Raw genomic sequence first — 72,089 nt, forward strand, 5'->3', positions numbered from 1 at the left:
TCTTCCTTTCAAGCTCTTTCGTCTTTTCCTTAGGGAAATTTTGGTTCGTATTTGCTGCTAAGAAAATGGCGTTCTACTCGGCCAATGTATTTTATAGAACTAAATGAAAACTTAATAAATAAAAGCCAGAAAATATACTATCCTCTAGAGGGCGTATTCAAGCGTTGCGCTCGCGAATATTCAAGAGTCTGCTTTTTCTCCTCACTAATGATGTGAAAAAAAAGGTGAAAGAGATACTGCTGTGCAATAGAAAAACCAACGTAAGAGACAAACAATTCCAAAATTCAGATTTTAATATATTTAGCATTTCTGCAATTTTTTTTTCAAAATTAAATTTTATTTCATCAATTTTTTGAAACTTTATTTCAGTGTTCATTACATCAGTTATAAAATGAAAATAGCTGTAAAGCCACTTTTCTCGAAATCTACTGTGAGGTTTTTACGTTGTTTTTACTATTGCACAGCAGTATAGCACTTTTTTTTTGTATTTAGTTTAATGATATTGTTTTGTACGATATTAGTAAGAATAATAGAAATATTGTTTATAGATATTGGTGATGATGTTAGAATAATGTAGGTATTGTTTATTTCGCCTTTTATAAACCTAGAATAAACATTAATTGAATAGTGCAAGTATTTTTAATATATTTTCTAGAAAATGTTCTGATTGTGCTTCCTCATATTGAAGAATATCCCGATTATTTTGAAGTTGCTACTGTATATGTCTCCATTCACAATGCTCGACAGATCATTAATCCGTTCTATTATGGATTTCCAATGGAGGCCAACACGATGCATGAACTCCGACTTAAAAAGGTGTATATTTTATTTTGAAAATATTTTTATAAATGTAAAATGCCATTAAGTTATATTTATTAATTTTTTATACTGTGATTTTATTAAATACTTATCTATATGTTCTTCAGGTTGTGAAAAAACTTTTACCAGCGCCTTACGAGACTAACTGTGTAGATTACATAGAAATTTGGAAATCAAGAGGAGGATATGGCCCCACTAACCAAAAAGTAAATAATATTTAGTTATAATTTAAATGTTTCTTGTTCATTTCACTTCTTTAAACTAAAAATATTTGAAAAAATTAGGTTAATGAGTGATTGGTTGATGAAGGCACTTAGACACATTTCTATAGTTTTGTCGAGGCGAGAGGCACATATTTTGGCGTTGTAACTGTAGATTTCCCTTTTTCTTCGCATGTATGAATAAGTTTTTAACATAAGTCAAAAATAATCTTATGAACAACACCGGGGAACATTTTTTTTCTTATTTTTCTGCTTCATGAGAATTTTTAACACATTTTTGATGTCTCTGTATTGCTGATTTCAAACTTGGAAACAGTTTCTCTCTAACTAGAGTTTTTAGGCAATTTAACAACATACACCGAACCAGGATATTTTAAAATGTCCTCGAGAGATTGCTAAGTGTTCCATTTTCTCTGTAGCATTTCAGTTTATGTTGCAATAAGATCATATTATTTGTTTTCAGCGTGCGAAATTACACGTGCTTGAAAATGTGGTATAAAATGCTGTAAAATAACTTTTTGTAACAGTCATTTTTGCATAGGTGGCCATTCAGTGACAAAATAAAAATTCCAGATGGAAGTGTTAGATTTATTATTACAATTATAAATAATTTTATTTTTTTAAATTCTATTGATATCGTTAAAACCTATTTATATCTTATATATATAATTCTCATACGTGGCTCCCAAATTTTGGCTGTATTTCTTTTCCGCCGGTGGCAACGCTTGCTTTGTTTTGTTTACGTTACTATTTCTCTTAAACGGCGAATCGACCAATGATTGCCGCTGAAAATGTCACATGCCAAATCTAGTTGAGATGGCTCAACATATAGCGCTTTTAAAAACGGAAACTGAAATAACCAGAGAGCATCAGCTGCGGCAATCTCATACTATTAAGCTGGGCAGCAGTGAGTAGTCTTTGTCGATATATCTCTATTTTAGTATTTTGTCGAAAGCGCTTTTTTTTCACGAATTTATATATTACGAATTTATTTGACGATTTTTGATTTGTATTACGAATTATACTACAGCACATTTCTAATAGGTTTAACGAATTACATGTCATTTATTTGAATTCGAATTTATTTTAATGACTTAATATTTACTAAAAAGATGTAATTTTTAAAAAAAAAAAAGTTTTTATATGAATTTGAATGATTGTTTTGAATTCTTAGAATTCCGTGCATTTGCAATGTACCTAAGATAGTAGCGAGCTTGGTTTACGAAGCAAACCATATAAGATTATGTTGCAATTTTGGGGGGTTGGCGAGCGGTAGCGAGCAGGGGGCCCAGCCCACTAGTTTTTATTATTTTATTATTATTATTTATTAAATTGCTTTTATTTATAAAGAAAAATTCAAAGCAATATTGAATAAATTATGACATTTTAATTGAAGTAGGTTTTTATATTTATTTTTATGCCAATTAACTGCCCTGAGAGCATATTATCAACTAACTAAAATTATTTCCGGAATATTCCTAAAATTATATCAACAAACGATTTCGATCGGAAACTGGCTTTTATCGAGTAGCCAATTTCGTAAAGCACACTTATCCACAACCCAAGCATTTCGGAATTCAAAATCGCAATCGCAGCGGTTCAAAAGTATATAATTATTATAATAACAAAATAATAATAATTACATACTTTTTGAACCTTATTACTTTAGTTTTTATTTATTTACTTTTTTTAAATATTGATTTTCAAGAAAATAAACAATGATGAATGAAAACCAACCACGGGGCATAATGCAGAACCGGTAAAAAAGGTGGACAAGTCAGGAGGAAGCCGTTTAACCCTTTCAATACGGCGAAAAATGAGCAGGGGTGGAAGCGAGACGGAAACGAGGAAAGGCTGGTAGTAAAACCTTTCCAGTTATAGCTAGTTTTGGGGAGGAGTCTACTTATTCTTTTTTTAAATTTTTCAACAATATCTACTTTATCTTGAAAAAGAAGCAGTTTTATATATATGCCAGAATTATAAAAGAAATCTTGATAGTTACAGATATTTCATTTTTTTCGAAAAAAATGCTGGAATGAAATGTTTTACGTACCAGGTTTTTCTCTTTTTCGTCTTGCTATATAAGGGCTTTCACCCATGGACTGGGACAGCACATGTCCCTTCCGGTGCGAAAGGGTTAAAAAAGATACATTTATTTGGAGAAAATACGTTTGAGTGTAAGATTTCATAACTTAAAATATGGTCTGTATTAACTAATTAATGTTTAAACACTCCCTCGAATTATTAAAATTTATAGTACACGAAAATGCGATAATTAAATTAAAAGTTATTCAAGATGCTTAGTTTTCCCCTCAAATCTTTCTTTCCTTTTTTAGGGGGGGGGGGAGAGATGGGGGAACTGCGCACGTAAACTTATGTCTCAAATGTCTTAATACAATGGGAATTTGCTGATATAAATCTTAATATTTTTAGTTTCGGCTGATTTCTTGAAAAGTTTGAGATCTTTAGAAACAAGACGAAACGTTTAGTCCCAATAGTTTGATCAGAAGAGCGGTCCGAAGTTTAGACTCCTTAATGTTAATCTCCGTTTTTTCGTATTTCACTATATCTCAAGAACTTCTTATGCAAATTGAAAACTTTTTGCACACAATTACAAAATTCAATTATGCAAGGATAATTTCATCAAAAAAAACTTTTATTGAAATATTTATTAATTTTTATTGTTTTAAAAGTAATTGTGGTGGAAAATTTTTAATTTGTGTGGTATAAATTTTTTTTCCATCATTTTAAAGAAAGTAATTTTATGTGCCAAATTACAAAATTTGAGCAAAATCGATCAAATAGTTCCTGAGAAATTGAATTTTAAGCATCTGATTTTTTTAAAATTCAATTGCTCAGGAACTATTCGACCGATTTGGCTCAAATTTTTTCTCGGTGTTGGGACTATTTTTCCATCTGTGTAGATATTATAACTTACTGGTATAAGTACTGTAATTAAAAATTTGAAAAGCAGTTTTCCACATTGCTAAGATTACACCGACGAGAAAAATCAAGGAAATAAAAGTTCCTTTTCTTTAAAATTCAGATTCCTTTTCCAAGATTGAGTTAAGGGCGTCAAACGTCTTCCACCTGAACTGCATGAATGTGGGTTAGTTCCATCGTAAAATTCCTACCGCTAACCTAATACTGGATCGAATATTCAACTGTGTTTATAAAATAAAGTCAAACAGCTATGCACCAAGCTTCTAAATGAAATGGTTCGTAAAATGAAGTTGGTACTTGAAACTTTCAATAAAAGCAATGAACAGACACATTCGCATTAAAACCAGTGAGAATATCAATTATAACTCTTAATTTTTTTACAAAGAAAATTGGGCTTATTTTTTTATTTTATTGCAAACATGGATTATTAGAATATTTGCTACTTAAATTTTATCTTTGATGTGACGCACTTTATTTCGCAGCGTTTAATCTGCTTAATTGAAGAAAAGTTCTCGTAAATTGTTTGGTTCTATCATAATTTCAATTTTTTTTTACTGTGCGTAAATTCTGATCAATGCTTTTAATCCATTCTCTGTCATACATTTCTTGAACAAACACTGTTTAAATAAAGTTAATGAAGCGATTTTTTAAAACATTTCCTAGCCTAGCCGCGCACCTGTTTCGTTTAGGGCTGGCGCCTGATCCCTATTGTTCTCTGTGCAAGAGCCAAGCTGTTTTGGATGACAGCCACATCCTGTGCTGCAGGGCCCTCCGCGGGTCGTCGTCTACCGAGTGATATTGGGAAGCAAGAGAGCTCCTGAGGAAATGATTCTTTGCTTTCTTGTTTTGTTCCTGTGTTTTTGCTTTTTATCATGTCAATTCACCTCTGCCATTTGAAATACATAAATTAAAAAAAATTTACATTTTTTAAGGAATGCTTTGAGGAATGCAAAAAGAACATTAGTTTGCAGGTTCGTGGCTGTGTCCCACATAATGACGGAATCCCGGGACATGAAAAACATTGCAGTTCTTCAGGTAAATCAAAATTAAAAAATTTTTTTTCTCTGACGTCTTCTGCAGACTAATTAAGAAGGAATTTTGTTCATAGAAATTTGCAATTACTATGTTTTCACAGACATTTTTATCAAATAATTGCCACAAATAAACATTATTATTCTGAAAATTTATAATTTTATTATCTACTTTAAAATGGGCTGTTTTAGAGTACTGTGTTTTCCCTGATATTCAGAGCCACGTAAAGCTGCATTGTATTTAAATTTAACATTTTGCAATTATGGAGTCTAGTTGGTTTCGATTTCATCGAGAAAGCATAGATTCAATCATCATCGATTCAATCATTTGTATCGATTCAATCTTTATTTTTTACTTTCTATGACTTTTCTAAATTTAACTAAAAATTCTGAATTTTTCACGGAAGGGAACACTTTTGGGAAATACTGCAAAGAGCTCTTATAATTAAATTTTTTTAGAGCTTAAAAAAGTGAAACTTGAAAAAAAATGGAGAAACAACATCCTAAGAGCACGATAAAAGTCACAAAAATAATGTTAATGACTTGAAACAAATTTTAATAAGCAGTCAAAGATGCTTTTTTTCAAAACCATATTAGCTCAGGAAAATTGAAAAAAAAAATTAAAAATATGTTAGTTTTCTTAGGATTTTTATTTAAAAAAACAAATGTTTCTAGCAAAAAAAAATAATAAATATTAACCTATATTCAAGTGATTAAATGGGTTTAGCTAACGTACTATATTCAAACCAGTTACCAAATGTAAATTTAACAAGTGTATTAGAAGTTAAATAATCTTGCTCTCAAGGAAAAGGAAAATAAAATAAAATTATTTTTTTTAATTTAAAAAGATAGGTTAAATAACGTTAAACAAAATACCTGAGCTTTCAGACGATTCCCATTTAGAAAACGGTGTGTTATTTTCTGTTTTCCTTGAGTGAGTTTCAGTATTTTTGCTGTAACTCTTAGAAAGTTTTTTAAGTATTATCTTATACTTGGTGTCAAATTACTGAAAGGAAAATAATCAGACTATGATATATATTTTTTCAGAAAGTACAAAATTCTGTTAAAAAAACGTTCTCTACATGGAAAAATAATTATAGAAATTTTCACACGTTTTTTTACACAAAATTTTGTTGACATGTATTCGAAAAAAGTTTGTCAGTATACACTCTTTATATTGGTGGAAGGAGGATAATGTTTTTTATTTAGAAAAAAATACTTTATTTGCTTGCTTTTCATAACTGAATTATTTATTTTATTTTTCTCTAAAAGTAAATAGAATTGCAAGACAAATAAAATAAACTTTCTAATAATAAAGCAAACGCAAATTTTGCAGAATTAAAGGTAGCAGAGCCAATAAAAGAAATTTCAGAATGTCAAAAAGAGAAATGTTATCCTGCCTGTTAGTAAGTAAAGTGTTTGATGTTCTCTAATCAAATCTTTTTTGATACCGTCTTTGATGAATTATTATTTGTAACATTGATTTTAATATTTTTCCCAGTATTGCTGAATGGTAATATTTTTAGATATTATCTAATGTCAGATAATAATATTTGCTACCTATTTAAAGCTTGTTTGTGTCATAAAAATTTTACGTTTGAATTTGTGACTCGCCCCTATTGCCCAGCAGTGCTAGACTAGGTCCATGACGTTATACACCCTCAAAAAATCCAACACCGTCATTGGATCGTCTGCTAAATCCTGTTTGGTGAGCCCCAGGCATGCGAGGATATGGTGAGGCGAAGCTTGTTCTGAAGAACAGTTGGTACAAATTTCAAAGTTCTTGGATCCCTCCGAAAATTTCATTGATTTAAGGTGACCACTTCGAAAGCGGGCAAGAATAGTTTGTTCTTGTCTATTAAAACCTTGGGCCATGGAGCTTTCAGGTCGTTTAATTCACATTAGTTACTGATTAAAACTATTAACTGGTAATGTAAAAAACTATAAAATGAAGTAACTATAAAATGAAATGGTAAAACTATAAAATGAAGTGAACCTGAAAAATAAGGCTTCTTTTTTCTTATAGCGACATTAACCCCCCTCCCCAAAGCTTGAAGTCCGATGCATTAAACTACATTTGGTATAAGTGTATCGCTTAAAAACAGTATTTTATAATTTTTTATGTTTGTATGTCTTTTCAAAACGATTGCTTAGATAAAAAAATATAATTCACTTTTCCTCGTTATTCTGAGTTTTTAATTACAAATTTTAATTTTCTTGACAAAATTGTGAAGGAATATACTATAAAATACCCTACAATAGATAAAAATATTATAAATTAAAATTTATAATTTTTTCTGCAAATTGTTAATTTTAAAAAATGTTTGTTGTGTTGCTAATGACACTAGGATAAGCCAAGCTCACCAACCATTGGACTTTTGCGAATTGAGCCAGAAGGGTGCTCCTTTCTTTTGAAAAGATAGCGCAATACGTTCTAGCGCAGGACGCGATTTTCCAATCCTGTGGCGTTTCAAGACAAGCTCTGTTTGGTGGATTATTTCTTGGCTGTTGGTGTTTTTCTAGCATACGACTCGCTTGGAGTAGCCTTGATAAGGATTTTCTTGAATCAACCTGCACACTTCTTCCTTTGTTTCTGATCTGGACTTCACCGAGTAAGGTTGAGTGGTGACCAAACTCGACATTTCAGACGCAGAGGCAAGCACATGTTCACCTCGACGATTAGAGATGTGGATCGGGAGCAGCCTATTCACCTGAGGAATCGCAACGTTCGAGAATTTCTCAATTGGTGATTTACAAAAGTGCTACGAAGCAAGACTAAAAGATGTTGAGGAATTGGAAGAAGACTCATTTCTTAGAAAAGTGGGTATTGAGAGGATTCTGGGTATTAATACTGAGATACTTTCTAGACACAATGACTCTCCCATTTCCGAGAATCCTGATAGCATGTCTGAGGATAACCCTCATCTTGATTCTGAACATGAGCCTACTGAAACATCATCTACTGCTTGGAAGAAACCTAAAGGTCAGCACTGAATCAATTTACATCATTATCGATTCGTAACCTGCTAATCCTTCCTCCCAGCCAGAAAATTCACCGATAATTGAGGCTACTCCGACACGGGCGGAGATTGCTACAGTTGAAGCCGCTACCGAGCAGATATCCCCCAGAAACTTTCGAGTATTGTGACATCGAGTCACGCTCTAATCTAAAATTCCTGATCCAATTCAAGACTCGCCCCTTAAAGTATTAGTGCAATTGGGACACGCTCCCCGGAAATTCCATAAATTCCATTCTCACCCTCGTTTTCTTGGAAAAACACCTGGCCCGCGGTATCTTTCATGTACACGTGAAGGCCACGAGTGTGGGAGTATGCATAACCGTAACTCTTACATTTTCCATCAGAAGGTGGAAATGACACTGAAAAAATAATTAATATGACAACTGAACTTTCAAAGGTTTTTCCGAGGAGCGTGTCCCAATTGCACGAATGCTTTAAGGGACGAGTCTTGAATTGGATCAGGAATTTTAGATTAGAGTGTGACTCGATGTCACAAGTATAATAAGTAATTTTCAAAGGGTTAAATGCTGACTTAAAGACTAAAGATCTGGGAGATATATTGCGAAGATTTGACAGTACAAAATTAGTGCAATTTAAGAGAAGGGTCAGCAAATTTCATTCAACACCATCCTACGCGAATCTTCATAGTCATCTTGGAAAATCTTAATAACGCCGAGGGAAATAAAATCACCTTAGAGAGGTACAGGGGTTTATAATACATACATGCGTAAATATACATATTTTAACAATAATAATATGTGTATTTTAATATATTTTAAATTGATTTCATTTAAGATATTTTATAAACTCTAAGAATCCCACTCGCTTTTAGAAAAACAGTAGAGCGGGTCTTGAAACGCCACTGGATTGTATAGGTGGTATGGGAGGTATAGTTATTGGTGGCATAGGTGGGATTGTATAGATGGTATAATGGTGCTACCACCTATACTCCTGGTATAGGTTGTAGCACCATTCATTCGGGAGACCACTTCCTCAGTTTCAGACATAGATTTGAAGTGAAAGGAATTTTTAGCCAGATCCATGTATTCACAGTATTGCTCAGAGACCAGCCACAGGACTTTCAATTCCACAGATTTTACAAGCACGTATATCTCATGTACTCGGTAGATATTAGCGGTCTGGAGGATCGAATTCCGGCCCCTCCGGACCGGAGTTCGATTCTCTAAGCACTGGGCTACCATGACCCGTATAAAATAATACTATACTTTTGCAATTAGTTTTGGTAGTATTAACGTCCGGGAAAAGGATTTAATATGCCCCTACAATTTATATGTTATGGAATAACTTGAGCTAATCTGAATAAAAATTTATTTATCTTTTGTTATTAGTGAAGAACATTTTGAAGTTACGAGAGAAATTATTGACAAAGATGTCTTTTACGTAAGTTTACTTATACTGTATCTGTATTTGTGTGAATATTTGTTAAACATACTTGGCCCGAGAATTTTCTTATATTTATAGAGTGATATGAAGAGGTGCAAAAGTGATATGAAACTTAATAAATTATATGTCTATCACTTTTTATAACCACTCAGTAAACGCCGACAGAATCCTTAATGATGCAGAATTCAAAAGAAGAATTTCAGTGTCACTTTTCATCTCTTGTTCAATGATGAGGACACTATTTATTATTCCTCAAAGTTAACAATCTAAATATTTCTTCTATTTCATTAGCAAATAATGTTTGTCGTCTTATAGAATAATAAGTGTTTTACGAATCCGTATATTTCTGAGTTGTATAAAATACCAGAAATAGTTTCAGATTCCAACGGACAAGAATCATATATCACCTGCTACTTTGTGGCTAGTTAATAATTGATATATGTCCAATAAATGCGTAAAGGAGTATGTTATAAACTAATAAATATGATGTAAGAAATGAGACAAAACTAGAAATGTTTATTTAACTTAATAGCTACTCAGGAGCTGTAATATTTAGGAACTGTTTGGAAATTCATATTGTACAGACCACAAAAAAGAGAACACTTTAATTACTTCTAATCTAATAATCAAAATTTTACGTAAAAGTAAAAGTAAAAACTAGTGGACTGCGCCACCTGCTCGCTGACGCTCGCCAACCCCCCGAAAATTGCTACGCAATCTTATATGGTTTGCTTCGCAAACCAAGGTCGCTACTAACTTAGGTACATTGCAAATGCACAAAATTTTAAGAATTCAAAACAATTATTCAAATCCATATAACAATTTTTTTTTAAAAAAAAATTACATCTTTTCAGTAAATACTAAGTTACTAAAATAAATTTGAAATCATACAAATGACATGTAATTCGTTAAACCTATTAGAAATGTGCTATAGTATAAAATCTTAAGATAAAATTTCTAAAACTGATATCTTTTTAAAAAGGTTAAAATTTTGGCTATAATTAAGTCTATTAAAAATTGAAATGAGTGTATTGCAATGGAAAAACCTGCTTAAACAAATAAGAATAAAATAATAAAATAAAATAAAACAAATAAATTCGTGATATAAATCAAAAATCGTCAAATAAATTCGTAATATATAAACTCGTGAAAAAAAGAGCTTTCGACAAAATACTAAAATTGAGATCTATCGACAAAGACTACTCACTTCTGCCTAGCTTATGCTCTCTCTGGTTATTTCAGTTTCGTTTTTAAAAGCGCTATATGTTGAGCCATCTCAGCTAGATTTGGCATGCGATATTTTTAGCGGCAATCATTAGTCGATTTTCTAGCTTTGCCATTCGGGGAGTTGTAATGAGGCTTTATTTTGTCACCGTGTAAGAGAAATATATATATAGATTTTACGTAAAAATTTTAATGCTTTGAGAACCCATTCTAAAAATAAAAATATGCTAATTTATTCGTACTGCCGTTATTTAAAATAATAAGTTCAGACGCACTCACACAAATATATATATATATATATATATATATATTTATATATATATATATGTGGGGTGGGTATGAGAACTCTAGTATTTTGAAAATGTGTAATTTAATTAAAGAGTGTACTTTTAAAAGAATTTTTTCTATTTTTCTAGCATGGATGCCCACGTACAGCAGTTCATACGTAAGTATTTTACTGAACTATAAAAAATTATAATTCTGAGAGTTTAACAGGTATTTACTCAGCTTTAAAAGGTAGCAACAACAGAATAATTTTGTATGATATTGCAATTTTTTTATTTGCATTTACAAGAACTGCACTGTGTTAGAAATTTTATTTTGGAAAGCGTTGAAGCACATCTTCGTACAAATTTGCTCAATTTGTTTTGTTGGTTCACACTCGGAAACCTTGATAATTGAGTTAAAACGCATGCCTAGGCTAAATATAAATCCTTACTCAGAAACCTTACAATTGATTTTAAAAGAACCATATACTTAGACTAATCTTAAATCCGTACTCACAAATCTTGCTAATTGAGGTGAGAATGACTACATGCTTAGACTCATCTTAATTCCGCATTCCTTTCTGATTGAGGTTATAGTAAATGCATGCTTAGACTAATCTTGAATTCATATTTAAAAACCTTGCTAATTGAGGTTAGAATAAACACATGATTAGACTAATCTTAAATCCGTATTCGGCAACCGCACTAAAGCTGAAGAAGAGCAATCATGCTTAAAATTTGGCAATTTCGAACAAGGCTTCGGCATGGCCGGAGAACTGACTAATCAGAACAGATTATTATTATTACTTAATTTTTACAAATATAACCAACAGAACGGATTCTTGCAAACTTGAAAACACTATTTTAAATATATAAAACCAAATTTTTTAGATAGATTTCCTTCAAAAAACAACTTTAGACCGCATATTCAACTGCCATAGAAGAGATTAATATTAGAACAACTTGAAAAATTGGAAGTCGGGTTTTGCGTTCTGACACGTAATAGGCTAGAAAATATACCATAAAACACAGTATAAAAACTTTAAATAAATTGAAATTATTTAAAACTATTAAACTATTTAAAATTTAATATTTTAAGAAAAAAATGTAAATCTGATTGTTTTTCAGCATTGACTTAGCTCGTTATCATATTTTAACAGTGCAGAACAGCGTACTATTTAAAGCGCATACAACTTATGAAAATACGTCGGTTGCTCTTTAAATATTCAAAAAGTTAAAAAAAAATGTTTATATTAATATATTTCTACTAAAAATTCAATACTTTTTTAAGTTAAGTCTTATCTCACATTTGCATCGTTTTGTTGCGCTAATATAGAATGAATGCATCGGCAGATGTTAAAATTTGCTTAAAATAGTAAGATTTTCTTTCCCATCGTTTCGTACGTTGTCGAATGGTTAGCGTGAAGCATAGATATAATTTTTTTCCCCTGGAGAGAGCGAGCTTTAATACTGGCTTAAGTATTAAGTAAATAATCCGTGGAAACTGATGCGGTAACATATTAACCTGCTTGGATATTATATTACATTCGCTTCAAAAATATACAAATATGAAATAACATTCGGCATGTTCAAGCGCTTTGAAAGAAGGTGCCTATTTTCAAGACTTGCCAAATTTGAATGTAAAGAAGAGAAAAAACTTAAAAATGCCAACTAACAATGAGAAAATAAAGGTGAGAAACAAAACTAGAAAGATCACAGCAGAGAGAAAAAACAGAACAGGAAAAACCACTGTGGCTGAGTGGCAAATTAGGGTAAAATGTATTTCCACGCACATTTGAAAAGGTAGGATTGAAGTAATGTCGTAAACAAGAAAACGACATTAATTCCAACATTAGTTGGCAACTTTACATTTTCTATTTCAAATAACGTTTTTTTTTTTTTTTTTTCTTTTTTTTTTACGTCTGGCAAGTTTTGAAAAAGGACGCCTATGTTTAAAACACTTGAAACATATCGATTATTATTTCATATTGGATTAAATACTTTTTTCCCTCTTTCAAAAAAAGAAAAAAATACACATATTGACGCGTCATGTTTTTTTTTAAATTTGTATAAATGATAGATTATTTTGTTTTAAATCTATATTATAAAAGTTTCAATAAATTAGCTTTATTTAAATAAAAAATTTTATTATAAATTTTTTAATAAATTTTACAAATAAATACTTCGTTGTCTGTAATATATATGGTTGTAAAATAAGATATAGTCAAACTATAAATAAATGTGTCGATGATATTTCTATAACCTGTGGAATGTTTAAATTACACTATATTTTTTTTAAATAAAATTCCTGAAATAAACTAATTTTGGTCATAAAATTTATTATAAAACATATTATATATTAAAATTACTTTTGTTTTAGGCATGATATTAGGATACTTATAACCAAGAATAGAATGGAAACAATAACATATGCACACAATCCTAAATTTCAGGTGAAATTTAGTTTTATTTTTTGTAATATTTTAGAACATCTAATTATATTTATCTAATTTTTCTCACTATATTAAAAAAGTGCAAGCGCCACCGCAGTTGTTTTGGGTGTTTAACTTCACGTTACATTTCGTGTAGCTGCACAAAATCTATTAGACTTACAACTTAAAATTACCAATAAAAAATAAATGTACGGGGACATGAATAAAAAAATGTACAGTGCGTACATAGAGAAGAAAAAAATATTTGATAACTAGATCAAGAATTATAGAACAAATTTATAGAAAAAAATACTATACCCACTCCGTTACGGACAGCAGGAATACAACTATAGAGTTGAAATTTGACATGCCGAAAGGGTCTTTGATTTTAATTGAATTTGGTTTTTTCAATAGACAATTTGCTTGAACAATATTGCAATTCTAAATGCTTTTTTTTTAAGTTTTCTTTCTCACTTTTTTTGTTTACATTTTGCATTTCTGCTGGAAATTTGTAATACTTAGAAACTTGATATTACGGAAGTACGTAAAAATGTTCAAATATCACGTGCAATGCACTAATAAATAATGTTTAAATGTACAGCAGGAAAAAAAATTAAGATTGGATTATATGTTCGAGAATTATTAACCAATAAAAATTGTATAAAATGATCATGTTGGCCGATCTACCGCTCACTGAAATGCAGTTACAGAGATGAAATTCGATATATATATAGATATAGATATATAAACTATATCATATACATATAAACTTATGTTTTAAAATTTATATTCGTGTTTCCAGTTAATATATGCATTGATATGTCAATATGTCAAATTTAATTATATTTTTGCGGGTCAATTGAATTTCTTAGTTGAGTAAATAATTGTACTTATTTATAAAATAAACTATTGAATTCATAATTTTTAATATAAAAATGTATAGATACAGAAAAAAAGGAAGTGATTGGAGTTAAGATTTAAATTATAAATTTGGATTTAAAGAACATAATTTTATATCTTTTCGTTCGCCACAAATTTTTTATTTATTCCAAATATAAATTTTTTATAAGTTTCTAGTATAATTTTTTTTATTTTTAATTTCCTCGTACTCCTTGTACATTTTTCAACTTAGTAATTTCATAAAGAGTAAGCACCAAAATATGTTATGGAAGTGCTTACAATTTTTTCAATGAATAAGAGAAAGTATTATTCTCTTTTAACATTTAATTTATGCATCGATGTGACATTGTGACTTAATTATATTTTCCACTGATTGATTGAATTGCTTAGTTAAATAAATAATTGTACTTATTTATAAAGTCAACTCTTGAATTTATAATTTATAACATAAAATTGCATTGGCAGAAAAAAAAGTTAAGAGTTACTTAAATCATAAATTTGGATCTTAGGAGTATATTTTTAAATCATTTCGTTCATTAAGCTCTTGTCAATCAGATTTTTTTAATAAAAATATCAGTAAATTGTAATTTGTAAATCATTACAATCAGTAAGAAAATATGATACGTAAGCGTATATTTATCAGACTTTATTTGGCATAAATTTCTTAACTGAATTGAGTTAGATATTTTTCTCTATTTCTTATAATAAATACTGCATTTTCAATTAATAATGATAAATACTGTCTATTATATATTTTAGAATGTAGAGGCCTTCAGCAACATAGGTGGCTATGTTGGAATTTGGCTTGGAATCTCATTGGTTGCTGTATTTGATTTCTTAGAGACAATCAGCCTCATCGTAAGCTATCCTTTCAAGTGCTATAGGAAATCAAATGTACGAAATGAAAAAATACGAAAGATAAAAAAGCTTTCAAGAGATTTGTAAATACTTTTTCTTTCAGCAACAATTTCTGTACATCCAGCATTGTTGGAAGTATTGTAAATTTCTACATAAAAATGATGTATGTATACTTTAAAGTTGTTGTCTGTTATAAATAAAATTGCTATAATAAAATAATAATAATAAATCTGCTGTAATAAAATAATAATAATAAATAAAATTGCTGTGAAAATATTTTGTTAATACTAAAGACTATTGAATGATTCCTCAGTTCTGTACTGAACATGACACATGAATTTAATTTAGTTGTTTATTTCGCAAGTCTTTAACACAGATTAAATATGAGTACATAAAAATAATTTCAATCATAATCACATATAATCCTGAAAAAAAATTATAATTCCTTATTATGTTTTTACGGTGCAATTACCATATTATGTTAAATTCTTATGTGTGTTTCATTTTCAAACCTCATTGATTATATAGTTTGAAATTATTTATCATGATAATAATAACATTATGATCGATTTCATTAAATTTAATTGATGCAATAACTGTACTCAATGAAATATTAGAGCTGAGCTACAATTAAAAAAATTCTTAAAGATTTCTAATGCTTCCTTAATGTGATTGTTAATAACGGCTTAGGTAAAATATTTCCAATGCTTAGAAAAATGTTCTGTTAATTGAAATTTTATTTAATTCTATAGTTTATTTAAAATTTTAGAAACCCTACATAAATCCATCTCAATTCACTAGACAAGCTAAGCTATTCATGAAATGGTGGCTATTCAAGGTAAAACTCTTCCGCTTCTTTCATTCTTAGAAAATTTCCCATCATAGCTAAGACTTTGATCTCACTCTTGCTGAGGGGAAATAGTCTTCTTCATATTAGGCTTATATAGCAACCTCTCTATCAGGTAAGCGCCAAGAAAAAATAGCTATATCATGCCAAAAGAATATTAAGCCAAGCTCATTCTAGGGGGGTAAGGCAATGGGATACTCACTGAAGCACCTGAAAGTAATTATCCTTATCTTGAAAGCAGAAGTTTTGGTGAGACATACAGTGAAGATCCAATCATTACAAAAGTGTTGTGTAGAGTAATCAGTGCTTCTTTTTTCCTTCCCCCCCTCACTATACACGCAAAACAGTGCTTAGCAATTTTTCATCATAAGAAAAATCCTTTTGTTTGCTCGACTTCAACATAGTGTTTCTATTTAATTTATGTACCGTTTTATGATGTTTCATATTGTAAACTTAATGTATTTTTTTTATAATTAATCAGAAAACTATGGTTCATGAGATAATACTAATCAAGCTTTATATCACATAAATCTTTTATCGTGAATTGAGTTCGATATGTTTCCCAATTAATAATGATAAATACAGGCTATTATATATTTTAAAATGCAGAGGCTTTCAGCAACGTAGGTGGTTATGTTAGAATTTGGCTTGGAATCTCATTGGTTTCTGCATTTGTCTTCTTAGAGACAGTTATTCCCATCATTAGCTATCCTTTCAAGCGTTATAAGAAAGCAAGGGTAATAAGCGGTAAGTTATAAAAGATGAAAAAAGCTTTCAAGAGATTTGTAAATACATTTTTATCTCAGCAGCAATTCCTGTACATTGTTGGAAATATTACAAATATATATGTATACTGCAAAGATCTTGGCTGTTGATTTATTCTTTTGATGTTTTATGTAAAATACTAGCTGAATACCGGTTCTTCGAACCGGGAGAGTAAAGATCAAATTACTTACTCAGTACTACACAACATTTTAAGTCCCGCAGTGAACTGATCGTTAAGACACGGTTCCCAGCAGATCACCGATGTCAAGCATCACTGGCTGCGGTCAGTGTGCGGGTGGGTGACCACTTGGATCAGCCTGCGTAGGGACCGAGGGTGTGCGGTATTGGTCCTCGTTAAACTGTTCTACCGTAAAGTGCTCGACTTCACGTGCAGGTCGTCGGGGTACCGAAGCGGGGGTGCCATCCCCTCCACAGAGGATCAAAATTGTGATGGCATGTCTTCGGATCATCCTCAGGGATGTTTCCCAGACCGTCGCCAATAGCCCGTTGTGCAGATCTAGTGCGACGTAAATGAACAACAACACTTTGAAATCATGCACAAAACTGAAAGGCATGTAACGACATGATTTAAGTGCTTAGTGAAAGAACCAGGTAAGTGAAATTTATGAATCAGTGAAAGAACCAGGTAAGTGATATTTATGAATCAGTGAAAATAACATAAAGTGGTTGTAGATTACAGAATGTTTAATGTATCAAAATTTGTTTGGCTTCGACTGATTCTTAAAATAACTAATCTTAACATACAAGTTTTTATTATGGCTGCATGGTTTTTATTTTCAAGTTAACAGTGGTAAATAAAATATGACAAATAACTATTAGTCTCGCTTTCTAATGAATCGGTTATAAAAAAATTCAGAGGTCACTTTTTTTCTTCTTACCCTGGTTATAGCTCCTCTGAAAAAGTCATTTACCAGGTTTTCCACTAAGATCTTCAAATAATAAATCTAAAATAATTTCGTTTTTGTTCATTATTATTATTGTCCTTCCCGGTGGCTTTACGTTGTTCTATTTTATTTTATTTGTAACCGACATTGAAGAGCCGATTGTATTTTGGGTTTAGGACTGCGAATGTTCATTTCCGTATCCTTGTAATTTTGAACCGATCCAGAAGACAAGGAGACTCCTGGATAAGTACCCCCAGAGTTATGATTTGTTATGGGAACATGGCGGGCTTTGTGACTCGACAGATTTAATCTGCATCAGTCACCATTTACTACACGAGGAGTCTTCGACTGAATGGGATCGAACTCACGACTCTTTGGACATAAGCCCAGTGCCTTATCCGGACTATCTCGGCCCACGTTGTTATATTTTATTTTATAACCGTGTTGAACAGCGGACTCAATATTTTTGGGTTTGCAACTACTAATGTTCAACTCCGTAGCCTTGTAATTTTGAACCCAGTGCAAAGGACAAGGGAAAAGCTTGATTTCGTTTAGGACTTTTCTGATGGCACTAACCCGCATTTGCGTTACATGGCGAGTAAAACCACGAAAACCCGGTTCGAATCCCAATCGATACAAATTCCGCATCCGGCTTTCACCGACAGTGCTGACGTGAAATATTTTCATTGGTAGACGGATCATGGATTAGAGTCCCCTTGTCGTCCGGCTAACCGTGGGTGGCTCTCGTGGTCTTCCTCTCCATGTAACGCAAATGAGGGTTAGCTCCATCGAAAAGTCCTCCACGAAGGTAAATTTATCACAATGCTCGATCCAGGAGTTCCCTTGTGTTCTGGATTGGGTTCAAAATTACAAGGCAACGGAGTTGAACATTAGTAGTTGTAAACCCATAAAATTCAGTCGGCTGTTCAACGACAGTTATAGAATAAAATAAAATAGTATCGGTATCAAAACTGTCTAGTATTGGTGCAGTTTTAATCATCACCAAATATGTCAATATACTACTTTCCCTCGACATTAGTATGTTTTGTACTTATTGCATAACACTTCATTTAAGTTTTGTGCAAAATACATTTATCAGTTGCACAAAACTAAAGCTGAAGTCTTAAACACAAATAGAATTCTTAAAAAACCTTGATTAGGACTTTACAACATGACCATTTCTCTATATGACATTTAATTTACAGTTTAAAATATTTATAAGTAGTTGATAAAAAAAGTTCTTTCAATTCTAATTTATTAAAATATCGGTTACAGCTTGTGTAAAAATTAAAATTTATTGGAAATTATTCTTAAATAATGCTTAAATATTCTTAAATATGTTATGCTGAGAGCAAAAATTAAGTTTCAATAGACTTTAATGTAGTAAATGTGGCACAAAGTTAGCTCATCCATCATAGTGGTGAATTTTTGTTTCACGAAATAATTTTTAAACGTTTTGTTTTCCTTTCTTTCATTATTTAAAGTAAATCTTAACCTTCATGTAGTACTTGACAGATTTTGTAAATTGTTGAAAGTTTTTGTATGTATATTTTGTAACTATACTTCGCAATCTAAAAGTCCAATCCAAACGTTTATAATTATTAACAATAAATAATTTTTAAACGTTTTTTTCCTTTCTTTCATTATTTAAAGTAAATCTTAACCTACATGTAGTACTTGACAGATTCTGTAAATTGTTGAAAGTTTTTGTATGCATATTTTGTAACTATACTTTGCAATCTAAAGGTCCAATCCAAAGAGCACCTCAAAATGTGGCACTAAGTCATAACAACAAACAAATAAAATCATAAGTCTCCATTACTCGAAGATAGTCGTAAAAGATATCTTCATTCCTAATTCAAAAAAAAAATTCTATTTTCACACTCGAGTACAAGAAAAGAACATTTTTTGAGGGAAAAAAAACTCGTGTTATAGTTATAGTTTTTTAACTACAATATGTTAAAAAACATACACATATTGTAGTTAAGAAATTTTCAAACAAGTATTTAATGTCATTATCTAATGTATTTTTATACATTAATCATTTGCTAATCATCGATATGTTAATAACAAATCGTAAATAATATTTGAATTAATAAGGTATTTAATTATATTTGTTTTAATTTCACAATGTTTTGTTTTTATTTATAAATAATTATGTTAATACATTCAGTGAACAATCTGGGAATACGGCAGATGAATTGCTACGAAAAGGGGATAAAATATTCCTTTTCGTCTCTATATAATCATTTCAGTTTTACTAACAAAACAAACCCGAGCGATTATAGAACGTAAGTGTTCTAAATGATTTTTAAAAAATGAAATGCTTTTCCCTCAAATGCACGCTATTATGATCTTCAACCTTCAGGATTTGGAGTACTTTATTTTGATCAAAGGAATGTGATGGTAAGTACTTGAAATAACTGCATATTAAAAACGCAATTTAGTTTCATTAATTCCATGGCTTTTTATCTAATTTTACTTGTTTAAAAGGGGTCTTTAGTAAGACAGACAGCTTTAATAAAAAAGTACAATTTTATTGAAAAAATTTTTTAAATAAAAATATCTTTGTTAAAGGAATTTTGCAAAAAGCTTTGAAAAGTTTTATTTAAAGTTAATTATTATGCTTAATTATTATGCTTACTTTCTATATTTTTTTTATTAACTTGATTAATTTTAAGTGGTTTTAGGACACTTTTTAGACTTCTGTTGCAACTTTTAAGTCGTTAGAAAAACTTCTATTCTTTCAATATAGTATTTTTTTAAATTTCTGATTTCCTAACTTAATTATAATTAACTCTTGTTGTTAAGCACCCAACAGCCATAAGTTTCAAGTCATTAATAATTTAAATTCCTAACATTTGAACGAAACTTTTTGAATGCTCAACTTTTGTTTGTTTACTTTTTATTTGACTAACTGGCACAATCATCACTATTTTAATATTAAAAAAAACGAAGTAATAAGACTATAAATAAAATTTTAGTTTAGTAATTTTTTATTTACGTAATTTAAGTATTTTTCTCACTGTAAATTTTTTGATGCTGTCAAACTACTATGTTACTTTGCATATCAAGATATACTATGAAGAATAACGTGCTATATGTTAAATAATGGTACGTAGATTTAGGTATGTATTTTGATCTTAAGTTGTGATCTATATTTGTTTTTCTTTACTTCCATCGTTTTTATTAGTTTATTTACATTTCACACGCTTTAAAAATGCATATGTATACATTGATGCAGAGAGTCGACGCGAGCGAGTTACAGAGCCATAACGAACTATTCTTCTTTTATTTTCCATTCCTTTCTGAAATTATTATAAGACTAGGAGGCTTCGCCCCCTGCTCCCTGGCGCTCGCCAACCTCCGGAACTGCTTTAGCAGTTCATTTAGGATTGCTTCGAAATCCAATGCTCGCTTTGCTCGCTCATTGGATACGTTCTTAACGTCTAGCTTTTGTATACTTTTTTGAATACTGAAGTTCCGAAAACTTTTCACTGTAGAAAATTCTAAACCTGTACATTTCAATATTAATTTGAAATTGCAAACAGTTCACATATTTTTCTTAATCACACTATTCTAAATTTCAGTTGTTGCTCTGTTGTAAGTTTTGTTTTAAAGTCTTTCCCACCAGAGGGCTAAAGCCATGTGTTGTAAAACAATATGAATTAGTAGTCTGCCACTGAAAGCCGGATGTAAAGCATCGGCTTCGATGAAGATAATTTTGTATTTTTAATTCTCTGAAGGGTGCCACCCTATTAATATGGAATTTGTAAAATAAATGTATATATTTTTGACTGTTGATGAAGCCCATCATTTTGTATTTTCATCAGTGAACAACTATACGTTTTTTATTTTATCACAAAAATATAAAATGTATAAAAAACAATGAAAAGAGCAAGAAAATGAGTATAGTCATAGAAAAAGTTAAAATTATAATATAGTAATTGTTAGTTAAAATAAAACTTTTTGTTTCAGTCATTACTAACAATTCAAATTTCTCCGAGGCAATTCTGAAGTATAAATTAAGGTAGTATTGTTAAGTTGAAACACAATATTTTTAGTTTTGATGACAATACAATTCCATTTTTCACAAAAACGATTGTTTCCATTGTTAAATTCAATGTCAACAATTCAAATTTTTCTGAGGCAACTCTTAACCTCTAAAAATTATTTTTTTTTATGTACACATTTCTAAATGTCAGTATTCAACCTCAAAACAACTTGAAGTCCTCAAATTTAGCATGAAGTTGTAAAATGTAATGAAAGAGGGTCATAGCAATAATGAAAGTAGAAGTAAAGTTAGTACTGCAAAATTAAAACAATATTTTTAATCAATGAGCCAAATTCTTCAAGAAGCAGCTGGATAGAAGTTGTTTATTTGAAACTTTTTATGGAATTTCTTTAAAAACACAATTGTTAATCTGGGCATTTGGCGATACAACATTTATAGAACTGAAGGATTTGTTACGTCAAGCACTCAGGTATCATAATTTTGATCTAGTTGCGCTTCTATGTCACTTTGATTTATGTTGCTAAGTTAACTTTCAAAAAACTCTATGGCTGGCAACAGCATTTTTATTTTTTAAGTTGTTTATTTTTATTTCTTTTAGAATTCGTTATTTTTTTAGATGTTTTTTAACCTAACAGAATTCTTTGCCGACTGTTTTCTCTATAAATGAAGAAAATAAAGTAAATATTTAAGTGTTGTGAAAATAATCTTATTTAGTTGTACAAAGTACTTCAGCCAAAATTTGAGAGCCACGTAAGAGAATTATATATATTAGATCAGAAGCACATCATTAAAAGGCAGAATGCTTTGGTGTTTTCAAAACGTAAACAAAACAAAGCAAACGTTACCTCCGGCGGAAAAGAAATACAGCCAAAATTTGGGAGCCACGTAAGAGAATTATACATGTTAGATTAAACTCATAATACAATTAAAGTATACAATAATAAATTATAAATGATGTTATTGACTGTCAGAAGAAGAAGAACTTTTTTCATCTAGCCTGGGACGCAATGCTATACTATCTGGAGTAATCGTAATCTTTGCTTTCATTCAATAAAACTGGAAACTGCGGGTAAATATTAAATGCAAGATTTTTTATTTATTTATATTGTATAAAATGCAATACTTGCCACCTTTGATAGACAGTTTTTTAAAACAGCAAAATCTTTTATATTTCCATGAGTGAAAATGCATTATTTTTCGGAAGCCTTATACTTCTTTTTCATTTTCAAGTTATCGATATGTATTGGAAGTTTGAGTAAATTTATAATTAATACTTTTAATAATTGGTTTCTCTCTCCAAGTTACATAATTTAAAATGGCATATTTTAATCTATTCTTTGTCGAAATGTTCAAGTTTAAAAATGTCATATAAATATTTTTATTTTTTATAACCGTCGCTGAACTGTCGGCCCTATTTTTGGGTTTACGACTACTAATGTGCAACTCCTCAGTCTTGTAGTTTTGAATCCAATAAGAAGATAAGGGAACTCCTGGATCAAGTATTGTGGGAAATTTGTCTTCGTGGAGGACTTTTTGATGGAACTAACCCGCATTTGCGTTACATGGAGATATCCCCCATGGTAAGTCTGACGACAAGGGGACTCTAACCCGTGATTCGTCTACCAATGAGGATATTTCACGTCAGAACTGTGGTCGGTGCAAGCCGGATGCAAAATTCACATCAACTGAATTCGAACCCGTTTCGCCTCATTAGAAGGCGAATGCTGTATACCCTGAGCCATCGCGGCTCTCGTATAAGTGTTTCTTTTTTTTTTTTTCTTTTTTTTTTTTTTTTTTGCATCCGTCGTTGAGCAGCCGGGGTTTACGACTACTAATGCTCAACTTCGTAGCCTCGTAATTTTGAACCCAATCCAGAAGGTTAGGGAACTCCTGGATTAGTACCCACGGAGGTATTGATTTGTTATGGGAATATGGAGTACTTTGCGACTCGGCAGATTTAACGTTCATCAGTCACCATTTTACTACATGGGAAGTATTCGGCCGACGGGGATCGAACCCACGAACTTTTGGACATGAGCCCAGTGCCCTACCGAGCAGGCTATCCCAGCCTCTCTCGTATAAGTGTTGCGACAAACTTCTAAGGAAGTTAGGGCACATCATCAGAATAAAAATTGCATGAAATTTCACCCATGGTCGCAAATGTCGTCATACGCTGTTCGATGCGCTTCCTTATTATGAACTGTTTCTTGGTGTGCTTCTGAAGAGGTCAAAATGGAAAAGCACTGCGTCCTATGCAATCTTAATCCTGAGGATGTGCTCTAACTTCTCTAGAAGTTTGTCGCAACATTTACACTATCCCCTGTTATATATATAGCTTTTCAACTTTAGGAGCAAAACAACTTTCAGATTTGAAATTCCGCATCCAAATCAGGCAAGATCAAGTACTTGCACAAACGCAACAAAACATTTGTTCTCCATCGTACTTGCTACTATACTCTGCTGCGAGCAAAAAAAAATAAATTATATATATATATATATATATATATATATATATATATATATATATATATATATATATAAAAATTTACATTGTTTCCAATAAAGTTTTTGTATAAATCGCTGCTGATACTAGACCCGTTTATAAATCCCTCTTAACCTCTTTTATCTTCTCTAACCTTCTATTTTTCTCTTTTACCTTCAAATAACTCTTGAAAGGATAGCTCATGAGAACGACGACTGTCTCAGTGAAATCAAATGCAATCAAACCAATGAGATTCCAAGCAGAATTCCAACATAACCTCCAATATAAGTGAAAGTCTTTATAAACTGAAATGTATAATTAAAATTCCAGGTTGACTAAACAAGACTAATTGAATTCAAACGTTAAGATTTGTATGAAAGAAAACTGGTTCAAATATATTCCAATAAAACACTATTATGTTTATAGAAATCTTAGTTGTTAGAGCTTTAAACGTGTGCAAGTTCTATGAATATCTAAATGCGATTTAAGCAGACAAAAAGCAATGGAAAAAATTTCACACTTTATTAAAAGTAATTAAAATGCAATTGAATAAAAGCATTTGTATAAATTTTAAAATTTATTTAGATCATTTAGAACACAATAGAGTTTAATACCATCAATGAATATTCTTATGTTCAAGAAAAGTTACAAGGAATAAAAATAAAATTATCAGACGCAATTGTCGTTCAATTTAAATTGTGGTAATATAGAATAAGTTTGGGTCAATAGAGTCTAAAATATTAATGAGATCAGACTGTTGCTAAATGTTAAGAAAATAGCCTAACTAATATCAACATATTATTACAAACAGTCGTTCTTGTTAAGTTCGGTTTCAATTTACACTGTTAAAAAATTTGTGCCACGCGGCACCAGAACTCGGTATTCATTTGCTGACTACAAAAAATGTAGATCAATTTCACCCTATTTTAGTATTTTCACTAGCCCCAATTATCAGTCGAGGGTTGCACTAAAAGTAGGTGTTTTGAAGAAAAAAAATACCGATTTCTTTTCTTTTATAAAATTAGAGTCAAATATCAGTCGAAAGTTGCACTATAAGTAGGTGTTTTGAAGAAAAAAAATACCGATTTTTTTTCCTTTATAAAATTAGAGTCAAGTATTACACAATCACACAAATATCAGTCGAAGGGTGCACTAAAAGTAGGTGTTTTGAAGAAAAAAAATACCGATTTTTTTTCTTTTATAAAATTAGAGTCAAATATCAGTCGAAGGTTGCACTAAAAGTAGGTGTTTTGAGGAAAAAAATACCGATTTTTCTTCTTTATAAAATTAGACGAAGGTTTCAAAATTATTAGGTATGTTTAAAGAGCTCAAATTCAAGCCAAGGTTGCTAGTTACCGTATCAAAACTATTTATCGGAAGTTGGCTATTTTATGACATACCTCTAACCATTTTATACAGTCAACCAAATAAAAGAAAATTCAGCATAAAAGAAATGAACTCAAGTTAATGCAAATAAAACATTTACGTTAAATGGATTGTTACTTGAAACAACCTGACACCGAGTTGTAAATGTTGAAAAAAAAAAGAAAAAAAAAACATTTGTCGTAAACAAATATTGTTCTGTTTACAGTCACTGTTAACGTTTTGTGTCTTTTACCAAATTTTGGTGCAGTCAGTTGCACCATGGAAGTATTTCTTGATCATACTTCACAATATATGGTGTAACTCAAATAAAATGGTGTTTTATTCAACCAAATTTTGGAATAATGCGAAACTTTACACAAGCTACTGGTTAAAGATTTACCGAGTTTTTTTACATTGTAACATTTTGCTAATTTTAGAAAAATCTTCTTATAGAAATCATTTAATCAAAATTCATTAACAAATTATATCATTTTCATTGAACAACAGATTAGAGTATATATTTGAAATACGTATTGCTTAACCTGAAAAAGCCATTACTCCCTGGCGCCAATTTCATGTGGGAAAAAAAGAAAAGAAAAATACACCAATACTACGCCACCCGAGAAAGGCAGTTTTTGGAAAAATCAATAAGATTGCTTGTATTTTTTGATTATTGCAGTTTTAAATGATAATAAAGATAATTGGAAAAGAATTATACTTAATTATCTTTTCCAAAACGATCCGCCTGGCACGTGTCTTTTTTCTCACATTACTGTCTATAGCTTAATGATGCACCACTCAGACTTATCACTTTACAGTACAAATGTAAATAACTAAACTAAAAACGAGAAATTGTAAAGCAGAAACAATTAAACAAAGAGAACTGTAAACCACTAAAAAAAAATAAAAACAAAAAAAGAAACCGTAATAACATCAGAGTAAATTCAGAAAAATAAATAAATATTAAGGGCAAAACTTTTAAATTTGTGGTTGCAATTATATATTAGATGTAAACAGTACCTTCATGACTTTTATAAATTTTATTTTCTAATCATGACAATCAAACAAATATGGAAATTAATGTGGAAAAACTGGATCCTACCAAATTTTTTTACGGTCAATAAAAATGTACCGACAGCAATGAAAAAATGTGACATCATGGTATGATTTTAATACATAGGAAGATATATTTTTCACTCATAGAAACTAGCTTGATAGGATAAGAGGAAATAGGTAATAGGTGGGAATATAGAATAGGAGGAAAATCTGAGAGATGTTTCCTCTGCCTAGTCAATCTATTATAAATAATTATATAGAAAAATGTTCAAAACGATCGATCAAATAAAGAAATTTGCATTTTATAGTAAATTTGGAAATTATCAACTGTTAAACTAGTAGTAAAAAGTAACATGTTGGACACTCTTAAACCAGCAGAAATGCTACAGCAGTGTTGAGATTTGAGGTGCTGAGAGGATCAATTTCGCTTATAAACCGAATCCGAGTTTTTTATTTTCTTTTTCGAAATTCTATTTTGTTTTATATTGCTGCAATTTTAAAAGATTTTTTTTCTCGCTTTATTTTGCTTTACATTGCAGTTCGTCAGTTTACAGTTGTGCAGTTTTATCTTCATTTTATAAGATCTCGTTTGATTTGTCGAAAATAATAGAATTAATGAGTAATATAATCGTGTAATATAATTTTAATATCAAACTTTTTATGGATTTGAACAAAAAAAAAGTTATCTATTGATTTTAATTTTTAGTTTATTACTCTTATTTATTTAAACTAACATTCATTTAAAATTGTTTTACTCTATAGAAACGCGTTTTAAGAGCACAAACATAAACAAAGCAAACACGGGGTTTCAGATAGCTTTGTGATCTTATTAGAGCTAATAAAAAATAATTGAATGTGCAGTATAAGTTCAAGTGCAGAGAACAGTCTACAGTTTTATTTGTAACAATGGCCAATGTTGAAATCATGAGAGAAAATCATTTTCCGAACATTTCTGCTGAATGAAATAATTAAAATTTGTAAACGAATTTTAGTATCAGCGGCTAATTAATACCTTCGAGTTTTATAAAGTTAGAATAGTAATTATAATGGTTTTCAATAACACAAATAGTTCTGAAGTTCTTAGAGATTTGACTGGGGTTGTTTGACAAGGTCGGGCATAAACATAATTTTCGTAAAAAATGTACTAGGTAAAAATGTATTTAGTAAGAAATGTATTAAGACAAAAATGTATTATTAGTGAGTTCAAAAAGAAAATTGAAAAACGTAGTTACAAATCCAACATCTCAATCTATGCACATTAATCCAGGTCTGAAAAGAGAAAATAACGTTTTTTCTCTTTTCTTCTTTATGATTACTTTTTGGAGTAGCAGAAACCAAAATGAATCAAAGTATTTTTGTGTCAATAAGACATCAAAGATACAGTTCATTTGTTATTTAAGCAAAACTATTTTCTAAGAAGAGATAAAGCATGTCCCCTTCAAAAAAAAAAAAAAAAAAAAAAAAAAAAAAAAAAAAAAAAAAATCCATCCCTTGCGGTGATAACAGTATTCATATGGGCATTTGTTCATTCCAAAACCCCAAAAATTAACGGTAGTATTGAAGATTATTTCTTCGAATTTCATCAAACACTTTGGCGTGAAACTTCAAAATTTAAAAAAGAAGGACGTTTTAGTGTTTGTAGAAGCATGCTACCGTAACTATCACTCACATTCAGATTGTCACAAAGATAAGGATTCAGGTGTCAAGATAAGATTCAGGTGTTAAAATAGCCTGTTCACGGATGTCAGAATAGTTAAAGCCTTCATACATTTGAAGGTTGGATGAATTATTTTTCTTAAAATTGTATACATTCATTATACTTGGTTTACGGAATTTCAAAGCGCACTTTCTATCATTCTGAAACTTTTTCTTGAGATGAAAACCCCTGGTATTCAAAACCTTTGCTATTCATGCCATCCTTTATCACAGGCAATTTTCAGAAGATGAATAATGACTGTTCTGGACACACAATTCTGGAGAACACTCCACTCACAATGATAGTTGCAGTCAAAAAAAGATCAAAAGACTGCTTTTTCACTTTCAGGAATGACAATTGTAAAAGGTCAAAGTATTTAAACACGAAGTTAGCTGTGAATGCATATATATTGCGCATTAATTTTAGAAATTAAAAAAACATAAGCATTTTTTTAAATTTAATTTTTCTTATAAAGCTTACCGAGTTACACATGGCGATATTTCACCGTAAATTTTCCCGTTTAGAGTGTAGAAGCTTTTCAGTTATATTGGAGGTCATGTTGGAATTTGCATCGGAATCTCATTGGTTGCAATATTCGACTTCTTAGAGACAATCATCCTTATCAAAAGCTCTCTTTTCAAGAATATATATATATATATATATATATATATATATATATATATATATATATATATATATATATATATATATATATATATATATATATATATATATATATATATATATATATATATATATATATATGATATATGGAGTTTTGCAAAGATGCGAACTATAACTTATTTCAATTTGTAAACTTTGTATAACTAATAAAAAGACACGCATGTAAATGTGGTATGAAATTTCTTATTGTAAAAGCTAATAATTAGTTTTATGTAGTTTTTAAGGAAAAAAAAGTTATTGAAGACAAAAATTTAATATAAATTTTTAGCAGTGCATAAGACAATAACTTCGTAACACCTAGCAAGTTTTTTAGATACATATACCTATACATACATAATTTCATTGTAACTAAACATATTATTATCTTGTGGTATCTTAATACAATAAAATGCTATAATAGTTTAATTACTAAATTAGTATTAATAGTTTCTTTAAGTTCAGTAGCTCATTGAGGGGGGCAGACGGAAGATTACGAAAGGCAAATTCTTCATGCGTTTGCATTACAATGAGAATATCACCCTTGCCCATTCGGACTTCAGTGTTCCGCCCAAGCACGAACTATTATAAGAAATGTAAAATTAATTTCACATTTTGCCTATTTTATTATATTCTAGTTGTTGGGTATAATTTAATCATATGATAATTTTTTTTATTTAGAATGAATCTAAGTAATTCAAATGAATTATAGAGTGTAAGCTTCTTATACGTCTTGGAATCTGTATCGAGTTAAAGCTCTACAAAAAAAAGAAAAAAAAAAGAAAAAAAACGAGAGCCAAGATGTACTTTAATTTACCAACTAACCAGACCCACATTTAAAATTGGTGTATACGAGGAACATACTGAACATTCGTGGTCTGGGTGGACTGAGAGCGAACTTCTATTCTCTTTTCTTAACCAACTGTAAAGCTAGATTTCTTTAGATGTGTAACCCGTGTTAAAAGCGATGAACTAGATCATAAATTAAAAGCGATGAACTAGATCAGATTTGAAAATGATAATAAATTAAAAATTAGAAAGCGATAACATTTGATCTAGTTACGCAACTGATGCTTTTCTGTTTTTAGTTCTTTGGTTTAATGTTCTTTTTTGTTTTGCTTAATTATGTTTAAAATTAATTAAAAGTTGTTAAGTTTTTTAATGCTGTTCTTTTTTCTTTTCCTAAAATAGAGTTATGTTACAGTTTAAGTTTCGTGTTTTAACAACCCGTGGAACGATACAATGTCAAAAAAGAAATCAAACAATACCATCATTTTAATATTTTCTGTTCAAAATGTTTTTCAATTTGCAAAGAAAAAGTAAATTACTTGGTATAAATAAATAAATAAAATAAGCGAAAAATAAATAAACATAATTTGAGTCAAAAGCACTTTTCCACATAACATAATGCAACAGTTGATACAGTAAAAAGAACAAGATATATTAAAACTTCGGTTAGTTACATTTATTTCCACAAATTTTTAATTTTTTTGCTTTTCTTCTTCTAATAATCAAGCGCTTTGACCAAATAATTAAGTTAACCCGAATAATTAAGGAAACACAAATACACGCTTTCACTTTTAAAAAATTGACTGCTTTTTAATCAAGTTCAGCACGCTAAGTTGAATAATCTCGACATGCCAGAGATATTTACATTTACTTTCAGTAAAGATTAGTGCCAATATTTAAATGTCTAGAGATTGTTATTTTATGCAAAAGCATTGGTATATATATTATTCATGAAAATCGCAACTGTGGAATTAGTAAGAGAGTGAATCAGTATTTGACTGAGAAAGTTTGAAATAATTAATTTCCCGTCCATAGCACACAATTTACTAATTTGATAAACACAACTAATTAATCTAATTTTATTTGTAACAAATTCACACTAATTTTATTAGTTTCCTCTTAAAACGAATTGCGTCCTTTTTTATGACAGTAGCATAAATTTAAATATATACTATTAAAATTCTGTAAATATTTTAAGCCAAACTATGCTTTAACTAAATCCAACTAAGCTGTTGCTGTTGTTGAAACTTAAATAGACATTGAATAGACATTTTGAAGTACATATTAATTTGATTATTTTGGTTTTATTATTTTATTTTCATTTCTATCAATTTTGTTTTTTTCTAATTCTTATAGTTTCTATTGGATAAAATTATATTTAACATAGGTAAAATTATATTAAAAGTTGACTGGTGTGTCGTCGTAAAAAAAGGTTTTTCCTTCTTGTGGGGGGGGGGGGGGGAGTTCAGGTTGTTGTTCAATATGTTGATTTTTAATTGATTAAATTTGAAACCTCAAAGGAAAAGTTCGTATGCTCACATAGCAAATAAGTTTTTATTCGTTTTACATTGAGTTATTTAAAGGGTCATTTTTAATAAATTATATTTAATGATTTAAAAGGACATCATTCCAATGTACATCATAACATTTAATTGGTTATTGAAAAGAAATAATCTATCTATTTATTTATTTTTCTATTTATTTATTTATTTATCTATTTATTTATTTATTTATCTATTTGTTTATTTATTTATCTATTTATTTATTTATTTATTTAACTAATTATCTATTCATTTATCAATTCATTCATTCATTCATTCATTTACTGATTTATTCATTCATGCAATCAATTATTTATTTACTACATAGATATAATTCAATCAATCAATCAGTCATTCAATGAATCAATCAATAAATAAATAAATAAGTAAATAAATATATAAAGGAATGAAATGGAATTTAATGATATATATGAGTGATATATCAATGTTAATATTCATTCATAAATAAAGGAATGAATAAATAAATAAATAGATGAAGGAAGGAATAAATAAATAAATAAATGAGTGAATAAATGAAGAAATAAATAAATGAAAAATAAATGAATAATTAAGTAAATGAATAAAGAAATAAATGAATGAATGAATAGATAAATAAATAAATAAATGAATAAAGACTAAATGAATGAATGATATATTTTGATTTGAATGAAGTATGAAGGATAATATTCATTAATAAATGAATGAATTAATAAATAAATAAATAACTTAATAAATAAATCAATAAAAGAATGAATAAATAAATAAATAAATATACAAATACATGAATAAAGAAATAATTAAATGAATGAATAAATAAATAAATGAATGAATAAATAAATAAATAAATAAATAAATAAATAAATAAATAAATAAATAAATAAATAAATAAATAAATAAATAAATAAATAAATAAATAAATAAATAAATAAATAAAAATTCTGCTGTTTATCTCGAGTCAATGCTTTTCTTTTAAACCTCATGTAATATCTTGGGATAAAGAATTGACTGGACTTAAACAGAGACAAATCTATATTATATAAAACGCTAATACGTATGTATCAATAAAACAGAAGATATTTCTTTTCTCGCGTTGGCAACAGTTTTCATTTTTAAAGAAGTACTTTGTACAACTAAATAAGAAGGGATTTTAGGTTTACAGTTCACCTTTTTAGGAGGAAAGGAATTTGAAGAAGAGCCTCAGAGTTCAAATAAATCTTGTTAAGCTAAATTAAGCCTTACCTGTTGAAACGCAGTGCTATAAGCGACAGCAGAGAGCACGCCGCACTTTACTATACTCAATACTCAACTAAATAAGAAACGCTAATACGAATGTATCAATAAAACCGAGGATATTTCTTTTCTGGCGTTGGCAACAGTTTTTATTTTTAAAGAAGTACTTTGTACAAGTAAATAAGATTTTTTTTACAACACTTAAATATTTACTTTATTTTCCTTATATATACAGAGAACAGTTGGCAAAGAATTCTGTTAGGTTAAAAAACATTTCGCTATAAAAAGAACGAATTCTAAAAGAAATAAAAATAAACAACTTAAAAAATAAAAATGCTGTTGCCAGCCATAGAATTTTTTGAAAGTTAACTTAGCAACATAAATCAAAGTGACATAGAAGCGCAACTAGATCAAAATTATGATACCTGAGTGCTTGACGTAACAAATCCTTCAGTTCTATAAATGTTGTATCGCCAAATGCAATTAACAATTGTGTTTTTAAAGAAATTCCATAAAAAGTTTCAAATAAACAACTTCTATCCAGCTGCTTCTTGAAGAATTTGGCTCATTGATTAAAAATATTGTTTTAATTTTACAGTACTAACTTTATTTCTACTTACATTATTGCAATGACCCTCTTTCATTACATTTTACAACTTCATGCTAAATTTGAGGACTTCAAGTTATTTTGTGGTTGAATACTGACATTTAGAAATGTGTACATAAAAAAAAATAATTTTTAGAGGGTAAGAGTTGCCTCAGGAAAATTTGACATTCTATTTCTTTCTAATTGTGCTCATCTCATATTAATCTTTTTTTACTTATAAATGCTTATAATCGTCGTTTTCACCTACAGAAATTGAAATACTTCAACTATGTTGAGAAGACGAAATCAAAGTTTCGGTAATTATGTTACTGATATATTGCGAAATTCAATGGTTACTGGTCTTCCACAAATAGCTCGTACTGCAAACCCTGCTAAGAAACTTATTCGAGCTCTGGTACTCATCGCTTGCTTGACGGGGTTCATCTACCAATCTTTGGACTTCATGAATCTTTATTGGCAGTATAAGACAATAACAGACGTTAACGTGGAAGCAACTAACGAAATGGAGGAGCCCTCGTTCACATTATGTAACCTAAATGGGTATGGTATTTTTTATAGATCAATTATTTTTCCAAAAAAGAATATACGTTTCAAAAATAGGTATTCCAAGTATTTCAAATGCCACATTCTGAGGATTGTGCATTATTCATTTGTTCAGAATAATATCTAATCATGTAATTAAATCATTCCATTCAGATGAAAATAGTATTCATTTAGGACATTCGCTCTTTGCCATAATTTTTCTTTGTCCCAGCATTTCAGCACCATCTGTACTCGAATCTTGTAACTATTTTGGTAACTTTGAGAGGTTATATGATCTGGTTCTCTTAGCAGAACCCAATATAAGTTTTTCTCTCGGTTTTTTTCCATTCTTTTTCCTACAGGGCGAGATATATGTTTATATAAAAGGGCTACAACTAAGAAAAGTTTAACTGGCAAAGAAAGATTAAACTGACACGGTGTTTTTACTTATTATTTTCGTTTGAAATATATTTGTAAACTAAGAAAAATATATCTAGAATCTATATCCTGAAACAAACCATGTTAATTCCTCTAATTAAAGTGAAATCATAATCTTTAAAATCTTCAACCATCCCCATGAAACATTTGCCATAACTTTTTAAATTTCCCCCGTTGTGACAATCATGTTATTTTCATAATATAATATAATATAATATAATATAATATAATATAATATAATATAATATAATATAATATAATATAATATAATATAATATAATATAATATAATATAATATAATATAATATAATATAATATAATATAATGTAATATAATATAATATAATATAATATAATATAATATAATATAATATAATATAATATAATATTCACAAAAAATAGTGCAGAGAAGAGCGAAGAAAAATTTTTGATGTAATCAAACGCCAAGAATCGTTCCTGATGTTATGAAACAAGAGAAAGGTTCCATTTCGCTTCTTTTGGTGTAAAGTAGTTGCCACGAACTTTGGTGTTCAAATTCACAAAAATGCTTTACAGTGTACTTTACCAATGCTCCTCAAACTAAAAAAAACACGTAAGTGATTTCAATTATGGACAATAGTTTAAAGACAGTGCTATAGTATCGAGCTATTCGGTTTAAAGAATGTGTAGCAAACAACCTGGCTCTTTCTCAAATCTCATCAACTTTCTACCCTTTCTTAAAAGGAAATACTACTTACAGTTGATAAATTACAATTAAAGACTACATGAAACTTTTTGTTTTTGATGCTCGGGTTTCGGCAAAATTTCGGCAATTTTTACTGAACTATATGTCATTTTTACTCATTTCAGTTAATGATCTACATGTAATTTTAATTACTATATTATTTTACTGTGGTATATATAATTTTGAATGTGTTTTGTTCATTCATTTTATAATTTTTTTTTCAGAATATATAGAAGTCGAATTTGTAATGACTCAAGATTCATGTCAAACTGTACAAAATTCGAAGACTCCAATTGGTGCAAATGTTCGGATGGAAGATGGTGTAAGAATGGAACTCTGGAAGACCCTAAAGTACGCAGTACTATTTTTAAAAAATTGAAACTTTTTATTTGAATCTATCATACACTACACGGACTCAATTTTCGAATACAAAAGTCTTGCTCAAAACTAACTAATCAATTTTATTGAAAATTACACAAATTCTGAAAAACTCCTTTATCTGCGCATATGTCCCACGAAATGACAAGTTTTAGTATGACCTACCAATATAATTTGTTTAATGTTATTAACACAAATGAATTCCTGACTGAAATTAAACTTATAATTGGAACAATTCAAATTTTTCTTTCAAAGGGCACTGTTGTAAAATCTTTGTAACTATTGTTTAATCATTTATGAACATGCACAGTAAAAAGTTTTTGCGTACCTGAACAACAAATATGGAGGCAAATACTTTACACTAAAGTGATGTTTCACTAAAAGCTCGATTTTACCAAAACCAAAAATATTCCTGGTGCAGTGAGCCACCGAATATGTTATTTGACATATTTTGGTTTAAATTAGTCACCGTGTTTGTTATTCAACAGGAAGCAATATTGGTATTAATTTTAGTATGTAACTCTACGCTACGCAACAAAGTGTGATATAGTGCGCTTGATTTCGATATAGGTGCCATTATCGGTTATCGCAAATATTACTCTTTCTTAAGAAGGATATCTAGTTAGCTAATTTGCCCCAATTTAAAAGTAGCACGAATGATTCAAAAGAGGAAGGTGGGCGGAATGTACTCTGACTCAGCTGATGCAAGAATCTAGGAGAGATACACCTACTGTGCTGTTCAATGAAATCCCAAAGTTCCACTCTCAACTGATGCCGATGTCCTACATTCTGTAAAAGTTTTAACAGGAATCCTTTAAGTTCTACAAGAACCTGGTAAGAGTCATACAAGTTTGAAAGCAATCTTAGCTTTTATGGTCAAGCTGACACTTATAAACTGCCACCTGACATAGACCGAATTCAAGGTAAGGTCAACATCGGCGTCTACTGCCTTTTTCGGTGTCGTGCCATGGAGTTAACCATGAAGGGGAATGGTGGAAATGGGGTTGATAAAACAATCATTAATAAATCTATAATCAGAAAGTAAAACAATTTAATCTGAATAAAAAAGAAGAAAATATCAGTTTTTAAATATGTATTTTATTTTATTTGAAAAGCCAGGATATCTTGGTGGGTAGGGTGTAGGGCTCATGTCTAAGAAGTCGTGAGTTCGATCCCCTCTGGCAGAGGACTCCCCGTGTAGTAAATTGTGACTAATGCACGTTAAGTCTATCGAGTCGCAGAGCCCTCCACGTTCCCATAACAAATCATACCTCTGGGGATACTGAATTGGAGATTGATCGTTCTCTGGTTCGGGTCAAAATTACTATCTGGGAATGAATGAATAGGTCCTCTCTGTAAACGAGTTGAGACGTATGTGTGTGGCAGAAGTCGAATTCTTTGCCATAGACGGCGCCATTGAAAGGTAAGAAGAAGCGCATCTCCCTTGCCTTAAAGCCTAACGACAACAACAACAACAACAATACTCTACTTGGGGAATCAACTTTTCTAGCTTTATAAAAAAGGCATTCAAGTAGAGTCTAAAAGGGGGCTTATATGTGAGCTTGTGTTATTTATTTAACTCGGTTTGATGTCTGTGATGAGAAAATCTTGCTATAGAAATTCCAACTAAATTTCAAAAAACTGGCAGTGGCTACCGAATTTTTTTTTAAGGCAGACTCAATTTTAATTCAACGTGCACTTCCTTGCCAACTGCACGCATTTCTCTCCGAATGTGGCAGCTTAAGAAAAAACTAATAAAGAGTTGGAAACGTAATATTAGCGTTGAATTTGAACAATCTCATAGCTTCAATTTAAAAATGTAATAAAATTTTTAAGAAAAATATCACAGTGTTTGCAATATATTCCTAATAAATATCTTATTTAATTTTGTAAGACTGTCTTGTCAAATAATTTTGTATGTCATGTAATTTTGTAAAACACAATTTTATGGCTACTTTTGAGTTTGGTTAATAGTTAACACGTTGCAAACACTGTAATAATATTTTTTTCGAAATATTATTACAGTGTTAGCAATTCGTTTCTAGTAAATGTGGTATTTAATTTTGCTTGAATTTCATGTCATATAATTTTATGGGCCATATAATTCAGATTTTAGAATTTTGTAAGAGTTATTTTTGTACTTACGTAGGATTTTTAGTAAAAGAAGAATTATTCACAGAAGATGTTTTGAAGATAGTAGTTTCGAGATTTTTGAGCAACCGATTTATAGATTTGTGAATTGTGTCGAACAATGACGATCCCTGGGGAAATCGACTTTTTGGTTTATTATTTTATTAGATCGGACTTCTGCGTAACGGTGGTAGATTTTAGGGTTCTGTAGGCAACGAAAAGTTGGAACTGCAAACTAGGGTCTTTATCGGAGATGGATTCTTGACATCATTAAGCATTTCAATTGCTTTTCGTTCGCAATAAACAAAATTTATCGTAATAAAAATGCCGTATTGTCAATCCTATTACCGTTATTTACCTTTTATTCGAGTATTTTTAGTTTCATTTGGTGCTATGTTCTGGATAACAAAAATAGTTTTTACGGTTTCCTGACCACTGCAAATAAAATTTATCTTCATTTCATAGAAAAAAAATATAGAAATTGTCGCCAATTAAACCAGACACAAAACTCAAAAGAAGAAAAAAAAATTAAAAGAACTTCATTTTTAAAAAGGCTAAAAACGACAAAATAATTCTTTTTTTTCTTTTCTTATCGTACCTTTTCGTTATACACTTTATCACCATCGAAAATTCCACACGAGTCTCACAAAAATGATGCACCCTCGTTTTTAGTTTCACATGTAACAAAAATCGAATTACTATTTATTCGTTTTTCGTTTGTCACTTTATTCACTTTTAGATAAGTATCATTTTACTTAGTATAGTCATTTCCTTTATTAAATTTAGTTTTTTCTTCTTTTCTTAAGGTTGCAGGTGAGGAATTAATAAAAAGAATTAGCTCAATGGAATATGAAGAATATAATATGTTGTTACAAAAATTGGGCGAGTTTATTAAATACTGCAATAGTACCGACGGAGTAGAGTGCGAGTAAGTATTTTTTATCCACATTAAAGGATAATCCCAAAAAAGTAGTAATTTCTTGTGCTTAAAAAAATCAATTCATTTTCCAAAAGCTACTATAGTGAAAGGAAATGTTTGTATGTTTCTTTGATTATTTCAAAATCCTTTGCAATAGTGAATTTAAATTTTGATAGAAGTGAAATTTTGTCCTTGATTTAAATTTTGGTGAAAATTTTCAATTAGTTTGTACAGGAAAGAAATGAAAAATACATTTTCTCATTGAATTAACATTGGCGTGGTTATATCGTCAAATATTTAGAAGAAAATGTCATTGGTGTTAAAACCTAGTTAGACGTAATTTGTAGTACTTTTAAGTATTTATCTTTTATCGAATATATCGTGAAGATGGAGTCGTCGTCTTGGGAAGACAGAGATGCAATGTTCGATCCTCAGAACTCTAAGAAAATTAAAACTTTCTAAAATAAACTATTATTTATTATTTTTTATATATATTCTAGAAGCTTCTGGAATGTTCTAATATATCATTTCCGGTTCCGTTATTATTCCTATAAAATACTAGGTGTTTCAAGCCGAGCCCCCAGTGATTTTGTTCACTGTACTTTGAAAGTGTTCAATAAATCTCTTCAACTTTCTAGACTAAGTCCTATTTATTCTACGTGACAATATTATGTAAATTGGTTTTACATAATATTGTCACGTAGTTACATAATAATGTCAAGAAATACTAGCAAATTGGTATTTAATACTTATAGTGGTAGTTACGCCACATTACTCCCCTTCCAGAATTTTATCTGTGATAGAATTCGAGGAACAGATACCACTAGTTGATTTATCCTATTTATTTATTTATATCAATTTTGTTCATCATATTTTCATTTTTTTAATAGCATGCCGCTCATTATATTTTTTCTTCATATTTTTGTTTATAGCATTTTTGCTTATTTTTTTTTTATTCTTAATTTTTATTTATTGACCGGGAGACTTTTCATTTACTTAACTGGATTTTCTCTTCTTTTAAACAGAACATTTTTTAAGCAAATCAACTGTTTAATGTGGATCATCCTTCTGTATCACCGTTTCGTAGTGATTTAATCTTAGATTATGTCAACCTTCATCTATCAAATGGTACCTCCCGATAGAATCAAGTTAACATGTCTTATATACTAGGAAATTGGTATTTAATATTTATACTGGTAGTTACGCCACACTAGTGTACGTAGGCAATTATTTGAAATATTTACGTACGGGAGCTACCATAAATTTGCGAAATCTCCCTAATAAACAAAGTAATAAAGTTTGATGCTAACTCAAACACTATTATTTATTTATAAACTTTAATGCTGAAAGTAACGTAATTTTTAACGTAACTTTTAATTTGCCTTCAAATGTAGCCTATATAGAATGTTTGCAATATTTGTTTCCAAGGTTTTTATGAATCTAATTTAAACCCTAGCATTGTTGAATCATTGAATCAATAGTTACGTGTGTACTCAGAGCCGGATTATACCTTTCGTAGGCCCTAGGCACAGAGCCGGATTATACCTTTCGTAGGCCTTAGGCATAGCCGTTTTTGGATTACGACTCATCCGATTACGACTTTGGATTACGACTCATCCGACTCATCCGATTTGGATTACGACTCATACGACTCATCCGATTTAGAGAAAAACTTTGTAGATGAATTTTTACTATTTTCAAATGAAATTATGAACATAAATCTGCACAAGAAATGTTGAAGGCTCAAATTAAAGATAAACTTGTGAATACTTTTCCTAACGTTCACATTGCATTAAGAATATATTTGTCGATTCTTGGATCAAATGCAGAAGGAGAAAGATCTTTCTCCAGATTAAAATTGATAAAAAATTATTTGCGTTCAACAATGAATCAAGATCGTTTGCCATCGCTCGCACTTATGTCTATTGAATACGACATTTTGCGTAGTTTGGAATTCGACAGCATAATACAAGATTTCGTTGAATCCAAAAATCGCAAAAAAGTAATATATCGATAATACCATTATATCATAAGATTCTGCAAAATAATTTATTACCGAAAAATATTATATTTTTATTTGTATCTTCATAATTTTGTGCAAAATACACTTGTTGTTTTTAAAGCTAAATTATTTTTGTCAACAAATTTTTTTCTCCCAAGTTTTTCGTAGGCCCTAGGCACGTGCCTAGTGTGCCTATAGGTTAATCCGGCCCTGTGTGTACTGAAAAACTATCATACAATGTTTCAAATTTGAACAGAATATTTTAACAATGTATTCTGAATTAATGTTTCAGCTTAGAGCACTCTCAGCACACACGCTGCTCGTCCAGATTTGGTGACGTCATTGAAAGCTGCTGGACTTTTAATACAGTAATCGGACGACCGGAAATTAAGCCTATCATGTCTCCCCATACCAATGGTAAGTTTAGGACTCATAGACAGGTTGTTCCAAAATTCGACCAACATTTTGTGGTGGGGGATGAAACACATCAAGAGAATGAAAGATTTCTCTAAAACATGGCGTCATGAACTACGCTGAGAGGGTGAAAAAGGCGTAAAACGCATGCAGGCTTTGAATCTCGAGGAAACTGATATTTTGAAGTAGATTCGGCAGATTATCAAACAGAGTAATACTGTCACCGTCTAAATACGGCGCTCGTAATAAAAGGGTTCAGCTCTCAACTTCTAGGTCGAATTCTTCATTCTTTCATCATCGAATTCTCACATTCTTTCTCAAAGATAAATTTAAATTCAATCTAATTCTGCTCAATTTATTCTATCTAAAATTAGTATCTGAAAAATTTGTCCTTAACTTTTGTTTCTCATACAAACTTTAAGGACAAACTCCACAAAACACTTCTAAAATTATCACAAAAGTAAACAGAAAGTAGCAAAATTTAATTCTACTTAAAAAAGAATAATAAAAATAAAAGTGTTTTTTCTAAACGCTAGTGCTTGGTTATAGATGTTTATTAATGGTTTGGCCTAGATATTTTTCACATTTGGTTTGTCGAAAATGTGAAAAATCAGGCTGGAATAGTTAGCCGAATGGTTATTCCAAACTAACTTTTAAAATAAGTAAATAGAATTTATTACTATGGTATACTTTTTCATCTGTTTAATACTATTGTTCGGTTACAGATATTTAGTATTTGTTTGGCTGAGATTTTTTGCATTTGCAATGCGAATAGTATGCAAAAATAGGCTGGGATGCTGTTGCGATGGCATTTTCTCGTTTGTTTAACAACATTGTTTAGTTATAGACATTTCGTAATGGTTTGACTGAGCTTTTTGTTTTTACATTTGTTTTTCAAATGATAGGAGAGAAAAAACAAAAGGAGTAAACATTAGTTAAATTATTATTTTTGACTAATTTTCAAAATAAATAAATAAAATAGCAAAATAAGACGAAATTAAATAAAAATTGCAGTAGTAGAGAAAACCGAATTAAGTTGCCTACGTTCTGTTGCTGACTTCATTTGCTCGCCTCTTGCTATCGTTTTATTTTTGATTTTCAAAATGTCTAACTCAAACTCAAAAACTCAATTTTGTTTCGGTTTCATTGGTTGATATAATGTAATATAATAAACTAGTGGACTGGGCCCCCTGCTCGCTAACGCTCGCCTACCCCAGAAGATTGCTACGCAATCTTATATGGTTTGCTTTGCAAACCAAGCTCGCTCGCTCTCTCGCTACTGACTTAGGTACATTGCAAATGCACAAAATTCTAAGAATTCAAAACGATCATTCAAATCCATATAACAACTTTTTTTTTTAAAAAAAATTACATCTTTTTAGTAAATACTAAGTCATTAAAATAAATTTGAATTCAAATAAACGACATGTAATTCGTTAAACCTATTAGAAATGTGCTATAGTATAAAATCTTAAGATAAAATTTCTAAAACTGATATCTCTTTAAAAAGGTTAAAATTTTGGCTATAATGAAGTCTATTAAAAGTTGAAATAAATAAATTGCAATTGAAAAACCTGCATAAACAAATAAATTCTAGTAAAGCAAATAAATTCGTGATATAAATCAAAAATCGTCAAATAAATTCGTAATACATAAATTCCTGAAAAAAAGCGCTTTCGGCAAAATACTAAAATAGAGATCTATCGACAAAGACTACTCACTTCAGCCTAGCTTATGCTCTCTCTGGTTATTTCAGTTTCCGTTTTTAAAAGCGCTATATGTTGAACCATCTCAGCTAGATTTGGCATGTAACATTTCTAGCGGCAATCATTGGTCGATTTTCTAGCGTTGCCATTCGGGGAGTTGTAATGAGGCTTTTTTTGTCGCCGTGTAAGAGAAATATATATATAGATATTGTATATGCTACTGGCAAAGTATGAAACGCCGGCGTTCTACAGAATGCCTAGGCATTGTATATAATGCCGGATGTTTTTAGGCAAGGTATGAAATATTATAAGTATTATATACTTTCCGAAGGCATTGTATAAAATACCTAGGCATTCTATAGGATGACAAATGCTATTTAGGCAAAGTATGAAAAAAAACATACTGATGAGGTTATTATGTAAATAATGTTCATTTCCCAAAAATAAAAATTTTATTCCGAAAAAATAATGAGAGTGCCATTAAAAATCTTTATTTAAAACGCATAAAGAAGAATGAAAGTTGTACAAAACATAATTTATGTCTTTCTTATTGAGGGAAACAAAATATTCACATAAAAAATTCACATTCATGTCACAATTATTTTCAGTTTAGAAACAAACATTGCACAAAATATCCACTTCATCACCTTTACTAACTTGGCCACAGAAGATTTTATACTTTGCCTGTTACGAATTTGGAATTCTATGGAATGCCTAAGAAATGTGTAAAATATAAATCGTTTCATACATTGCCGGATTTTAAACTTTGCCGGTAACATATGTATGGGTAATTTTTTTTAAACATGACAATTCGGACCTAGACATTTCTTCAAATTTAAAGTTTTCAAAATAATCTGAAATTCTTTTTTGTATACTTCTTTAGTTACACTTATTAATATCTCAGAGACAGCAGTGTAGTTTATTGACATTTGCTCGAGAAAAAAAAATGGAATAGAAATTCACCAAATCTTGAATGCCAGGAAAATGACATATAAGCTTAGAAGTTTAAAAAACAGTCATTTTAAGTTAATAGTAAGTAACTCAACTTAAGCCTTTATGTTAGATAGACTATAAATTGCTTAAATTAATTTTTTTATCCACTGTAGAAAGAATTAAAAAAATTTTGTTGCTGATATATACAGTCCGCAAAAAAAAAAAAAAAAAGATATTACTTTGAATAACTTTTGTTCTAAAGATACATAAATTTTTTTTCGAAAAAATAGTATAAATTATTGGTTGTCTTTTTTTCTTTTGTTTCTTGTGACTTTCAACATAGATTATCTAAAATAGTGGTGATGTTTTAGAAGTCACTACAAAGAATATAAAGCTACCGAACATAAAAAGCTGTTGAATACGTAGCCAAAATTTTTAAGCGTCTTAAAATACCTCAGTATCTTAAATGTCGTCCTAACATCTTAGCTGTGAAATTAAATTTTTAATTATCAGACTACATGTGATTCTCTAATTATTTCATTATATCTTTTACTCTTTCTTTATGATTCCATGTAGATTTTTCCGGATAATATATTAAACTATTTTGTTCAATTTTTTACTTTAGCACTATTCCCAAGATATTATTGTAGTATAATTTGTTATCAGGAAAAATGCTTTATTTTGTTAAGCAGGAAATACTAAAAATTGAAAGTTGTATGACGATTCCGAAGCCGTGCCAATTTTAAAGTCATCTGAATAAAAAAAAAAAATGCTATAAAAAATACGCAATTTCCGAACTTATTTCAATAAAAAAAAGAAGGAAAAAGCTTGACAAGAAGGCTAACATTCTTTTTACAAAAACTGTGAAAAACAATTTTTTCTACATTTTGTCAAAAGAGGATAAGAGTGATATTGCTCCAAGGGACTTACTCAATAATTTCGCTGAAATTTGTTTGATCGAAACATATTTCCTTGAAAATTAAAGCGAGGAAAAAATTAACTTTTATTATTTATCTAAGCTTATTCCATTTATTTAATGATATCGGTATCAAGGTTAAGGATATGCGATTGAAGCCCCGTTTACTATAATACCATAAATGCATTAAATCATGTAGCTGGAATAATTTATTTTAACCAAATTATTTAATAATTTTAAGCAAATAAGGGTGTAAAAATAAACTTGATCAAAATACTCCAAAACCATACCCTAAAATGTAAGTAGAATAAACTCTGGAATCGTTATATAAAAAATACCTTTTCAAACAACTTCGAGTAGGACAGAAACTCTAACTTGTTTGAAATAATTGTCCTTATAACTATTTATTTCGATTCCTGGTGCTAGGGGACATTCTATTTTCACGTTCGACTTTTGAAATTTCAATAGTAAACGGAATTTTTTATGTCCCTAAATTAAAACGTTAAGGCTTGCAGCAAAAAAAAAATTTTTTTTTTACTGCATTGATTTCTTTACAAAGTGGCGAATTATTATTTTTTCAATCTAAGAACCTGTGCCTATAACTTATGTAAAACTTATTTTGATATTGAGTGAAATAATTTAATATGTTGTGAAAATGAGCAGATAATCCCGAGAAACTGAATCGAAAATATAAAAGCTTCATTGATTTAAAAAATAATAGATGATAATAAAAATAGACATGTTTTGAGTGTCCAATAATAAAAGTCACAAGTTATTCAAGCTTGACAAGTTTTGAGAACGGGCGATTATATTTGAACGCTCGAAACCTGTCGACTTTTATTTCCCTCTTCATATTTTTTGAGGCCAGTTGAGTTTTTATCATCAATTATACTGTTTTAGGCTTGGGTCTTGATCATTATTCTGATAAGGATTTTACACTCGTTAAAGTAAACATATGCATTTTCATATTTTAACAGGATTTATGTGGTCTTTAAAAACGTAGGAGCAACAATATTGTGAAAGTTATATTTAACTTTAAAATTAAAATTTTGAGACCTGATATTTTGAGTTAAGGAAATTAAATATTTTATCTTTTAAGTTTTCATGCCCCCATTTCAGTATCTTAAGGACCTTACGAACTCTGTTTAAAAAGAGGGTATCGTATCAGATATATATATGTTACGTATACATATAAAGTATGAAATCTGGCATTCTGTAGAATGCCTAGGCATTGTATATAATGCCTAAAATTAGCCGGCAAATTATGAAATGATTTATATTTCGCACATTTCCTACTCATTCTATAGAATGCCGAATGAGGAACTGGCAAAGTATGAAATGCATCTCCGATTCGTCAAAATGTTATTCAAAAATGAAAATTAGGTTATTTTCTTATTTCTTACATAAAAATTTTGTTTCCTTTCTTAAGAAAGGCATTAATTATGTTTTGCACAACTTTTTATTTTTCTTTACACATTTTGAATAAATGTTTTTTGATGGCACTCTCAGTATTTTTTCAGAATGACATTTTTATTTTTGAGAAATGAATGATCAAAACCTGGAGAATGTCGACTTTCACCGGTGAATGTCAACAATCACATAGTCGCTTTGGTGAATGTCCGCAATATTTTTCACAGCCGATTTCAGATTTATTTACTCGTGGATATAATTACATTTATTCGTTATTTTAATTCTTACTGACGATAGATTAGAAGAAACATTAGTGTAGGGTATACCGGGCAATGGCACTTGACCTTAAAAAACATCAGTGTAGGATATACTGGGCAAATGTATACCGGGCAGTGGTACTTAACTAGACCTAGTATATGTTTCGGACATTTATCAAAGGTCTATTCATACTAGGTCTAGTTAATTGCCACTGCCCGGTATACATTTGCCCGGGATATCCTAAACTGATGTTTTTTAAGGTCAAGTGCCACTGCCCGGTATATATTTGCCCGGTATACCCTACACTGAAGTTTTTTTAAGGTCAAGTGCCACTGTCCGGTATACATTTTCCCAGTATAACCTAACACTGATGTTTTTTTAGGGTCAGGTGCCATTGCCCGATATATATTTGCCCGATACTCCACACACTGATGTTTCTTCTAATCTATCGTAATTCTTACTGACGATAGATTATATAGTAAGTATATTTATTCGATATTTTAATAGTAAGTATTAAAATATCGAATAAATGTAATTATATCCACAAATAAATTAATATAAAATCGGATGTAATAAATATTTCATACATTCACCAAAGCGACTATGTGATTGTCAACATTCACCGGTGAAAATCAGCGACCGCCGCGATTTCGGTCATTCAAAGTAACGTGCACATCATTTACATAATAACCTCTTCAGCATGTTTTTTTCATACTTTGCCTAAATAGCATTTGTCATCCTATAGAATGCCTAGGTATTTAATACAATGCCTACGGAAAGTATATAATACTTATAATATTTCATACCTTGCCTAAAAACATCCGGCATTATATACAATGCCTAGGTATTTTATACAATGCCGGCGTTTCATACTTTGCCGGTAACAAATATAAGACAACAAAAATAATCATAGTAGCAGTATTTGGTGGTAAGTGTAGCTTATCGTTGTTGAAGCATATGTTGTGCGACATTTTATGGTGTTTTTGAGAACGTAAGTTTCAGAATGTATCGAAACATGAGGATGCTATTTGCTTATCATCTTTATCCAAAGAAAACCTTGTGACCTAAATATCTAGCAGAATAAATAAGCGATTTTTTAAACAATGAATCATACAATATGCAACATAATATTTCAATATCTTATTCTTAAACATAACATATTTCAATAATTTTAAAATACTGCTAAACATTCATCAATTCCTTGAGTTGTAGAAAATAGAAATATCGTAAATTATAGAAAACCTTGTGAATGTGCATTAGAATATACAATATAAATACAATATACATTTTATTTTTCAAGCTCACTTTTCTTCTTCAAACTTTTTTGCCTAGAACACTCGATTAAAGCTGTAAAAATGATTATCCCTAAAATTTTGTATATAGTTATAATAAGTTATGTTAATTTGATTTTAGTATGAAATCCTCGAATAAGTATTAAAAAAAGAACATAATCTAGATAATATCAGATAAAAAGTTCATGTATTTAATTTCTAAAAACTTAGAGAAAGTCATAAATAGTTTATAAATCGATTCAAATTTTCTTTTCAAAGGAGATTTAAATAAATTTTTTTTTTGCTTTTTGGACAGAAATTAGCTTAAAAATTGTCTCTTGCCTGGAAACTTCGAGATATTTTCTATTAAATATTATTTAAACCTCTTCGAGCAATCACAGAGCATTATTTCAATCTTTTTTGCAGTCAGAGCGTGGTTGCCTGGCAACCTAGTAAAATTAAGAATTCTAATTTTTCTTTTGAATTAGTCAATGGGTTATCTTAAAATATTCATTTGCGCTGGCGACTTTTTTTTGCGGTTTTCTGGACTATCGCCAAATATATAAACCTTTATTGTGATCCAATTTACGATCAAATTTTGTTTAAAATTTTGTAAAGTTTCTGGATTCCAAATATGTAAAAAAAAAATATATTTATTCAGAGAAAATGCGTTTTTGTATTTGATTTAGAAACTGAATTAATAGTTAGCACTAATTAGTTAGCGTATTTGACGTCACCTCCAGGAAGCATTAAGAGTGACACTTAGTTCGCGAAAATCTGATCATTAGAACGAAAGTTATTCAGGGTGATATCTTTTTTTTGTGTGAACTGTACAGAATAAAATTGTGTGTCAATCATTAAATAAATAAGTAACATGATTACATCCAAGCATATTGCAATCATACATAAACTTGATATTTTAGTATTTACTTTCTTGATAGGTTAGTATTTACTTTCTTGATAGGTTAGTATTTACTTTCTTGATAGGTTAGTATTTACTTTCCCTCCTTACAGTATTAGTTACAAAAAATTCTGAAACTACATTTTAAAAAACTCTGGTAACACTTCAATGTCCTGGCATTCAAAAGCCAGGAAAATGACTGCCAGGATAATGACAAATTCGCCATTTTATATCATATAACTTTACATTAATTTAATATTTCGGTCGAAGACGCTTGTATTCTGCAGAAAACAACAGGATTTCTTAAAATAACTCAGATAAATCTATGTAATTTATGTTATTAATGATTTTTAAAAGCCAGGAAAATGACAACACAAAAACCTACTCAGCTTGAAAAATGTTTTGAAGCAGATTTTGAACCAGAAAATTGGTTCGTTATTTATGCCACAAGAGATGTTTATATAGGAGGGTATCTAATCAATCTATTGACGTAAGACATTGATTGCTGGCTCTATCGATTTCGGTTATAAACCATTAAATAAAAGTAGTCAAGAAAATGACAGATTTACTTGGGACAAACAATTTATTGAGAGAAAAAATTACTTTAAACGAAGTTTTTGTAAATAATGCCCTCTGCGCATATTCTAGAAATGCTTACACCGGTTGAGATAAAAAAAAATTAGATATTGAAAATTTTATGGGAAGGTTTGTGGTTAGTTGTTGTGACCGTTTATTATATGGCATGGGATATGTATTTAGGATGATTGACAATGATAGCACTAATATTGATAACTTATAACATAACAATAACTTTATTCACAATACGTACATAGAACACATCAACAAAAGAACATACTGGAAATCGAAACTGAAACATACAATGTAAACACAGTTGCAATTACATCACAACCGCGATACTAGCGCCAGTGGAATTACATGGAAGATCCCAACAGTCTCCCCCACTTAATTAGAATTGAAATAACAGTTAATTGAAAACATTAGCTACTTAAAAATTGAATATGTTAAATATATAATTGAAAAATACACTTAATTGAAAATACTTAAAACAGATTTGAAATATGCTTATAACATTACGAAGTCCCTAAAGCGTGTAGGTAATTGTCTCTTTCTTTTTGGTTTTGTCACAACGTCCTGTTTGGAATTTGTTGGAAGTTCTGGAATACTAGGCTGAGTAGGTGAGAAGATCTTAGATGGTTTAGGAATGTCAAAAGATTGGGTTGGGCCAAAAGTCACACACTTTTTTTTCTCTGGATTTAATGTTGATCTTAATTGGTTTATGTGTCTCTTTAATTGCCGACCTTAGTCTAGTAAAATCAAATAATGACGTGTACCATACTTTTTCACGACTTTGCCAAACTGCCATACGTTATGGTTATTTATGAACAACCTCACCTGGACTCTCTCCCCCACTGAAAAAGATCTTACAGGATTACTGGAAACTGTTGATGGTGTTGGATGATAAGGAAAGATTGAGTTTAAACGTATGCGGATTTTTCTATGTAAGTATAATTGAGCAGGTGACTGTCCACAAGCTAGAGGTGTTGCTCTATAACGGAATAATATCTTTTGAACTTTACTTGGGATTGAGGATTTTTCAAGAAAAGAAGCTTTTAACTTTTGCTTTAAGGTTTGGACGTTTCGCTCTGCAAGGCCATTGGTGGAAGGATGTCCTGGAGCGATGAGTTTTTGAAATATTCCTCGATTAGAACAATAAGAATGGAATTCTTCACTTTGAAATATTGAGGCATTATCAGATACAATAACCTGTGGATAGCCATGAAAAGAAAAAAAAATTTCTATCAAAAGGATAGTTTTTGAACTAGTTGGGGCATCTTTAATGATTCGACTTCCACCCATTTGGACTTAGCATCAACACACACCAAAAAATAGTAATTTTCAAATGGACCTGCATAATCTATATGAATTCTGTCCCAGTTATCTGCTGGAGATTCCCACGGATGGACAGATACCTTTGGAGGATTAGACTTTGTCAATGCGCAGCCTTCACATCCTTTGACTAAATTCTCAATGTCACGATCAATGGCAGGCCAATAAACATACTGTCTTGCCAGTTGCTTCATTTTAGTTATTCCTAGATGAGTTTCGTGAAGTTCCTTTAGTATGTTTGAACGTAAGCTTTTTGGAATAACTACTCTTTCTCTTCGAAAAAGTATGCCATCAAACAATGTAAATTCTGAATCTTCAGAGTTGTTGTTCAGCCTTTCAATTATTTCGCTGAGTTCTGGATCTTTCTTTGTTTCAGACTGGATTGCCGTTAGTCGCGCACTTGATTCCGACATGGTTAATCGCGTTGCACCTATGAGGTGTTTCTGATTTTTTGAAAGCCAAATGAAATCTAGTCTAGTTTAAATAGTTAATTGTTACCAATTTAAGACTCTTTAGAGAGATAATTATCAAAAAACTTATTTAGCGAAGTACCGAAGATAAATTTTTCTTGCTCCCGTGTCGGATCTCTTCCTCCATCACAAGATGTTCAACCAATTGACGCAAGAAGGATCTGCGGTTTTTTACTCCGTAACCATTTTCTGTGTATATAACTTGACCATTTATACCTGTTATGTTGAGTAGGACAGAAAATGAGATAAAATATATATATTTAATTCATAAAAATAATATATCCATAATACTTGCGTCAATGGTCGTGCTGCACCAGAGGGGTGATTTCAGCGGTTCCAACTCTCCATCGACATGTTCGAAGGTCGGTTTTACATGGACATTTGAGTAATCCAAAGTTAGGAAGATAACATTAGGCTCGACCCCCGGAAAAATCTCATGACGGCAAAGGAGGTGGAAGTGCAGTAGGGATGCACCTGTGAGGTGCGCGCGACTAACGGAAGGTTAAAGATGTTATTTTTTCACTTGAAATCTGGAAAATGTTTTCGGCACATATTTGATTTGCTTCTTCCCCCTATAAATTTATCGACTGAGTTTTCGGGTTTTTGAATTGGAGCTCTAGACAGGCAATCGACATTTTCATTTTCAGATCCCTTTTTGAATTGCACTGAGTAATCAAAACTTGATAAGTAGGAAGCATAGCGAAGTAATCGTGTTGAAGTCATACGTGGTAGTGCCTTATGGGAATGAAAAATTCTTGTTAGTGGCTCATTGTCAGTAATAAGTTTGAAATGTTTACCAAATAAGTAATTGAAGAATTGTGTAACACCAAAAATAATAGCTAAAACCTCTCGATCTAATTGGCTATAGTTTTATTCAGAGTTGGTAAGTGAACGAGATGCGTAAGCAATAGGTCTTTCTACACCTTGTTTAGAGTGACTCAATACTGCTGCAATTCCCGTAGGGCTGGCATCTGTGGTCAGGACAATTGGTAAACTAGTATCAAAAGGAACAAGAACTCTATCACTGGTAAGTTCATTTTTCAGTTTCAGGAATGCAGATTCACAACTTGCAGTCCATAACCAAGGCTGGTTTTTTCTTAGCAACCGTCGAAGTGGGTATGATATAGTTGAAAAATTTGGCATAAAACGGGAGTAGTAAGTTACAAGTCCCAAAAATCGTTTGATTTCTTCAATATTTGATGGTCTTGGCATTTCTTGAACAGCTTGAATTTTTGTTGGCGATTTACTTATCTTATTATATTCAATAACATGTCCGAGATATTCGATTTTTTCTTGAAAGAAGGAACACTTTTGTTTATTTATGTGCAAATCATAGTCAGAAAGTCCTTGTAAGCAAGCTTCTAAATTTTCAGTACATTCTTGAAGTGTTTCATAATGTATAATAATATCGTCAAAGTAAGATTCTGTTTTTGGTAATCCTTTGAGAATTTGCGAAAGAATGCGATTGAATTCTGATGGTGCTGTCTTGATTCCAAAACTAGGCCTATGCATGCGATACGTACCACGATGTGTTGAAATGGTCTGTATCATGCTACCATCTTCATCAACTTTTAGATGTAGGTAGGCTTTAAATAAATCAAGTTTACAAAAATATCATGAATTTCGAAGACTATGAAGCACATCATCTATCCTTCTTACTGGATGATTTGATTGAATTAATCGTTCATTGACTCCACATTTGTAATCAACACATAATCGGACGCCACCGTTTGGTTTTGGAATGACAACCAATGGTGACCCCCAATCACTCGCAGGCACTAAGGATATTATTCCATCTGCCTCAAGAGAGTCCAATTCTTTATTGACGCGGTCCCGGAGAGCATAAGGAACGTCACGCTCCCTAGTAAAAATGGCTTTTGCTCCATCCCTAAGTTGAAGTGATACTTGTAAATGAGGGACGCAACCAACTCGTTCTTCAAAGAGGGGTGAAAATTTTTCCAAAAGTGAATTGAGAGGATTGATTTGATACACTGGTGATTTATGAATTGAAGTGTTTGATATATTAGCATCTATTTGTAAAAGTTCGATTTCTAAGGCTCGAATCCATTGACGGCCTAGAATAGCTGCACATCCAGCTGGAACAATATGAAGTTCACCTGTAATGTTTTTGTTTTGAAATGCAACATTTACATGCACTTTCCCCTTGGGTTGAATGATATCTCCAGAATAAGTACGAAAAGCAATGTTTGATTTTTCCAAGGGCGCATTTAAATTTAAACGTTCAAAATCAGTTTCTGAAAGTAGGGAAAACTTTTCTCCAGAATCTACTTCGAAATGTTGTAGCTTTCCATTGAGGTATACAGAGACGATATATTTGTCAGAGTCATGGCAAACTTCAAATAAATTTATAACTTTATAGCATGGTGAAGAGCTGTGAATAGAGTTGACACCAAATGTAATATTTTGATCATGTACTTCAGTTGAAACAGCATGAAGAGAAGGTCTGGGACTGGAATTCATTGACTTTCGTGGCATCTTAATTAAAGTTGAAATGCAGACTTTACTAACATGACCTACTTTTTTGCATGAATCACATTTTAGTTTAGTTTTATTAATTCGACAATCTTTGACTTGGTGATTATTTCTGCCACATCTGATGCATAGATTTTCAATACCAAGGGCTCTATAATCTGGTTTCTGGCGTTGAGAACTAGATCGTGAACTGGAACGATTTCTATGACGTGCTGAGAAATTTGAAACTTTATTATTGTCACTTAAAGCGCAAGAAGTAGAGCGTGGAGAACCTTTTTGAGTGAGTTCTTTACTTTTGATTTTGGAGGCCTCCAAATCAATCGCCTTTGATAAGACATCATCGAAAGTTATTAAATCTGATTGTAGCACCTGTTCGCGCAACCAATCATTACGCAATCCTCGAATGAACTGAGCCCGGAGAAAAACATCTGCAATTGTTACTGATTTATCACAGTCACATTTCACAGAAAATTCGCATTCAACTATTTCACGTTGCAAAGCAGCTACAAATTCTGAAATTGATTCATGTTCTTTTTGATATATATTTAAAAAATAATGTTGAGAAACAACTACATTTTTTCTAGGAATTAGCATTTGCTTGAAAGCTTTCACAAGATTATCATGTGATAATTGTTTGACTGGTTTCTCTGGTCCAAGAAAAGCTGCCAAATTATTATAGTGTGATGAACCAATAGATACACATAGAAGTTGAGCAATTTTATCTTTATCAATAACACCCTTCATAGAACAATAATTTTCAAATCGTTCTAAATAGCATGAAAATTTTTCACGTTTTGAATCATAATTTTCAAAAGGATGCACATTAACAAGATTTACTGATGAATCAATAGACTGTTCTTTTGAAAAATGTTTTTCGATTTGTGCTATCATTGCTTGTTGTTGCTGAATAAATGCAGCAATAAATGTTTGGAATTGTTCAGCATTCATTATTTATTTATTGAAAGTTTGAAAAAATAGTTGAAAATTTAAATTAGTTACAGTACCTGAATTCAATTGCTTGAAACATTTCCGTTTTGAAATTTCATCCATTTTGAAGTTTCGTTTTTGAACGATCTTGAAATTCTATTGATTATTTCTTCTTATTTTTCTCCTCGTCACCAAAACTGTTGTGACCGTTTATTATATGGCATGGGATATGTATTTAGGATGTTTGACAATGATAGCACTAATATTGATAACTTATAACACAACAATAACTTTATTCACAATACGTACATAGAACACATCAACAAAAGAACATACTGGAAATCGAAACTGAAACATACAATGTAAACACAGTTGCAATTACATCACAACCGCGATACTAGCGCCAGTGGAATTACATGGAAGATCCCAACATTAGTTATTATTGGAAACATTGTTTGGGACATGCCAGAAACATGAAATTTTGAAGTTCAATAAAAAATTTTAAATGTACAAAACAGTCAATGCTAGTGCAAAGTCATTTTAAAATGCTAACAGCAATGCTATTTATAATTTTTTTTTAAAAAAGTTCTTTTAGTATTATAGTATTTTATTTTGGAGCAAGGGACAGTGAATTGTCATATTTCGTGAGAATCACCCATATAACATTATATAATATAATCTATATATATAAAAATCTCTTATCAAAGTTTTAGTGGTTAAACTCCTCCTAAACGGCTTGACCGATTTTGATGAAATTTCATACGTATATTCAGTAGGTCTGAGAATAGGTTTATAACTAATTTTTTTTCTCCATTTTTGGACAGATTTAACGTATATTTTAAATATATCTTTATTTAATCGTATTCGGATCCAAACTAGACATAGAAACATAATAAATCAAAAATAATATTCACGCACGTTGCAACAAGTCATGTTAAACTCTAATACTTATGCTCACCCTTAAAAGAAGAGCATCATATATATATTTGCAAGTATGTTAATAAAGGCAGTGATATGGCAGTATTTCGAGTTGAAAATACCAATGTGACTGCTCTTCCAGTGAATAACAACGGCGAAATAACGCTGTATCAAATTGGCCGGTACATCAGCTCCAATGAAGCTGTTTGGCGTATCTTTGGATTCCCAATTCATGAACGGGATCCAACCGTTAGTCATTTAGCCGTCCATCTTGAAAACGGTCAGAGCGTATATTTCACGAACGAGACTGCGATTGACCGAGCTATAAATTCACCAAAAACTACACTCACCGAATTTTTTGAATTGTGTAATCGTGCGGATGCTTTTGGTGCCTTTGCACGGACATTAATCTACTCAGAAGTACCATACTATTTCACACGGGCAAAACAAAAAAATGGACAATCCGAAAGCAAGACACACCGGTTGATGCATGCCCCGGTGTATTCAGAACCGAAATTAAAACAAAAGCAGAAGACAAGTAACTCAATAATAGTACAAAATCAATTAAACAGCACGATAAAATCAACTCAACTCGAGCATTCGTGAACCCAAAGATTTACAGGGGGCTTTTGTTATTTGAGACGAATTCGTGCTAACAGAACAGTAGAATCATCAGTTTCACTGGAAATTTCTTCAGTGTAGTATGGTAATGTTATGCAAGTGAATGTTATGCATAGTTTCGTATGCAAGTGAAAACAAAAGGATATATTTATATCTAATCTTTTGAATATCTCTTTTTCTTCCATTATGAATATCTTTATTTTAAAGAAGGAACGACCAAAACAAATCGGATAATATTTTAAAAAAATCTTGTAAATCGAGTTAAAACCCAGAACCTGAAAAATCATTCTACTAAATTTAATAATCTAGTGCGAAAGGTCTATTTAAATTTTACATTCTATACTCTTCTGTGTCATATTACTTCAAACATTAAAATCATGCAAAAAGTATATAGAAGCACATAATGCTAGACGGTTTAATTTTTGCAGAAAAAGTTTTTTGACAAGAATTTTTTATCAAAAGTTTCAATTAAAAAACATTTTTTATAAACTAAAAATAAAGAATGATTACGATAAAAAAAACGATTCTAAAAACTCCTTATATTGAAATAAAAATCATTACACTTTCTTGTTTTATAAATCCGGATTATTCGAAATGAAATATTCTTCATTTGAAAATTTTATTTTCAAATAATATATACATAGATTATCCCTTCATTACTTTTAGATGAACAACAAAATTTTATAATTGTAAGAACTCGATATGAATCTAAATATGCAACTTAAAAACAGAATAGCTTAATTTTAGTTGAAATTATTCATTTAAAATTAAAAAATACCAAGAAAACGTGAAAAATTATGAATGATCAACACAAATGATACCGTTTCAAGTAATTCGGATGATTCCTTATTGTTGTCTTCCGAATTATATAGATTCAGAAATATGTATTATTCTATGAAGAAGAAGAATATTCTTCAACCATTAGAGTTCTGCACGTTCTGAAATCACATTTATTTATGGGAATGAAGTAAGCAATGTTGACTTCACTTTAATTTGCAATTGGGTTAATTGTTAATTGAAAAATTGCTCTTCGAATGTAGGGCGCGTTCTGTTTCAGAAAGATTTATTAATGTTCTGTGTCGTCCCCCGAAGCTCTTCTGCCTTTTCCTTAGGGAAATTTTGCCTCGTATTCTCTGTTAAAAAATGGCGTTCTACTCAGCCAATATTTTTCATAGAGCTAAACGAAAACTTAATAAATAAAAGCCTGAAAATATACTACCCGCTAGAGGGCGTGTTCAAGAGTTGCGATCGTGAATATTCAAGAATCGGCTTTTTCTCCTCACTAATAAAATAAAGAGGAAGTGGAAAAAGATATTGCAGCGCAATAGAAAAACCAACGTTAAAGGTAAACAATTCCAAAATTGTGATTTTAATATATTTGGCACTTTTGAATGATAAGTCACTTACTGAAAATTTTTTTTACAAAATTAAATTTTATTTCATCGTTTTCTGAAATTTTATTTTGATGTTCATTACATCAGTAATAAAATGAAAATGGTTGTTAAACCACTTTTCTCGAAATCTACTGTGAGGTTTTTAGATTGTTTGTACGATAGCTCAGCAGTATAGCACGTTTTCTTTTGTATTTAGTTTAAGGATTTTGTTTGGTATGATATTAGTAAGAATAATGGAAATATTGTTCACACATATTGGTGATGATGTTATAAAAATAGAGGTATTGCTTATTTTGCCTTCTATAAACCTGGAATAAACATTAATTTTATGGTGCAAATATTTTTAACATATTTTCTAGAAAATGTTCTGATTGTGCTTCCTCATATTGAAGAGTATCCCGCTTATTGTAAAACTGCTACTGTATATATCTCCATTCACAATGCTCGACAGATCATTAATCCGTTCTATTATGGATTTCCAATGGAGGCCAACACGATTCAAGAGTTCCGACTTAAAAAGGTGTTCCTTTATTTTGAAAATATGTTCATAAATGTAAAATACCATTAAGTTATATTTGTTAATTTTTCATACTGTGATTTTATTAAATACTTATCTATGTGCTTCAGGTTGTGAAGAAACTTTTACCTGCACCTTACGAGACAAATTGCGTAGATTACATAGAAATATGGAAGTCAAGAGGAGGATATGGCCCCACTAATCAAAAAGTAAGTAGTATTTAGTAATAATTTAAATGTTTCTTGTTTACTTCACTTGCTTAAACTAAAAACTATTCGAAAAAAACTAGACCATGTGTGATTGGTCGATGAAGGCATTAAGTCACATTTCTATAGTTTTGTCGAGGCGAGAGGCACATATTTTGACGTGTCTGACACTGCAACTGTAGCTTCCATTTTTTCTTAGTATGTATGAATTTGAATATGTAACAGAAGTTTTTAACAGAAGCCAAAAATAATCTTTGTAATCACTGAGGAACATATTTCTTTCTTATTTTCTGTTTCATGAGAATTTTTAACATATCTTTGATGTCTCTACCCATCGCTGATTTCAAACGTGGAAACAGTTTCTCTCTAGCTAGAGTTTTTAGGCAATTTAACAACATACAACGAACCAGGATATTTTAAAACTTCCTCGAGAGATAGCTAAGTGTCCCGTTTCTTTCGGAAATTTCAGTTAAATAAGATCATATTTATTTCATCTAAAGGCTTGGTTTCTTAGGAAACGTCGACGTCAGCTTGAAACGAACGTTTACCTTTGATAGGTCAATTTATGAGTTTGACAGCATACGTCATCGAACGCTCAGCTTGAACGACAACTGCCGTCCAAATCAACTGCAGTTGGATTACAACGTGACGTTAACAACAGAAGCAATGTCGGACAACAGCCAACAACAGAGCATTGAAATCAGTCAAGATTTTAATTTTAGCATTAAACATAACTTCTTTTTCCTCTTCTTCTCCATTTAGCTAAGCTATAATGTGTTTTTTCTTGGACAAAGTCATTATTTGTTCTTTAAAGCACTGGTTGACAATCACAAAATCAATACAAATTCAAAATAAATATTTGTTTACGTTATTTGGAACCAGGCCTTGAGCTAACAAACCAGTATTTTGTTTGCGTCAGGGTAACGTCAACTTAACGCTGACGCCCAGATAAGGCGCTTGTCCTAAGAAACCAGGCCTTTAAGTGTTATTTTCAAATTAGAAAAATAAATAAATAAATTACACTAAAAATATAAATTTGAAGAAAAAAATTGCAGCTATGGGAACAAAACTAATTTCACATTTGTAATCCCCACACACGAATTGTGTAAGATGAAGTACTTGTATAAATGCTACAAAATATTTTTTTCTTAACGCAATTATTTGTGTTCAGCGTGCGAAATTACGCGTGAATTACAATGTGTTATAAAATGCAGGAAAATACCTTTTGTAACAGTCATTTTCGCATAGGTGACTATACGGTGACAAAAAAATTTCAAGATGGAAGTGTCAGATTTATTATTGCAATCTATATATATATTTCTCTTACACGGCGACAAAAAAAGCCTCATTACAACTCTCCGAATGGCAACGCTAGAAAATCGACCAATGATTGCCGCTAAAAATGTCACATACCAAATCTAGCTGAGATGGCTCAACATATAGCGCTTTTAAAAACGGAAACTGAAATAACCAGAGAGAGCAATTCAGCTGCAGCAATCTCATACTATTAAGCTAGGCAGAAGTGAGTAGTCTTTGTCGATAGATCTCTATTTTAGTATTTTGTCGAAAGCGCTTTTTTTCACGAATTTATATATTAAGAATTTATTTGACGATTTTTGATTTATATCACGAATTTATTTGATCCATAAATTGTCATTTATTTGAATTCAAATTTATTTTAATGACTTAGTATTTACTAAAAAGAAAAGTTAAAAAAAAATTTGTTATATGGATTTGAATGATTGCTTTGAATTCTTAGAATTTTGTGCATTTGCAATATACCTAAGTTAGTAGCGAGCGAAGCTAGCTTGGTTTGCTAAGCAAACCATATAAGATTGCGTAGCAATTTTCGGGGATTGGCAAGCGTTAGCGAGCAGAGGGGGCAGCCCACTAGTTATAAATAATTGTATTGTTTTTAATTCTATTGATATCGTTAAAATATATTTATATTTTTATTACTCTTATTATTATCATTTATTAAATTGTTATTATTTATAAAGAAACATTCAAATCAATATTGTATAAATTACGACATTTTAAATGAAGTAGGTTTTTTGTATTTATTTTTATCCCAATTTACCTGGTCCGAGAGCTTAAACTAACTAAAATAATTTCCGATGTGAAACGATTCTAATCGGAAACTGGTTTTTATCGTGGAGACAAATTTCGTAAAGCATTCTTCACAAGCATTTCGGAATCCAAAATCGAAATCGCAATTCTGTACGAGTTCGGAGGTTGCAGGCTTGACTAGTGGTGACCAATTAGAAAATTAGAATAACTCATATAATTAGAATAAAATTTGAACGAAATTAGAAAATTAGAATAAAATTTAGAATCATCTGACGAAAACATATTTGTTTTCCTTTCTTCCACGCGAGCTACAATTACACTCTATAACAAAAAAATCGATACACCAGGAAGCAATCATCCGATTGCCTTGAAATTTCGTATGCATGAATGTTTTGAACAGATATGGCTGGAATGATGCCGACTGGGGACGTATAGTCTTTAGCGATGAATCCCGCTTCCAACTGTATCCTGATAATCATCGAAGACGTGCTTGGGGACGCACAGGGCATAGGGGGTATCCTGCCTTCACTATTGCACGCCACACCAACCCTCAACAAGGCATTATGGTCTGGGGTGCCATTTCCATTGACAGTCGGACCCCTTTGTTCGTCATTAGAGGTACACTTACTGCACAGCGGTACGTCGACGACATCCTAAGACCTGTTTTGCTACCGTTCTTTTTGCAGCGCCCTGGGCTGGTTTTTCAGCAGGACAATACCAGACCACATACGGCACGTGTTGCTATAAACTATCTGAAAGCTTGTCAAGCTCTTCCTTGGCCTGCCAGATCACCAGAACTCTCTCCCATCGAGCATGTCTGGGATATGGTGGGAAGGCGATTGCATCTGGCACGGAATGTTGATGACCTCGTTCGACAATTGGATCGAATTTGGCAGGAAATACCGCAAGAGACCACCCGGGAGCTTTATCGGTCTATGCCACGCCGTGTGGCAGCTTGTATCCAGGCTAGTATCCAGGTAACTCTGCAATAAATTATTCAATTGTTCTGAAATTTTCATCATTTACTATTCTGTACATTGTCTTCCTATCCACTAATTTTCGTTTCAATCGGACAACTCCTTCTTGGTGCGTCGATTTTTTTGTTATAGAGTGTACATTGACTTGAAATGGGTCGACATAATATTGACACAAAGGTACAGTATAAACTGTACCGAAAATACCGGTTAGGGAGAAAAAAAATCTGTATCTTTTCTAACATAAGTAATAACAGATTCGAAATCCCCTTATCCGAATTTGGTAAGGTCAAGTACTCTTTTAAATGCAGTAAAAAATTCAATCCCTAGTGTTATTCATCTTTTTTCGTAACAAAAAAAAGAAGAAAAAAAAAGGGCGTAGTGGAGATGTTAAGAATCGTAATAATTTTCTTAAATACTATGAAGTGTTTATAAGTGTTAGTAGCATTGTATTTGTATGAGTTAGTTGCATTTTTATTAATGTAGGATAGGAATTTAAAAACAAACAATAATCTTTGATTCTGAGGAAATTTTTCTGTCATTTCGTCATATATTCCTTATTAATATTATGTTAATACGGATCCTTCCTTCTTGTTTTGCGCCAGAGTTACATTAGAGCAATGATCACCTTGCTTTAGTACGCTTTGATTTGATATTTTACCGTTAAATTCTGCATTTCATTCGTCTGTATTATATTAAAAGTTAGCACTTCCTATCAAATGAAATTAAACAAAAATTATCTGACTAGATTAATAAATATGTTCAGATCACATATATCATGAACCACATACGCGCATCACATATATCAGCTCAGAGAGCTTGTTGTTTAATGTCACTTATATAATTCTCTATTTCATTTATTTATTTATTTTAAAAAAAGATACTTAACTATTCAACCATCTTTCATTAATATGCTAAAATGTTTCCTGGCACTTCAGTGCTCATTTATTCTTTTTGTTATGAAGAAAGTTAGAAGAGAAGGTGAATATTAAAAAAATATAAAAATTTGAGAAGCTTGGGTAAGAGTTGTTTTTCCCGAATTCTAATAGTCGAGTTTTCGTATAAGAAACTAGTTTTTGATAAAGTTAGGTGTCTGTTTTATACCATTGTAATCTCGTCTTTAATCACACATAGCTTCTTCTTTCAACATCCTTTTTTTGACCATTATTGCCTTTCAATTTTAAGAATTTACTGACTAAAGTGTTTGATCTTGAATTCCTTATCCTTATCATCGAAATTAGCACGAATATTTATTGAAGAAAAAACTTCTATCTGTTCTTTTCTGATCAGATGATAACTTTACCTTTGGCAATATTCACAAAGAGCACCAAAACTTCGAAAAATACAGTAAAAAATGCGAAAAAATATATAACAAAAATGCGTGGCAAAGTTGCAAATAGAAGTGTTTTTGCAATTATCGTAATTGCCTAAAACTTACTATGGTGGCCTTTAAGTTTATATTCAGGCTAAAGTACTAATTTTGAGCATAAAATTTGTTTCTGAAAACTACATGATAGCAAACCTTGTTTGTAGCGTTATTTCTTAATAATGGGCTTTAAGAATTAGGTAAAAGGAATTTAAATTTTATTTTTCGATTTTCTTAAATGTTTTCACTAGTTTGAAAGTTTTTACTCTGACGGTACTTTATGTTGCATTCCATTAGAGATACTACAATTGATTTGTAATTTTCTGCCTACTTAATAGTATTTTTTCTTAGAAGATGTATGAACCAAAGCAAAGATCTATAAACCAAGCTTCTAAATGAAATGGTTTGTAAATTGAAGTTGGTGCTTGAAACTTTCAATCAAAGCAATGAACAGACGCATTCGCATTAAAACCAGTGAGAATATCAATTATAACTCTTAATTTTTTCTATTGAAAACATGGAATATTAGAATATTTACTACTTAAATTCTATCTTCGATGTGACTCATTTTATTTCGCAGCGTTTGAGCTGCTTGCTTGAGAAAAAATTATCGTAAATTGTTTGGTTCTGGCATAATTAAAATTTTTTTTTACTGCGCTATCTTTTTTTACTGATTAATGTTTTTAATCCATTCCCTGTCAAACATTTCTTGAACAAACACTGTTTAAATTAAGTTAATGATTTGATTTTCCAAACTTTTAAGGAATGCTTTGAGGAATGCGAAAAGAATCTTAGTATGCAAGTTCGTGGCTGTGTCCACCGTGATTACGGAATACCGGGATATGAAAAATATTGCAGTTTTTCAGGTAAATGAAAATTAAAAAATAGTATAACTTTTGTGTCTTCTTCAATTACTATTTGAAATATTCACCTGTGAAAAAATAGTAATTTGCAATTACTATTTTTTCACAGACATTTAATCAAATAATTGCCAAAAATAAACATTATTATACTGAAAATTTATAATTTTATTATCTACTTTAAAATTGACTATTTTAGAGTTCTGTGTTTTCCTTGATATTCAGAGCCACGTAAAGCTGCATTGTATTTAAATTTAACGTTTTGCAATTAAGGAGTCTATTTGGTTTTGATTTCATCTAGAAAGCATCGATTCAATCATCATCGTTTCAATCGTTTGTACAGATTCAATCTTTATTTTTTACTTTCTATAAATTATCTAAATTTAACTTAAAATTCTGAATTTTCCCCCGAAGTTTTTTAGGTACAGGCATTTTTTTAAAGCAAGCACTATTACGAAATATTGCAAAGAACTCTTATAATTTAATTTTTTTAGAGCTTAAAAAAATGAAACTTGAAAAAAAAATGACATCTTGAGAGCACGATAAAAGTCACAAAAATAATGTTGACTTGAAACAAATTTTACTGTTTTTTTTTCTTCAAAATCATACAAAGTCAAAAAATTGTTTTTAATAAAAAGAAATATTAAACATTAACCTATATTCAAATGAGTGAATGGATTTAGGTGGCGTGCTATATTCAAACCAGTTACCAAGTTTAAACTTAACGCGCGCATTAGAAGTTAAATAGTCTTGCTCTCAAAGAAAAGAAAATTAAATTATTTCTTTAATTTGCTAAGCTTGATTAAATAACGTTAAACAAAATACTTGAACTTTCAGATGATTCCAATTTTGAAAACAGATGTGTTATTTTCTGTTTTCAATGAGTGGGTTTCAGTATTTTTGCTGTTATTTAGAGAGTGTTTTAAGTATTGTCTTATAGGGGAGAGTCGGGTAGCCCCGCCCACCTAAGGAGTATTGCTTATATTTCTGTATAATATTGAGTAATGATGAATATTTTAGTATGTTTCTATTATTTTATCATCTAATTAAATAATGCAAAAAGAATAAATCAAAAAAAAAAATAGTTTAACTTAAAAAATTAGAAATTTTAAAAAACATGTTTTTCAACTCTTTTGTCGGGTAGGCCCCGCCCAGCTACAAAAATTATGTTTTTTGACTGTTTTTTTAGGTGTAAATGAAAATGACCAATGTATTGACAATAGATAAACCTCATTTATAATTTTTATCACAAAATTATTTTATTTATTACATATTTCATATTTATATACTTTTAGTGAATTCTATCATTTAATAACAACAATATTTGTTGTTAAAAATGCATATAGCATTCAAATTTGAAGCAATAAAATAATAATCTTTGCAACCGTTACATTTATGGACGAAATAAAATTGGGCGGTGATACCCGACATTCATGTGAGCGGGGCTACCCGAAATCCAATTTTTTTGTAAATTTGTAATTACTCGAACAATTTTTCACATATAAACTTCTTTCTTTGTGCAAATTAAACTTAAGACTACATACTTTAATGCTGTATGTATAGAAAAAATTATTTTTTTAGTATTAAAATGAAGTTTAATCGAAACATTCAACCAATTTTTCCTAATTTCATGACTACTGTATTCAACATATTTTCAAAACTATTGTTTACCATGTTAACAGCTGCATAGATACTTGAAACTTTGAAAATAATCTTTTTTTAATATAACAAATAATGTCCGATGGCCCATTGACTTGAAAAAATATTCTATACATATGAAATTGACAGTGGGCGGGGGTACCCGCGGGGCGGGGCTACCCGACTCTCCCCTACTTGGTGTGAAATCACTCAAAAGAAAAAAAAATCTGACTATAATATATTTTTTAAAAAGTTTAAAATTTTGTTAGAAAAACGTTCTCTACACGAAAAATAACTGCAGAAATTTTCACAAGATTTTTTACAAAAAATTTTGTAGACATTCGTTCGAGAAAAGGTTGTCAGTATACACTCTTTACATTGGCTTAAGGAAGAAAATGCTTTTTATTTAGAAAAAAATACTTTATTTGCTTTCTTTTCATAACTGAACTATTTGTTTCATTTTTTTCCGAAAGTAAATAGAATTGCAGAGACAAATAAAACTAATTTTATTAATTAAATAAAATTAATAATAAACAATACTCAAACTGTGCAGAATTAAAGGTGAAAGAACCAATAAAAGAAATTGCAGAATGTCAAAAAGAGAATTGTTTTCCTGCCTGTTAGTAAGTATGTTTGAATTTCTCTAATCAAATCTTTTTTTTTATACCGTCTTTGATGAATCATAATTTGTAACATTGAATTAAATATTTTCCCCAGTATTGCTGAATGGTAACATTTTTAGATATTATCTAATGTTAGATAATAATATTTTCTACCTATTTAAAGCTTCTTTGTGTCATAAGAATTTTAAATTTAATTCTCATTTATTGGAAAAATGTAATTAAAACTATAAAATGAAGTGAACCTAAAAATTAAGCTTCTTTTTTCTTATAGCAACATTAACCTCCCAACGCCTAAAGTCCGATGCATTAAACAACATTTGGTATAAGTGTATCGCCTAAAAACAGTATTTTATAATTTTTTATGCTTTTAAATCTTTTCAAAATGATTGCTTAGATAAAAAATATAATTCACTTTATCTCGTTATTCTAAATTTTTAATTAGAAATTTCAATTTTCTGTTCCAAATTGTGAAAGAATATACTATAAAATACCCTGCGATAGGAAAACATTTTATAAATTAAAATGTAATAGTTTTTTCGAAAAATTAACATTAGTTTCAAAAATGTTTGTTGTGTTGCTATTGACACCAGGAAAAGCGAAGCACACCAGACATTGAAATTTTGCAGAGTCAGGCGGGTGAGCCTTTCATTTGACAAGATAGCTCAATACGTTTTAGCCCAGGACGCCATTTTCCAATTCAGCGGCGTTTCAAGACCCGCCTTCCTGTTTGGTGGATTACCTCTAGACTGTTGGTGCTTTTCTTGAAAACGACTCGTTTGAAGTAGCCTTGATAAGGATTTCCTTAAAGCAACCTGCATACTTCTTCCTTCATTCCTGATTTGGACTTCACCGAGTAAGGTTGAGTTGTAACCAAACTTCTCATTTCAGACGCGGATGCAAGCAAATGTTCACCCCGAACATTAGCGATGCAGATCGAAAGCAGCCTATTCATCTGAGAAAGCGCAAAGCTCGAGAATTTCTCAACTGGTCATTTACAAAAGTTCTATGAAGCAAGACTAAAAGACATTAAAGAATCGAAAGAAGACCCTCTCTTTAGAAAAATGGATATTGAGAGGATTCAAGGTACTAATATCGAGGTACTTTCCAGCCGCAATGATACTCTCAATTCCGAGAATCCTGATTGCATGTCTGAGGATAACCCTGAACTTGATTCTGAACATGAACCTACTGAAACATCATCTACTGATTGGAAGAAATCTAAAGGTCAGCACTGAATCAATTGACATCATCATCAATTCGCAATCCTTCTTCCGAGCCAGAAAATTCACCGATAGTTGAGGCAAGTCCGACGCGTGAGGAGATTCCTACAAGTGAAGCCGCTACTGAGCAGATATCTCCCAGAAACTTTCTGAGTGTAATAAGTAATTTTCAACGGTTAAATGCTGACTTGAAGACTAAAGATCTGAGAAATATTTTGAGAAGATTTGACTGTACAAAATAGGTCCAATTGAGGAGAAGGGTCAGCAAATTTCATCCAACACCATCCTGCGTGAATCTTCCTAGTCATCTTGAAAAATCTCAACAACGTCGAGGAAAACAAAATCTCCTTAGTGAGGTACAGGGATTTATAATACATACATGTATACATATTTTTAAAAATAATATGCGTTCTTTAATATATTTTAAATTGATTTAATTTTGTAGACATTTTAGCGTGGTAATGTTTAATTTCCTGTAATTTTTATTAATTTTGATAATTCAAATTTTCTGTTATGTTGCATTTACTTATCCGCTACTTTTATTTAATCATATCTATAATTATTCATTGATTCGAGGCGTGTGATTTTGCGTTTGGTATATTGGCAGCAATATTATACATTAGACGTATTTTTCTTTTTAATGTCGTGTTCTTTTTATATTTTTGTGAGGCGCCTACCTGTTCGGACTTTTTATTTTTTCATTTATTTATTTATTTTATTTTTATCTATTTTTTTTCTCGGTTAGATCAATTTTGCGTTTTTTGATTGATGCTGGTTGAGCTGAAATTTCTTTTTTAGAAAACTTGGTTTTAAGTGTAATAAATTTGAAAAATCGTTAAGAGCTTTAATATTTTTTTTTTAAATTTTAAGAAACTTGTCGAATTTTTGTGTGTTTATCTTTTCTTTAGGATTTGGCACTTCGTCTCCGATGCTTTTTCTTCTACTAAAATAAAAGTATTCTTATCAAAATATTGGTCGGAAAGTACGGTTTCTTCATGGCCATGTTGGTTAGTTTCGTTTCTAATTTCCTCTTTGTTTCTAAAGCTCAAAAGAAAAGATGTTGTAAGGTGTTTTACAACTGGTGTTTAGTAAAGTTGTTTTTCCGAATCACAAGGATTTAGTTAATAAGACAATGTCAACTGATAGTTTCTAGAATTTGCATATTGCTACCTAGCCTGAAAAAATGTACGATATTTTTCATACCATCAAATCATATGGACATTAAATCACATGGAAAATTAATGCAGTAATTACCTATTACCCAAATTTACCCTTTTTGAAATAAATAATTTGATTATTCAATTCTACAATCGAGGAAACTTTCATGGAACATGAATAACTGAAATATATTTTACTAGGAAATTGAAATATAAATAAATAACTATGTTGTATTCTATTACAAGCAAATGCAAAATTCAGGAACTGAAAAATTTAAAGACTAATTTGATCTACAATTTTAATTATAGAAAATTATTATTTTAATTATAGTAAAAGCTTATTCAAAAAATTCTACTTATTTTTAATGTTTCTATTCTGCAATTAAATTAAATATATTCTTATAACGTTGCTCTGTTATTCCTTTCAAATTATGTGTTAAACTTTTTGAAAAAAAAACAAAGTATCCATTACTGCTAAAAAAATCATTAAGTTACCTTAGTATATTTATGTAAATTTAACAGTTTCAAAAGTACATTCCACAATGAAAATAAAATTTTACGATTTAAAAGTTGCGATTATTTATAATTTTCAATGTATTTACTCATAAAATTTATGGTTCAGACGTAAGAACGGACTCATTTTCTCTTTCATAACTTGTTTTAAAATTATTAGTTATTTGAGTTTTTTTTCAATAAAAAAAATATGCAAGCATTGAGTTGTAACTGTATGTAACAAAATGGAGAAGAGCTGACGATTTCTTTGTATTTATAAGTTTAGCTTTTTAAATGAGAGGCTAAACTAATAAATACAAGCTTTTTAATGTAGAAAATGGCTTTTATTGATTATGTTTTATTAATAAGTAAGTTATTGTTTAGAAGAATTTTCAGAACTTACTGTACGAACCAGTTATGCTATGTATCTTTCAAATCCCAGAATAAACTTTATTGATGTGCTCCATAAAATACTTAGTTTGATATTGTTATTTATAAAACCTTTATTGTTATTGTACCATCTAATACGAAAAAAATAATATTAATTAGAATGGTGAAAAAATATCGAATTACAACGTACGACATAAGCCAAATATCAAATCCCTTTTTTCTTCTTGAAAAGAAAGACAAAACAATATGTTTCTCTTCTAAGAAAGAAGAACTTCTACCATCTACCCTTCTTCGCAGTGACGAACCTAAAGGCCTGTTTACTCGGTCCAAGTTCCTGAATGCCACTGATTGGTTTGAAGAAAAACTTGCGCATGAATATGAACAACGCTTGAATGCGTTGTTCATATTCACTATTATTAAGGCTGCAGGTTTGTCGCGGCGGGAATTTCCGCGATGATTTCCGCGAAATTGTCATCTTTTTTCCTTAAATCTGCGAATTTCTCAATATGTCTTGACTTGCGCGAAAATTGGTTAAAATGTGATTTTTTTTAAATTTATTATTTTTATTAAACAGAATTTTTTATTTTCCTGAACCTTAAATTGAACATGTAAAATTGATTAGATATTTAGAGGAGTGAATCAATAGCAAAATGACATGAAAATAGTTCAGAGATAAGAGATAATCACAATCTTGTCAACTAAGGTGGTCTTTCTACACCTAAGGAGGGTAATTACCTTCCTGAAGTCAGTAAGAGTACAAAAGAAATTAGAATCACAAAAGAAGGAAAATGTTATAAATCAAATCTTAGACAGAAAAATTGTTATACATGCTATTGCACTGGGCAATGAAATTTCTACTGCCTTTCTACATATCCAGTTAATTTTTCCTAGGCGCCTTCTTGTGATTTCTTAAATATGGATCAGTTTCTAGATGAAGGGGGGGGACTAGTATCTAGTAGTTTGAATGTAGAATGTTTGAGTTTGCACAGCAATTACTTCTTACAAAGCGACGGTAAAGGAATTGCGCGTTGGTGAAGGAAAATTGATCGAGTTTTGGAAATCAAAGACCGAAAGCTCCAAAAGTGGCAATTCGAAGTTTGTCGGTGCCTAAAAAAAGCTTTGACGCAGAAAGATCGTTTTCTAAGTGTATAAAAATGTATTAAGTGATGAAAGACGAAGGATAAATGAGAATAATCTAACAATGTACACTACATTGTACCAAAATTCTGTTCATTTAAATAAAAATATTAATATTGCTTGAAATTCAAGGAAATACTTTTGTTGTCTATTTTTAAGCTTTTTTTTATTATTTGCGCAATTTCTGTCTTTTGCATAATTTATGTAATAAATTTTTTTATGTTTAGAATTTGTGTAATTTTCAAAATTTCCCGCGATTTTTCCGCGAATTTGGGGTCTTTTTTCCCGCGACAAACTTGCAGCCCTAACTATTATAAAATAATAATTACATGAGTTTAAAATTACTAAATAAATTCAAATAAAATCATAATAATACAAATAGACAGTAACAGATCAAAGCTAAAATATATGAAAACAGACAACAAAATGACATAATTTGATGCCTGCTTGCTGACGTCACAAAACATAAGACTCTGATTGGCTAAGGGAGGAAAAACTTGAATGAAATGTAGAACATCCAAGGACTTGGACCAAGTACTTGGATGATCGTTTACACTATCCAAGCTCAAAGCAAAACAAGTTTCCATCAATATCAATCAATCTTGGCCCAAGAACTTGGATCGTTTAAACGGGCCTTAAGAGTCACACTCGCTCTTAGAAAAACAGAAGAACTAGTTTTGAAACACCATTGGATTGGAAAATCGCGTCCAGGACTCCTGGGATAGGTGGCAGCACCTTTCATTCGGAAGACCACTTCCTCTATTCAGGCATGGATCTGAAGGGGAAGGAATTTTTCGCCAGATCCATGTATTCACGGTACCGCTCAGAGACCAACCACAGGACTTTCGATTCCACAGATTTTACAAACACGTATATCGCACGTACTCAGTGAATATTAGCCGTGTTGATTCTCTAAGCACTGGGCTACAATGGCCCGTGTAAAATAATACTATACTTTTGCAATTAGTTTTGGTAGTATTTACTCCTGATGAACGGTTTTATTATGCCCCTATACAATTGATATGTTATGGAATAACTTGAGCTGATATGAATAAAAGTTTCTTTATGTTTTGTTATTAGTGAAGAACATTTTGAAGTTACGAGAGAAATTATTGACAGAGATGTCTTTTACGTAAGTTTACTTATATTGTATCTGTATTCGTGTGAATATTTGTTCAACCTACTTGGCAAGAGAATTTTCTCATATTTTTAGAGTGATGTGAAAATGTATAAAAGTGATATATCATATGTCTATCACTTTTCATAACCACGCAATAAACGCCGACAGAATCCTTAATTATGCATAATTCAAAAAAGGAATTTCCGTGTCACTTTTAATCTCTTGTTCAATGATGAGGACACTATTTATTATTCCTTAAAGTTAACAATCTAGATATTACTCCTATTTTAATAACAAATAATGTTTGTCGTCTTATAGAATAATAAGTGTTTTATGAGTCCGTATATTTCTGAGTAATATAAAATCCCAGAAATAGTTTCAGACTCCAATGGACAAGTAATTTATAATATCTGTTATTTTGTGACGAGTTAATAATTTGATATATGTCCGATAATAGTGCGTTAAGGAATATGTTATAAATCAGGGCTTGAAAAAACTCATAAATTTTACCTTTCCCCGAGGATGGCTTGTCCAATAATGTACCCGTCCTCCTTTGAAACTAACCCGTCGCTTCTAAATAAATAAAAATATAATCTTCTCTTATTTATTACAAACATTTATATAAATTGCACAATGAATTAGTAGTTACTAGGATTAGAAATACTAGGATTGCATTATACAGTAATAAAAGGAATACTAATAATTACTAATAGGAACCTAGTATTTCTTTTACAAAATAATTTATTTCCTTTATGAAATAATTTATTTCTTTTATGAAATAATTTATTTCTTTTATGAAATAATTTAAATGACAAATGTCAAGTTATCTGGAATGTCAATTTATCCGAGGGTACTGCCTTTTTTAAAGGAATCAAATATGACGTTTGCCAGTTCCACAATCAAGCTAATGATTTACAGAGGTTTCTGCACAAAAATCTGAAAGGGCTTTTCCATTTAGGTTCCATTATGTTCATAATTGTGTTTAATGCTTCTTGTTTAAGACCAGTACGTAATGCTTTTTTTTTTTTTGTAAGTTCATTGCTGAAAAGTCCCTTTCAACCGCTGCAGTACGGGAGACAGAGAAAACATCAATTCCACCATGCGCAGTATGTTGTTGTATTTCTAGATTAGAGGGTCATTTTAGAAGTAAGGCGCTAGACTCTTGTAAGATAACAAAAATTGAAAATGTATCACCAACATAAACCGGAAAATGGCCGTCCGCGCGGACGTCGGATTCGAGAAATTCGTTGCCCGCGGGGAATTTTTGACCCCCGAGGACGGGCGGACGGGTGGTTTTTCGAGCCCTGTTATAAATTAATAAATATGATGTAAGAAATAGGACAAAACTAGAAATTTTTATATAACTTAATAGTTACATTAGAACTGTACCATTTAGGAACTGTTCGGAAATTAATATTCTACAGACTCTAAAAAGTAGAACACTTTTATTACTTTTAATTTAATGATAAAATTTTTACGTGATAGGACTAAATTTTGAGAACCTATTATTAAATATGCTAATTTATTCTTTGATCTCATTTCAAACTGTAAATTCTAAAACAAAAAAAATAATGAATTGTTATTAAAAATT

The 72,089-nt window shown here is 30.6% G+C and overlaps 1 protein-coding gene and 1 long non-coding RNA gene across 2 annotated transcripts; one reads left to right on the forward strand and one right to left on the reverse strand.

The window, feature by feature from the left end:
• The first annotated feature begins 13,305 nt into the window (after positions 1-13,305).
• Positions 13,306-15,403, forward strand: LOC147811011 (uncharacterized). The gene is made up of 2 exons (XR_015432871.1): positions 13,306-13,381; positions 15,020-15,403. It is a non-coding gene; the product is annotated as an uncharacterized LOC147811011 (long non-coding RNA).
• A 36,586-nt stretch (positions 15,404-51,989) lies between these two features.
• On the reverse strand, positions 51,990-53,816 carry LOC147811012 (uncharacterized). Its single transcript, XM_087162196.1, has one exon. It carries the CDS (start codon positions 53,814-53,816, stop codon positions 51,990-51,992), a length of 1,827 nt encoding a protein of 608 aa, XP_087018322.1.
• Between the last annotated feature and the right edge of the window lie 18,273 nt (positions 53,817-72,089).

The sequence above is a fragment of the Parasteatoda tepidariorum genome, chromosome 4 (assembly GCF_982258835.1).
Source record: "Parasteatoda tepidariorum strain Cologne lab strain chromosome 4, Ptep-v5.0, whole genome shotgun sequence".
In the NCBI taxonomy this organism is placed as follows: domain Eukaryota; kingdom Metazoa; phylum Arthropoda; class Arachnida; order Araneae; family Theridiidae; genus Parasteatoda; species Parasteatoda tepidariorum.

What these genes read in the sequence shown, in the direction of transcription:
- LOC147811012 (XM_087162196.1), bottom strand. Translation starts at nt 53,816, where the DNA reads ATGAATGCTGAACAATTCCAAACATTTATTGCTGCATTTATTCAGCAA.